General features: G+C 49.8%; 2 long non-coding RNA genes across 8 annotated transcripts; one reads left to right on the top strand and one right to left on the bottom strand.

The window, feature by feature from the left end:
- Nucleotides 1–17,815: 17,815 nt before the first annotated feature.
- LOC112829434 (uncharacterized) lies at nt 17,816–21,399 on the bottom strand. Its single transcript, XR_012381820.1, has 3 exons — nt 21,150–21,399; nt 19,558–19,640; nt 17,816–19,333 (listed from the first exon to the last, which is right to left on the bottom strand). It is a non-coding gene; the product is annotated as an uncharacterized lncRNA (long non-coding RNA).
- Nucleotides 21,400–21,449: 50 nt separating this feature from the next.
- On the top strand, nt 21,450–69,334 carry LOC112829433 (uncharacterized). 7 transcript variants are annotated; one of them, XR_012381816.1, is made up of 5 exons: nt 21,450–21,591; nt 22,583–22,674; nt 26,000–26,169; nt 29,037–29,101; nt 68,709–69,334. It is a non-coding gene; the product is annotated as an uncharacterized lncRNA (long non-coding RNA). The 7 variants fall into 7 exon arrangements; XR_012381817.1 differs by lacking the exon at nt 68,709–69,334 and adding an exon at nt 32,646–33,751; XR_003209706.2 differs by lacking the exons at nt 29,037–29,101; nt 68,709–69,334 and adding an exon at nt 59,468–59,620 and having other exon boundaries at nt 21,451–21,591.
- Nucleotides 69,335–70,964: the final 1,630 nt, after the last annotated feature.

The following is a 70,964-nucleotide window of genomic DNA, read 5'->3' as shown; positions in this document are numbered from 1 at the left end:
TTGGCTCTTTGGTCATCTCAGAAGGTCTCTAAGGTATCTAATAAATAAACTTGAATAGATGCCTTTCGGTGTGAATTTGCTAATGTGGATTCTGTTGCCTCAACTAAGGACCTGAGCCTAAATCACAAGCAAAATGTTAGATCAGTGCCTGGCACCTGGCAAATTCTTACCACACGTTAGCTAACATCCTGTATTATTTGAATATTCTATGAAGAGAATGATGTGTCTGCTCTTGTTCAGCAGCACACATTCTACTTTTATTTTTTTAAAAAAGATTCTTATTTGTTTATTTGACGGAGAGAGAGAGAGAGCACAAGCAGGGGGAGCGGCAGGCAGAGGAAGAGGGAAAGGCAGGCTCCCCACTGAGCAGGGAGCCCGATGCAGGGCTCGATCCCAGGACCTTGAGATCATGACCCTAACTGAAATCAGACACTTAACCGACTGAGCCACCCAGGTGCCCCATGAATCCTCATTTTATAGATGGAGAAACCAAGTTTCAAAAAGGTCAGGTGACACGCCCATGGTCTCATAGCTGATGGCTGGCAAAGTCAGGATTTGAACTCGGGCCATCTGATTTCAGAGTCTAGGCATATCACCCATCTATTCCACCTATGGTGAGGGAAAGCGGGGGCAGAGAGCCACCTCGCTTGTCTTCTTTTCAGTGCCTTTAAATGTAAAGGCACTTAGCAAAGTGCTGGCACATAGTAAGTGCTCAGTAAGTTCCAATAAATTATTTTTATGGATACCCAGGAACCAGGGGGGCTATGGCCTGCCTGAGCTTCTGTGCTCTGCAGGAGGCAAAAGATGCATGTTCGGGGAAAAAATTGATTTATATCAGATGCCAAGCAGTCAGAAATAACCAGCAGGAGGGGAGAGACCAGACAGAATGTGTAAGTCTCTCTGTTTCTCTTCACTTGTCATACTATTATAGTTAAAGAGGGAAAACTTAGCAAGAAAAAGAGCATACGTCTGCCCACATTTTTCTAGATTTACATTTTTTTCACTTATTGGAAAAGGAAAAAGAAAAAGGACCAAATGTTAAAGACATGAAAAAAATCAAAAGGCAAGAAATATAGAGGGGGGAGGGAATCAGACTGGCAGCTATGTGGAAACTAGAAAATGCAAATGACATGAAGTTGGTTTCAATTATCTGACACCCCTGTGCTGGAATTGATTACTGCTGTTGGGAGGAGAAACTGGGATGAGAGAAACCTGCAGTGTCATCCTCAAAACTTTGTGGGGGGTGGGATTTAATGCCCAACACAAAGTGAGCCCGTGGGGCGGGCTGGGAGGTGGACACAACATGGGAACCCCCTTGAGAAGAGAGGCTAGCGAGCCTTGGAGCCTCCAGAGGAGATGTCCCTGCAGTAACATAGATTCACCTCTAGGGGGCGATCGACTCTCCACACCCCACACCTTGAAGTCGTGGCTGCGGTGGGGGGGCGGGCAGCATGGGAGATTGAGGGGCACTGGGCTGGACCCCCCGGGGAAGGCAGAACAGATACGCAAACCCCACAGTCGGGACAGTTCAGGTTGCCCCAGCAGGGTTCTCTCTGCTCAGCAGGGCCTGCAGTGAGACCGGCTGGAGTCAAAACCAAGCCGTGAAAGAGTAACAGCACCAAGAGAAAAGTGGTCAGTTGGGCCAAGAATTTGACACACTTCGAGTCAGCAACCCCAGAAGGGAGTTTTTGATCAGTAATCGTTGCCCATAAAAATTGCTTTTCTGGGGATGACAGGCCCATTAAGGAGGGAATGGAGATGATGCCCTAGATCAGGGGTCCATAAAACTTCTCTGGAAAAGGACAACTGGTAAATATTTTAGGCTTTGCAGGCAGTTGGGCTCTGTCACAACTGTGTCGATAGAGCGTGAAAGTAGCCACAGACAATGGGTAAGCTCATGAGCATGTCTGTGTTCCAGTAAAATTTTATTTATGGACATTAAAATGTAAAGTTCACTGTTAAAAGAATGAAAAGAAAAGCTACCGACTGGGAGAAAATATTGGCAAACTACATCCAATGAAGGAACTGGTACCCCAAATATATAAAGAACTCTCAAATCTCAACATTAAGAAAACAAGCAACCCTATTTAAAAAATAAGAATGAGATCCGGACAAACACCCCACCAAAGAGGTACAGAAGGCAGGTAAGCGTATGAAAAGTTGGACAACCTAAGCCATTAGGGGATTGCAAATAAAAACAGCAAGGAGATACTGTTATGGAACCTGGACTGGATCGCCCAACGGAAGAACCAAGCGGCACCCAGAGATCTTGAAGGATAGGAGGTTTAATGCTGGCAGGCTCAGAGGAGAGTGGTCTCCAAAGGTCTGAGCCGGGAACACAAAGGGAGTAATTTATACTTCTACTTCCACATACTTGGCACTTTTGGCGCATGCGCAAAGCTGGGCAGGGAGAAGAAGCTGGAAGAGGCCCGGGGCAAGGACTGGGAGTCTCTCGCTGGATTGGTCGGCCATCTTAGGACACAGAATTTCCTTATCATTCCCCCCTTTGATGCCCCTTTAAACACCTAGTTTAGAGGGCATCATTTTTATCTTCTAAGGGGCGATAGTGAGTAAGGAGTAACTGGAGTCTGATTTTAGCAATTTGAGTAGTGATAAACCTAGTAAGGGCATTAAGAATACAAGGACCAAATGCTACTATGAGGAGAAGCAATAGGAGGGGGCTGATGAGGGGGGTGAACCAAGGGAACCATTGTGAGAGGTTATCCCACCAAATTGTCTGCTGGAGTGTTTCCCACCAGTGATGTTACTCGTTCCTGTAATTGGGTCAGGGTTTCTTGGACCACCCCTGACTCATTAGCATAGATACAACATTCCTCCTGTAAGAAGAAGCAGAGCCCCTCCTGCACAGCCGTAGGTTAAGCCTGCACCTGTTTTGGAGGACCACTGAGGTCAGTGAATTGAGTTGGCGCTGCAGGGCCAGGGCTGACTGAGTGAGGGCGGAGAAGTCCACCATGAGTTGTTGAGTTAACCCCTGGTATTGAACCTGAGACGTCCCGACGTCAGTGGCGCTGAGGGCAACACCGGATGCAGCCAGCAGGCTCACAATGAGAGGGATGGCCACGGGGGAGCGTTGGGGGCAGCTAGGAGGTCTCCATATGAGTGGAGCATCCCTCCCAGGGAGGACTGAACGATCGGGTAAGAGACTGACAAGTGTGCATGATTGATTGCGTGGGGTGATGCTGATGTATACACCTTGATCACAAGCCAGAAAAGGGTTGTTCAGCGGTACCAGAGCCAGAAAGTGATAATCTGAGGTCCCCGGTGCCGAGGTGGGAGGTGATGCAGTAGATTGGTTGGGATGACCCCTAGGTATTGGACAGGACCGGGCTTTATACAGATCCAGCAGTCAGATGCTAGGGATGGATTTGAGTGGTTAAGCGCTTGGTGGGAGGCGTTAGTCATACCTAACAGTTACGCTATCGATGCTTGCTGCATGTGCATGGGGGACTCAGGGATGCGCCAAGGCGAGTTATTTTCTGTCTGACTCCGTGGGTTAACTGAAAGGCTTGGAGTGAACATGGACTTAATCATAAAATTTGGCCATGGGGTCAGTCCCCATAGGGTGATATTGGCCCAACAGGAGAATGATTCCTGTAGCCCATGATGTGGCATTGGGCTCTAAGACTGAGGGGGTGAGCGCTATACAGTGATTGTTAGGGCGAGAGGTTGGGGCGGCCTTGTGTGACAAGGAAATCTGGATGTCACTGCACTATTTGAGGCGCCACCTGGTGGACATCGTTCCATTCCCGGCCAAGTTGCCACCCATGACTCACATCCCCAGGCTTGCAAGCTGAACTGAGGGCAGGTGTTTGGCTGTTGAGGCGTAGGGCCCCCACAGATGTAGATATCTACCAGCCGGTAACCAGAGTGAGGGCCATGGTAGGAACACCGTCTATGAGGTTCCCAGGAGTTATCAAGAAGCTGGCATCCATCAAAATGGAGGTCAAACTTTGGTGTGTGTCCATCCCAGGTGGAAGAAGTCAGTGGGGGTGCTGGTGTGGGATCGAGGGGGATAAGCTGGAAAGTCCATTTGCCAATAACGGTGATACGAGAGTTTGCCCCACTTGCCTGGCTGGGCAAGCTAGAGGCCGTGAGAAGAAACAGCACACCAGGTAGCAGAAGACCGGGACTGATTGGGGCTGGGAAAACCATGGTGATATGTGCTCAGCAGTAGACAGCAGAGGGCCAGTAAAAGTGGGGTCTATGACCTTAAGTAGAGGGAGCCATCATGGCTAACCCGTCAGCAGATGAAACCTGTAGACAAGTAAGTGCAGTAATACACCCTAGGGACACCCAGTAAGCAATGACAATAGTAAGCCTCCGGGGGAAAGTCCAGCCAGGAGGGGCAACAGTGTAGAGTCCGACTCCCAAGATGAGGGAAATCACACCCATGAGAGCCAGGGACCATGGTGAGTAGGTGTCCATCAGTCGGTGAGGTCTCATCGAAGGTGAAGCTGGAGTGGGTTCGTGAAGTCTGGCTGGACTCTCCACTGGCATGGCTCCTCGTCCGAATGATGAGCTTTCTTCGCTCTGGAGTGGTAGACCCATGGGGTGACACCTGAGACCTTGAGGGCAGTAGGGACGGTTAGAACAACAGTGAGGGGTCCTGTCTGCTGCAGTTTGAGGAGGTCTTTCTTCCAATCTTTAACCCAAACTGAATCCCCTGTCTGGAAGGAGTGTACCTGAGACCCTAAGGAGATTGAGGCCCTGTCAATGATGTACTTTTGTAATTTATTTAGGGTGGCCCTCAGACCCTGAAGCTGCTCCTTTATCCCTTTATCTCCAACCTGATGCAAGTTTCCTGGAAGGCTTCCCAAGCACGGGGGAGGCTGTCCATATATTAATTTGAATGGGGCAAACCTGATGTCCCGGGCATGCAGCGAGCACGCAGGAATGCTAGGGGTAGCAGATCCGGCCACGGGAGGTTAGTCTCCTGACAAAACGTTGTTAAGGTTCCCTTGAGGGTGCAATTCATTTGCTCTACTTTCCCTGAAGTTTGGGGCCGGTAAGTGGTGTGGAGTCTCCAGGTGATGTTGAGAGATTTGGTCAAGACCTGTACAATGTCTGCCACAAATGCGGGTCCATTGTCACTATGGATTGTTAATGGCAGGCCGAACCGGGGCACGATCTCCTGCAAGAGGACTTTAGCTACTTCCTAGCTTTGCTCCGTCCTGGTCAGGAAGGTTTCGACCCACCCAGAGCATGTACATACTATTACTAGGAGATATCTGAACCCCCTGCTCGGCTGCACATCTGTGAAGTCTACCTCTAGATCTTCAAAGGGGCTTGCTCGCATCCTCTGGACACCTGGGGGCAGGAGGGGAGGGTGTGGTACAGACTGAGCATTATTTTTAGCACATGTTATACACCATTCACTCGTTGCTTGGCATAGTGCTGGCCGCTGACTGATGTACTAGTGCTTCTTGAGAAGGGCCTCTATGAAGTTTTTCCCAGCTGAGTGAGTTGGCAGTATTCCTTGACTAGATGCCCTCCAGTTGCTGTTGGAACAAAGATGTGCCCATCTGGCATCATCCACCATCCCTTTTCAGTCAGGGTGGCTCCCCAGCCATGGCCCGTTCCGTTTTCTTTTTAGTGTAACTGGGCGGAGGGACTTCTTCCAGGGGTGTTAGGGCCATGGTGAGGGAAGGGGCTCTGTCCACATCCTCACTGACTGTAGTCTTGGCTGCCTCATCTGCCAGACAATTTCCCAATGCTGTGGGGTCGTCTCCTTTCTGGTGTCCCTTACAGTGCAGGATTGCTACTTCCTTTGGAAGCCAGACGGCTTTGAGGAGTCTCAGTATCTCCTCCTTGTTCTTGATAGCTTTTCCTGCTGCAGTTAGGAAGCCCCTTTCCTTGTAGATGGCTCCATATACGTGTACAGTAGGGAAGGCATACTGAGAGTCAGTATAGACGTTGACTTGTTTGCCTTCACCGAGGGTGAGGGCTCAGACTAAGGCATATAACTCAGCCTGTTGAGCTGACCATCCAGCTGGTAATGCCTTAGCTTCTAGGACTTCAGGGGTTGTGGTTACTGCATAATCTGCTTTCTGGGCACCCTCTTGTAGGTAACTGCTGCCATCGCTGAACAGCATGAGCTCTGGATTCTTTATGGCTTGATCCCACAGATCTGGACGACTCGCGTAGACTTCATCAGTCACCTTGGAGCAGTCATGGTCTGGTTCCCCCTCTTCTGTGGGGAGAAAGGTTGCTGGATTTAATGTCCTTACTGTTTCGAGGGTGACCCGCAGGTTTTGGCAGAGGAGCCCTTGGTATTGTGCTAGCCGAGAGTTGGAAAGGAAGTGGGGTCCCTGTGCATTCATGAGGGACACAACTGCATGAGGGACCTTGACATTAAGTTCTTGCCCCAGGGTAAGTTTGTCCGCCTCCTTGATGAGTAGGACTGTGGCTGCCGGCGCCCTGAGGCACAGTGGCCATCCCGCTGCCACAGGGTCCAGCTTCTTTGACAGGTAAGCAACCGGCCATTGCAAGGGTCCAACAGTCTGGGTGAGTACCCAGAGTGCTATTTTTTCCTTTTCATGCGCAAAGAGATTGAAGGGTTTTTCTATATCTGGTAGGTCCAGGGCTGGAGCCCGCCCCAGGGCAGTCTTTATCTCTGTGAAAGCGGCTTCTGCTCCCTCAGTCCAGGCAGGGTTTTCTCGATCTGGCCCCCCTAAGAGATCATAAAGGGGTCTTGCTATTGCCAAGAACCCAGGGATCCAGATGCAGCAGAATCCTGCAGCCCCCAGGAATTCTCGTAGGCCTCTTTTTGTCTGGGGCTGTGGCAGAGAGATGATGACCCTTTTCCTCTCTGGCCCTAGTTCTCTCTTCCCTTAGGTGAGGAGGAAACAAAGGTATCAGACCTGTTGTTGGCAGAGTGTGCCTTCTTCCATGAGGCTCAGTATCCCGAGACTGACAGGAGCTGTAGGAGGGCCTTTGTGCCTCTTGTGCAGTCTTCTTGTGTGTCACTGGCGAGGAGGAGGTCATCCACATACTGGAGGAGGGTGCATCCTGTGGCCTCTCTTGGGAAGCTGACGAGATCCATGGCCTCGGGATCAAGTGGAGTATATCCTATAGGCTTCACATAGTCTTACGTAGTAGTCCCTGGAGGACTCCCCTGGTTGTTGAGTGACTGAGGATACCTTAGTCATGTTCATGGGTTTCTTAGCTCCTGCCTGGATTCCCCAGAGGAGGGCCTCCTGGTGCCAGCGGATGTGGGCCTGTCCCTCGGTCGTGGTGAAGTCCCATGCTGGGCGCTCTTCGGGTGTAGCCATATTAGCCCAGGCAGCAGGGTCAATGACTCCCGCTGGCGTGCGCTCTTCCAGGTACTGCCGTGCACCTTTCATTATTCTCCTTCCCTCTGTGTTAAACAGGGTGTGGAGTAACTGTTGGCAGTCTTCCCAGATTGGCTGATGAATCTGGAAGAAGGATTCTATGAGGTCTACCATGGCCTGTGGTTTCTCAGAGTAGGATGGGGTGTTATGTTTCCAGTTGAGGAGGTTGGTGGTGGAGAAGGGCTGATTATACATCATGGAACAGCCGGGTTGCGTCATCCCATCTTCATCGTGCCTCTCGGGTTCCCGCGTCTCTTGTACCGGCATTTGAAGGGCGCTTGTGCCCAGACTGGGGCACAGCCTGGCTGCTGGTCCCGGAGAAAGTGGATCTTTTGGGCCTGGGGGCGCCGGTGGATCCTCTGGGCCTGAGGGCGCTGGTGAAACCGATGGCAGTGGAGTGTCTGGAGCTGAAAGACCAGGTGTAGACGGTCTTGGGGGTATGTACGGTGGGGGCAGGGTTGGTTCATCCTCGGGATCTCTGGCTAGGATTTGTGGAGACTGGGGCTTTTGTTGATTTTCTTTAGGTCACTTGGATGAAGCAATTAAGACCCTGGCCTGTCCCTGCCTATTGCAAGTGAATTGTACCCAGGGGGAAAGGGTCTGAGCAATTCCTAGCCAGGAGTCAATGTACGGAAACTGGTTAGGGTGTCCTGGTTCTCCTGTTACAACTCGCCATACTCGACGAATCACTGGGACATCCAATGTCCCTTCTGAAGGCCACCCGACATCAAAGGTGGGCCATTCCAATTCACATAGGGTTCTCAACTTGCCGGGGTTCATCCTGACTTCATAGTCTCCCGAAAACCCCTTCTTGAAATTTTTGATCATGGTCTCTAGAACCATAGGTTTACTCTGCCCTGACCCCATGGTGATGTCTCCGTGTGCAGTGGTGCAGAGACAGACAAAGGGGGGTGCCTCCTAAGGTGAGGAGACCAATCAGATGCCCGTCTGGCCGTGTCCCGAAGGAGCTTAGGTGAGGCTTAGCCGTAGCTGTCTCAGCGTTGTGACTTACAATCAGAAACTATTCCAATACCGCCATAGACTGTATGCCATTCATTCACCACTGAATCACAGACGGGCCCACTCAGACTCCGTATGCTTCTGGGGACCTTAAGGGTGCCCACCTGTGGAGTCACAGAATCAGTCCGCTTGAGCAAGCCAGGTTGGACTGCACATTCACTCACACATTCACACTCCAGAAGTTATTACATTCCCTCCCTGGGAATCCCTACCTGTGAGACCTCTAAGAAGTCTCTGGGAGGTGATCAGGCTCCCCTTCCACCCCAATGGGGGTGGGCCTGTCTGGGTCTGGGGGCCCCAGGCCTTACCGGAATCCGATGTCAGGACCAGGTCCTCACCTGCCAAGTCTCCTCTAGTCCAACGGGAACAGCGGAGTGGGGCCAGCCCGAGGCGACCGGGGCAAGAGACTGCCAAAAATTAGGCAGGGCGTGCCTTCTCCATTTAGATCCCTCATTCCATCACCGCCCCAAACCGGTGGCAACAATGGGCCAGCACAGTTGGGTTTCCCAGGCAGGGAACCAAATGTTACAGAACCTGGACTGGATGCCTGATGGAAGAACCAAGCGGCACTCGGAGATCTTGGAGGATCGGAGGTTTATTTAATGCTGGTGGGCTCAGAGGAGAGTGGTCTCCAAAGGTCTGAGCCCCGAGTACAAACAAAGTGGGCAATTTATACACTTCTACTTCTGCATACTGGGCTCTCTTGGCCCGTGCGCGAAGCGGGGCAGGGAGAAGGACCTGGACTGGTACGTGCGGGAAGCAGAGCAGGGAGAAGAACCTGGAAGAGCCCCAGGGCAAGGACTGGGACTCTCTCACTGGCTCGGTCAACCATCTTAGGACACAGATTTTCCTTATCAATAGCACCACACACCTATTGGATGGCTAAAATCCAAACCACTGACAACACCACGTGCTGGGGAAGATGTGGAGCCACAGGAACTCGCATTCTTTGCAAAATGAGAGGGGGGTGGGGATGCAAAATGGCATAGCCACTTTGGAAGACGTTTTGGCAGTTTCTAACAAAACCAAACATACTTTTACCGTCCAGTCCAGTAATTGTGCTCCTGGGTATTTACCCAAATGAGTTGAAAATGTATGTCCACGTGAAATCTGCACACAGATGTTTCTAGCAGCCTTATTCATCATTGCCAAAATTTGGAAACAGCCAAGATGTCCTTCAATAGGTGAATGGATAAATAAGCTGTGGTCCATCCAGACAATAGATTCTTATTCAGCTCCAAAAAGAGATGAGCTAACAAACCATGGAAAGACATGGAGGAAACTTACATGCATATTACTAAGCCAATCTGAAGGGGTTACATACTACACAATTCCAGCTACATGATATTCTAGGAAAGGCAAAACTATGAAGATGGTAAAAAGATCAGTGGATGCAGGGATTTGGCGGGAAGGAGAGAGAAGTGAATAAGGGGAGGCTTATGCTAACATGCAGAGGATTTATAGGGCAGTGAAAATATGCTCTGTGATACAATAATGGTGGATCTACGTCATTATACGTTTGTCCAAACCCCCAGAATGTATACCACCAAGAGTGAACCCTAATGATAAACTCTAGTTGATAATAATGTATCAATATTGACTCATCCATTATAACAAATGTACCCCATTAACCCAAGCTAATAATAATAGGAAAAACGAGTAGTGGAGGTAAGGAGGTGTGCGGAAATTCTATATGTTTTGTGCAATTTTCTTTTAAACTTAAAATTGATCTAGGGGCGCCTGGGTGGCTCAGTTGGTTAAGCATCTACCTTCAGCTCAGGTCATGATCCCAGGACCCTGGGATCGAGCCCCTCATCGCATCAGGCTCCTTGCCCAGGGGAGAACTTGCTTCTCCTGCTCCCTCTGCCTGCCACTCCCCCAATTGTGCTCTCTCTCTCTCTCTCTCTCTCTTGCTATCTCTCTCTCTGTCAAGTAAATAAATAAAATCTTTAAAAAAAACTGATCCAAAGAAGATAGTCTATTTAAAAACAAAGAAAAATTGCATTTCATGTAATGTTCATGTGTCAAAAAAATATTCTTTTGATTGTTTTCCAACCACTTGAAAAGGTTAAGACTTATTTTTAGCTTGTGGACCATACAGAGATAGGCAGCAGGTGGATTTGGCCCACAGGAGGTATTTTGCCTACCTCTACCCTATGCAATCAGATCGGTAAAGATAAATCTCCTCTGAGAACTTGGGGAGAGGTGGAGGGCAAGGGAGGGAGCCGCTCCTTAAGAGCCCACTTTATGCATGTTCCCCTCCACAGTCATTCCCAACGCAGAGGCTGGGCGTCGGTCCCCCACATGAAGGTGGTGCTGACTCAGAGCGACCACAGAGGCCCACAGTAGACCAGGCATGAGGAGAGATTCTGGAGCCGGTGTGCCTGGGTTTCCTCTCCAGCTCTGCCACTTGCTGGCTCTGTGGCCTCCTGCTGGTGATTTCACCTCTCTATGTGGTATTTCCACATCTGTAGAACACAGATGACAGTGATAAATCTATTACACAGCATTATTGTGAAGAACAGATAGTCTGTGCACTGTCTAGTTAATCTCTAGCCCCTGGCACAGTTCCTGGCACATAATTGCTGCTCAAATATTTTTGGGAGGGAAGGAGAAAGGAAGAGGAGAAGAAATAGTATACGTCAGCTCTTTCTACCATGCTGTGTAACAATCAGCCCAAAACTCAGTGATTTAAAATTATAATCCTTTATTCTCATACTCAAGGTCAGCAGGTCAGTTGCCACCTACCTGGCTGGGCTGCGCAGAACCCTTGGCTCCAGGCACCAGTTTATCCAGGCTGCGGGTTGAGTTCAGATCTGCTTGATATGTCCTTCAACTTCCTTGGGCCAGTGGCTATTTGGTGCGGGTTGTCTACTCTATGTGTCCTTCCCTGGTGCCCACATTGAAGGAGTGGTGGTGACTTGGTGCATGTCTTCATAGCAATCACTGAGCATAAGAAGACCGGGCCAAGGTCCAAAAACAGTTCAAGGGCATAGTCATGTCATGTCCTATCCGTTGACCACCGCAAGTCAGGTGGCCAGGCCCAATTCATTTTGCCCTGTAGGTAATAGAGAGCCATGATCTCATATTCTAGAGCTGATATTGTCTGTGTCCCTTGTGGGCTCGGAGTTCCTATGGTTCAGGGACTGTCTTTTACCTTGGACCCTGCTGTGCGGAGGTTTCCTTAGACCAGGTCCAGGAGGCCAGAGTCAGACACCGAGGTGCTAGACTTCTTGTGGCAGAAGGAAAAACAGACTCAGATTTGGCTGAGCCAGTGTCCAGCTGGCTCTTCCGGAATTTGTACCTAGCAGGAAGGAGGATATGGCTTTCTAAGCCAGGAAAGAAGGTTACGGGCAGGGCAGGAAGGATCAGATGAGGGAGGACAGAGGGTCACAGCAAAACACCACGGGGCAGTGGACGTAGCCCCTTGAACACTGAATGTCCACCAAAGTACGTCCTTCTGCACAGCCTGCTGCCCCGTACGGGCCATAGGCAGACTTTCTAATTTATTTGTCCTTTAGAATAACTTTTATAGGATGTTCAGATTTCAAAAGCAACACCTATTTTCTGGAGAAAAGTTAGAAAACGCGGGCAAGCAAAGCAAAGCAAAGAAAAATTCACCCATGATCCTACCACCCAAAGATAACAGACTCTTTTTACTCGCTCAATATCCATCTGGCCTTTTCCCTGAGAGTACCATATATTCACATATTCATTTACAAAAATTGAATCATACACTATAGCCCCACTATAACCTTTTCTTTCCTCGTGTGGCAATATATAATTAATGTCCTTCCATGTCAATAATCTATAATCTCATTCGTAATGGCTATACTGCGCGGACATACCGGTGCCCTAATTTAGCAACATTTACTATTGAACATTTAGGCTGCTTCTCAATTTTCATTATTCTAAACAACTGTGATGAGCGCCCTTTTGGCTAAATATTTACCCACATCTTCATTTACTTACCTAAGTTATATGTTTAAAGGTGGAGTTACCTCATTAAAAGATATGCCTATTTTTAAGGCTTTGATGTACATTGCTTAACCAACCCCAAGAAAAGTAGTAGTAAATTATACCTCAGGAATGGATATTTAAGGGTACCTGGCTTATCTTTATACACAGTGTCTGGAACAAAGCTTTGCCCATAGCAGGAGCTTAATTGATATGCATGGATTGTAATTTAAGCATAAATCCAGACTCTCCCAAGCACACGATCTGCACTTTTGTTGCTCTCTTGTTAGCTCTCAGAGACAGAGCAAAGATTTACTCATAAGAATGAGAGAAAGGTCAGGGATCACGAAAAGGAAGAGGGACCATATCTCAGGGGAGTGGCCATTTAATAACAGCAGCTCATTCACTGAAGTTCAGCTGTTAATGGTCCAGTTCTGAACACATCTATTCCGATATAAATTAGAGTCTAAATTATTTAAAACAGCCCAATGGAATTATGCTGGGCAAAAGTCATGTACATAGAAGTACCAGGGCTCAGAGGTTAAATACCATGCAGTAGGAATTACGGCAATATCCAGACTCAGAATAAACCTGATAGAATTACCACTCAAGAATACATACTCTCTCTTCAGTATCCAATGTAACCAGCTGGTGGAAAGCCCTTCACAGAAGTGTGGGTGCAAAGATGAAGGAGCACTTAGATACAATCTGAGCTCACCCTCTAAGCTTTGATTTCTTTTTTTTTTTTTTACAGATCCTCAGACCAGAGGGCCTGGTTCATTTTGACAGAATAAGATAATCACTGAAAAACAGAAGGAGGTTTGGTTCAGCCTTATAATGGTTTCTGTGTTAAGCGCCACAAATGAAAGTCATATTAAACTGGATTTATACAGCCCTGACATCAAAGAAAGGAGAATGAAAGAGGAAAATGTATTAAAACATGCAAAAATAATCTTTCTATAAAGCCTGACATTTATGAACATAACTCAGAAAAATACCTTAAAATTAATCTGTGGATTAAAGCAATCTGAAATGTATGGGAAGAATACAAGGATGAAGGGGGGCCAGGAGCAAACCAAATGAAATGTATTGACATTCTAAAGTCTCTTTTCATTTGACGACGAATACTTTCAAAGAACACAAGACTCTCTGTTATTAACAATTCATTTTTCTTTACAAGCTACATTCAAATTTGATCATACACAATAATATGAAAAATCCTCTTCAGGATTACCTACACAAAATTGCAGAGAAAAAAACATAAGATTATATGACAATTTCAAAGCCAAATTACAAATGTGTGCACCCAGCAGCAGATAAAAATGAGGAAAAAGAAAGGAATGATTAAGTTTTCAATTTCCCCACAAGGACTTGGTGTTAATTTCAATTCACTTATGTGCTGCTTTGAGGAGGATTATTAATGAGAAAAAAATAACCTGATGGTTTGATGATAGGAAGGTTGTGGGAAATTATTTCCTGGAGAGATTGTCACTTAGGAGCTGGGTGAGTTTCCCAGTCACTCAGAGCCTCAGTTTCTCATCTGAAAACTGAGAAATGACCACAACACCTGCCCAGTAGGATTAATGTGAGGATTTCAGTACATGATGAAATGTGAGTGCAGGGCACATGGTAGGGATTCCCCGAAAAAGAGCGATTTTTATCGACCTGAGCATGGCAAAATTTTATTCTCAAAATGCCTGTAATAAAGATCATCAATAAGCCTAACATAATCTACTTTTCTAGACTTTGTCTTTCCTTTTAATCCTTTCATGTCTACATGCAACCAGTAATAAGTTCTGCTCAATGTGTTCTGAGATGGAAGGAATCCACAAATAATGAGAATTTTTATTGAGCATTCACCATGTGTCAGGTGCACTATATGATCTTAAACAGTCTCCACAACAATCCTGTTGAGTAGGTACTGTTATTCATTTTAGTTTGACAATGAAAAAAAAACTGAAACCTAGAGGAGTTAAGCAATTTTCCAAATTACTGGAAGTGGCAAGGGGGTTAAGAGTATGGGCTCTGGAGCCAGGCTGCCTCAGCTTCCTCACCGAGGGAAATTAGTATGGGTGGTGAGCCATATCCTTTATGTGTATATTTATATATGATGTGTGTGTGTGTTTGTGTGTGTGTGTGTGTGTGTGTGTGTGTGTGTGTGAGAGAGAGAGAGAGAGAGACAAAGAGAGACAGACTGATTTTATTTTAAAGACCTGGCTCATGTGATCGTGGGGGCAAGAAAATGCAAAATTTGCAGTGTTGGCTGGCAGGCTGGAAATTCCAGAAGTAGTCAGTGTTTCAATGTTGAGTCCAAAGGCAATCTGGAGACAGAATTCCTTCCTCTTTGGGGACCTCAGTCTTTTTTCTTAAAGCATTCATTTGATTAGGTAAGACCACCCACCTTATGCAGGGTGATTGGCTTACTCAGTCTGTTGACTTAAATGGTTTTCATATCTAAAAAATATACCTTCACAGCAACATCTAGACTGGTGTTTGACCAAGCACTTGGGCACTATAGCTAAGCCAAGTTCGTATAGAAAATGAAAACCACAGTCTACAGCCATACCACCCTGAACGCGCCCAATCTCGTCTGATCTCGGAAGCTAAGCAGGGTCGGGCCTGGTGAGTACTCGGATGGGTGAAAATGAAAACCATAGGTGGTGAGAATATTACTTCCCTCATAAGATTTTGGAAGGAGTGAATGAGACAGTGTAGGCACAGTACTTGGTATGCCTCAAGTACTCAGTATCTTTAGTTACTCTGGACAGAGCCTGGTATGGAAGAAGCAGTCCATAGTCGTAAGCTACTGTTATTAAGTGATGGAGCTATATCGGAACCTAGGTCATTTGCCTCCAGAGCTCACTGTCAACCTCTCAGCCTGTTTTGTCCAATATGATAGCCACCAGACAGACAGGGCTACTAACCACTTGTAACGTAGCTAGTGTGACTAAAATTTAAATTAAAAACGAAAGCAGGGAAAATTTTTAAATATTGAAATGACCTAGATTCCAGGATATGTTGGGTTAAACAAAATAGGCCAGCAAAACTAATTTCACCTGTTCCTTTTTACTTTTCTTAAATGCGGCTTCTAGAAAAATTTAAATGACACATGTGGCTTGCATTATATTTTCGATGGACCTGTGCTTTCCCAGCAACACATGGGCCTCTCCCGTGTTCATAAGACCTGCACAGGACAGGCCAAGCAGAACAAACACTACATCAGTGCCTCTTAATTTCAGTGAGGCTGCCCAAATTCTTTCTTAAAAAATCTTAACAGTAGCCCCAACCACAAAGGGAAAAAAAAAAATCGGACGTTATTTCAGTTAAGATCTTTTCGTTCATTAAAAGACACTGTTCAGAGAGTAAAAAGGCAAACCACAGATTTGGAAAAGATAGTTGCAATGAATACACCAGACAAAAGAATGTTATTATGTTGTTGTAGTTCCGGGATTTATAACAAATTCCTGCAAATCAATATGAAAAAGTCATAGAACCCAAGAGGAAAATGTGTAAAAGATCTGAACAGGTATTTTAAAAAGCAGATGTCCAAATGAGCAATTAACACATGGAATGCAAATTTGAACATAATGGCTAAAGTGAAAGTGACAGGAAACACCAAATGAGGACAAAGATGTGGCACTGAAATTCTCACGTGCAGCCGACGATGAGGGGTAAATTAGTACAACCATGTTGGAGAATTTTTTTTATCTCTGTTTTCTAATTTTCCTACTAAGAGCAAGCAGGCTTCTCTCTCCCCCATCAGGGGAAAAAAAAAAAAGGCAGTAAAATTGATCTTTAACTTAAAAAGTCGGCATTTCAAAAAATATAAAATAATGAGGCAGAGAGAAGACGGCCCAGGGCTCCGCCACGTTGGAAGGAATTGTCAGCAGTTAATTGAGCCGCAGGGAGACTTTTGAGAGCAGGATCATAAACATGGTGAGCTTCAGAAATGACAAAACACAGTGCCTGATCTGTTTAAAGCAAGCCCCCGTGGGCTCCCTGCAAACTGCCGGGCATTCTTTGAGGCCAGGAACCAGAGGGGCCCTGCCAGGGGCTTTGGTGAAAGCAGGGGTTTCCTGGGGGTAGGGGGGGTTACTTTCACATTAAATCATAAAATAATTCTCTTTGGAAAAAATGTGTAACAAATGCCCCACAGAACTAGACAGATCACTGAAAATTGAAATTTGCAAAGCTTTGCTCAGGCCTTTGATATCACGCTCTACCTTAAATCTCAGAGTTAAGAGTTATTCTTGCCAGACTTCTGTTTTTGAGGTTCCTCAGCATGTTAAGCAGTATATGGGGCCCCGCTGTAGCTCTTGATCAGGGAAATGGAGAAATGATTGTCCTTAACACAAAACTCAGGGCACTGGGATCAGCTTTCTGTCTGCCTGCAAAGCCAGCTCCTTCCAAGCTCCTCCATCCCGTGGTTCTGCTCTCTGCTGAGGTGCAAGTCCAGGGAGTTTGATCCTAGGGTCCATGGACCCCCTCATGTGTTTGTGGAAGGAATTCAGGGCTTCTGTGAACTTGGATGGGGAAAAACGTATTTATGTTCCCCAACCACTAATCAAAATTTCAGTACTTCATATTGAAAAGTAGCAACAAACCACAGTAATATTATCAGTCCCTATTGTCATCGACAGAGGTCAGGTATTTTCATATCATACATATTACTATATCAAAATTTAAAAAGTACTTTGATAATAGTATTTCAACATAACTGTAACCTTATGTATCGCAAGCATTTACAAATATTATTCTGAGGCGCCCATAGGCTTCACGAGAATGCCAAAGGGGTCCCCAGTGATTAAGATAGCGATTAAGAACCCCCAGCAGGACAAGAAGAGGTGGGATTGCTCAGGGCAGGGGGAATCAAGTCGAAGGAACAACACAGGACAAAGGAGCTGGGCTTTGATTCTGGCACGGGCCAGAATTGGATATGGCAAGGAGGGGCCCAGCCTGAGTGCCAGGCAAACCAGAGAGGTCCAGAATAGCCTAGTAGGGTGCTACTCTTGGCAGTACTAGAAAGCACAATCAAGGGATTGTGCCCAACCCTTTAGAGAACCTGGGGTCACTCTTTGAAGCTCTGACTTGGATTTTGGTCAGATCCAAAAACCATTTGGTTTAATCCTGCTTCCATCACTCACTTTGAACAAATTACCTAATCATGAACCTCGGGGTCTCCATCTGTAAAATAGAGATAATATTTGCCCAAACATTTCGTTAAATAATTTACTTGTAAATATAATGTTGAACAAAGAAAGCAAGTTACAGGATGATAGATATTCCATTTATGAAAAATGTTGTGATGCAAAACAATGTTATATGACGTTTATAGGTGAAGACTTACGTAACATGTCAAGTAGAAAATCATGCATGAGAATGATAAATATCAAATTCAATTTCCTAGTGCTTACATCTGGGGAATGGAGGGAAGTAAGTTTGGGAGGTGTACAGGTGAGGGGAAAAAATCAGAAGCAAATACACGATTTGATGAAGCTCAGTAGTGGGTTCTTTTTAAAGCTTTATTTAAGTGACCTATAATAAGCTGAACATATAAAAATGTACAACTTGGTCAGTTTTCATATATGCGTATACGCATGAAACCATCACAATTAAGATAATGATCATATCTGCCACCCCCAGGCTCCACATACCCCTGTGTAATCTCTTCATCCGGCCTTTCCCTATCCCCTACTCCGAGATGATCATTGATCTGTCACTATGGATTACCTTGAGTTCTCTAAAATTTTATATAACTGGAATCATATACTTTTTCTTTCTCATTGGGTTCTTTCACTCAGCATAATTATTTTGAGATCCATTCATGTTGGCAGATGTATTCATATTTCATTCCTTTTTATTACTGAGTATATCCCATCATATGGATATTCTAAAATTGGTATATCCATTCCCTTATTATTTATCATTTAGGTCATTTCCAGTTTGGGGCTATTAAGATAAACCTGCTGTGAACATTCGTGTGCAAGTCTTTGGGTGGACATACACTTTCATTTTTCTTGGGTAAATATTTAGGAATGGAAAGGCTAGGTTCTATAGTAGCTGTATGTTTGGCTTTTCAAGAAACTGCCAAAATATGTCCCATTTTGTACCACTGGAAAATGTACCATGTAACATTCCCATCAGTAATGAGAGTTCTAATTATTCCACATGCTTTCCAGCACTTGGTATGGTCAGTCTTCTTAATTTTAGCCATTCTAGTTGGTGCGTGGTCCCAGCTCATTGTGGTTTTAATTTGCATTTCCCTAATGAATCAAGATATTGAGCATCCATGTATCTTCTTTGGTGAAGTAGCTGTTCAAATATTTTGCCCATTTTTTATTCACTTACTTATTAGTGAGTTGTAAACTTTTAAAAATCTATTTTAGATAGAAGTCTTCTGTCAGATACATGTTCTGCAACCATTGTCTCCCAGTCAGTGGCTTGATTTCTCATTTTCTGAATGGGGCTTCTCTGAAGAGCAAAAAATAGAAATGAATTCCAATTTATTGACTTTTCTCCATTTTTCATAGTTTTTGTGAAATACTTACCAAACTCAAACATACTAAAATCTTCTTTTGTGCTTTCTTCTAGAAGTTTTGTAGTTTAAGCCTTTCTATTTTGGTTTATGATTCATTTTGAATTGTTTTGTATGTGGTTGAGGTAAGGGCCAATGTTCTTTTCTCTTTCTTTTTTGCACATGGTTGTCTAATTATTCCAGCATCTTTTGTTAGACATTATACCCTCTCCCTTTGAAATGCTTTGTAGTATTTATCAATTTACTAAATATATGTGGGTCTATTTCTAGATTCACTATTCTTTCCATTCATATGTTTGCATATATTTATGAAAATACTGTGCTGTCTTGATTAGTAAAGCTCTATAATGTGCCCAACAAGGCCACAGTCTTATGCTTGTTTTATATGTGATGTCCAGGGTTTTTAGTTGTACTTTGTGGGAGAACAAAGGGAAAGTATATCTACTCCATCTTCTTGGAAGCAGAAGTCCTGATGCATTTTTATTTATTTATTTATTTATTTTTTAAGATTTATTTATTTATTTTGAGAAAGTGAGAATGAGAGAGAGAGAGTACATGAGGGGGGAGGGTTAGAGGGAGAAGCAGGCTCCTCGCTGAGCAGGGAGCCCGATACGGGACTCGATCCCGGGACTCCAGGATCATGACCTGAGCCGAAGGCAGTCGCTTAACCGACTGAGCCACCCAGGCGCCCGCCTGATGCATTTTTAAAAGCTGGCCACTGGTTCCACTTTCACAAAAAAAGTTTTCCTGTGAAATAAGGGCAGCTTCCCAATGTCCTTCAAAAGAAATGGAAAACACGTTTGCAGTAGGAGACAAGAGGATCAGCAAAGTTTAGACCATCCCAATCCACCTGCTGAGACATTATACCAGAGGCCAAAAGCTACTGCCAGAAATGCAAGATAGCGAGATGAGAATACTGGTGATTTCATCCCCTGTTGATATAGACCTAACTGTCTGGGGTCTAAATGGCTAAAATCTGCTCGTTCTTCTCTGTCTTCCCCTCAACTCCAACAACCATGCACATCTCCACTGTCCACAAACCTTTCAGAGACTCGATTCTCTTCTTTCAATGATTTCACCTCCTTTTCCCAGGCAGAACACATACAATGAACATAGGTACCTCAACTTCCAGCACCCAACTTCCACTACCAATGGCTGCTGTGGCCATTTTGTGTGAATAAGAAAGAAGCACCCTTTCCTCAGAGCTCTTTACTACCATCTGCCCCAAAACAGTCATGGTTACTATTCAAAACCAGGATGACACTGCAGTCAGTAGTGCTCCCTGGATTTGTGAAATGCACAACCTGCTCAACTTCAGAGATCCTAATGACTCTACCTGTGCCTGTCCCCCTCCCACCCATCCTGTGTTCTTCCTCTTCATAAACTATTCTTGGGCATGGGTCCATATGGTCATGAGCTGATCAACACTAAAAATCCCTGGCTCCTTCTCATCAATATCTAAACAAACTTATGTTTCTCCAGTCTTAAAAAAAATAATAATAATAACGTCTTCCTTCCGGTAGCCTTCTCATTTCCTCACAGGCAACTTCTTGGAAGATTTGTCTATGCTCATTTGTCTCCGTTTTCTCACCACCACCTTCCCTTGCTCCTCAACTCACTCCAAGCTGGCCTCCTCCTACCATTCAAGGAACCTGCTCTAGCTGATGGCAATGCCTGTTTGGGCCTGGCATTTCTCAGTCTTCGCCTCCCTAATTTCTCAAGAAAACTGATCCAGTTTACAACCCGAAGTGCTCTTCCCTTGCCTTCTGCAATGCCACATTCTCCTGGTTTTTCTCCTAGGGCTACCTGCTCCTCCTCCACCTCTGCAAGTAGAGGAGCTCTTGGGGTCTGTCCTGGGCCTCTTTCCCAAATGGTATTCTCTCCACCAGGCAATATCCTCCATGCTCCTGCTCCATTCTCATCCCCATCCACGAATCTAAGACACAGACTTTCATTCGAGATCCAAACAGGCACATCCCACGGCCTGCTAAGCTTCTCCACTCGAGGGTCCCGCAGGCTCAACATGTCTAAATCCACACTATTTCGCCAAATCTGCTTCTCCTGTGTTCCCTTCCATTATGCGGTTCCCTACCACTCACCCTGCTGTCAGCCTCGAAGCCTGGGGGTCACCCAACTCTGCATATTTCACACACCCAATCCACCACCGCCTGCCTCCCAACTCTCTCCATCCCTCCCTCCTCTATGCACCATGCCGAGGCTCTAACCCAAGTAACCAAAGTCGAACAAGCCTCCGAAGATGCCCGAGACCAGCTGTGCCTACGTACTAGGTGCTTCGTGCTCCGGAGGCCTCCTGCTTCAGGGTCCATCGCTAGGTTTGAACTCAGGAGGGAAAGCGCCAGGTCGGTCCTGTTCACTGATTTCTGGCGCACCCTCAGTGCCAGGCACCAGTTAGGTCGGTAAATACTCGTTAGAACGACAGAACGACAGAAGGACAGTGAAAGACAGAGTTCATCCTCTCTGCTGGGCGGCTGGAGCTCGGAACCCCTAGGGGCCGCAATCCCTATCCGCCACACACAACATGGCGGCGACTTAGACCTACGTCCCACTTCCGTTTCCTGTACGTCACTTCCTCCCCGGTTGCCCTGGAGCCCTTTGGAAAGCTAAGAATACGGGGAGTCTCTGTTCCCTTTCTCTTCCAAATTCTTGCTTCTGCTGCAGCACAGTCTGACCGAGCAGTTTCGAGGCTCTGCCGCCAGCGGCTTGTTGGTGAGAGAGGGACCGCAGGGAGGGCCTTCTGGGGTGTGTGCGGGGGTGGGGGGGAGAGGTGGTTCTGGGGGAGCGAGGGATGGAGTGGGGGGAGGTGGCTGGGAGGTAGGTCAAGAAAGTTTATGTTGCAAGCCCACCCCCAAACCAGTTATTATTGGAAGTGGCAGATGGGGTTACGTGGACAGAGACGATGCTTAACAGCTAGGACTTCATCGCCATAAAATGTGTGCGCGGAAGGCCTTAGCAGCCAGAAAACCATTACTTCTCCTTTAAGATTTCCGTATTAAATGGGCCCAGCCACCACCTACACCTGCTGTCTGGTAACCTTTCCTCCTGTGTCTGAGGTCATGTCCAGCACGAGAAAGAAACTTGTTGGTTTTCATTAGTGGCAGGCACCATTCTTCACATTTCTCACCCTTTATTGAAAGGGCAGTGAAAATCCAAGTGCAGGAAGCACTTTTAAAGGTCTGAAAAGGTTACAGGAGACCAGAGCCATTGACTTTTATTTATTTATTTATTTATTTATTTATTTATTTATTTATTGAGTAAGAGAGAGAATCTCAAGCAGGCTCCACACCCAGTGCAGAGCCCGACATGGGGTTCCATCTCAGGAACCCAAGATCATGACCTGAACCAAAATCGAATCAAATGTTTAACCGACTGAGCCACCCAGATGCCCTGACTTTTATTTTTTAAACGAAGATCTCTTTTACTTGAAGAAACTTAAGGATTTTGGCATCCTAGGATGTGCTGTCAGATTGAAAGTAGTAGCATTTTTGCCATAGATCAGAAGAGAGATGGTCCCCAAATGAGTGTCCCCTGACTTGCAGACGAAGTGAGCACAGTCAAGATCTTCTTCAGTAACCACCTTGGCTTTGGAACAGGTTTCACAGTTCACCCTTCTTCAACCCGGTCCTCACATCTCCACATTCAGTTTTGCTTAGTTGTTCATGTTTTTGGCCTGATCAGTTTTTGTTTTTGTTTCTGGCAGGTGCTGTGGAAGCCCCCAGGTAGTTGAGAAGTTGATGGAATTTTCTTACGGTCCAACTTTCACTATTGCTTGTGTTAGAGTGTGAGGTAAAGGTGAGCAGACATTTCTCAAGTGCACTGTTTACTTAACAGCACACTGCAACTTGACTTCTGAAAGTCAAGAGGAACAGGTTTGCACAACTGTTGTGTATGGCATAGAAAGGATATGTCATCTGATAATAGGAACATAGCTTTTATGCTAATAAAATGCTTTTAAAATTAGTGTGCAGTTTTGGGTAATTAGCGTATAATTTCAGTTATTGATTGGTTCATAACAGACTAATTAGGTACCCCCCCGAGTCATTTATCTAAATGACTGTTCTGCTAAATTGTATTTGTGGGCATTGATCAGAGCTAATGGGAAAAAGAGATTAAGATGAAAATCATGGGATTAAATTTTTAATTAGTTTGCCCCCCGAACAGTTGTTTGGTGTGACACAGTGATTGATTGGCTACTTATGCCTACCCAGCAAGGATGTGGCTCTACTACCAAACTTCTGAACAGAAGAGTGTTTTACAAAAGACTGAATATTTTATTCAGTTATCTTTCTCTTTATTTCTGCTTAACAAGGAATTGAAAAGGAAGGCAATGTGTGGGGATCTCATAGTCCTTTGTCTGGTGGTACGTATAAAGTATGAGATGAGGGCTTCAGTCAGTTCATTAATAAATATCTCAGACTTAATATGTCTAAAATAAAACGATTTCCCAGCCCCAACCCCTTCTGTTCCCAGGGTTCTTATCTTGACCAGTGGCACCACCACGTATCCACATGTTCGAGGCGCAAACCCAGGAGCAGTCTTGATTCCTTCTTTCTCTCATTCCCTACAGCTTGTCCATCAACAATTTCTATCAACTTTTCTTCCAAAACATATCCAGAATCCACCCACCATTCTCATCTCCACCACCCTAACCCAAACACCATCATCCTTTACCTGGTGAACTGCAACACCCTCTGATTCTGGTCTCCCTGTTTCTAATCTCATGACCCATTTCTACCCACCTGCCCCCCACCCCATCCAGTCCATTCTCCACATGACAGCCAAAATGGTTGCTTAAAACATAGGTTAGATTCTATCACTTCTCTATCTAGAACCACCCAGCATCTTTCCACGCTAGTTACCATGTCCTACAAGCCCCTGTATGATCTGGATTCATCTGGGACCACTCCCTACCCCTCCACTCGTTATGACCCAGCACAGTGTCTCTCTCTTCATCTGCCAAGTTTGGACCTGCCTATGGGCCCTTGCACTAGTTCTCTCCCCTTTGCCTGGAGCTCTCTTCTTCCCAGTGTTTGCAGGGCTGGATCTCTCTTGTGTAGACCTAAGCTTAAAGGTGACCTCCTCTAATAGGCCCTTTCTTTACCACTTAAGCAACAGTGGGCTCCTATTACTCCCGTTCACACCATCCTAATTTGCTTTCACCACGACACTCCTCATTATTGCTAATTTCTTGTGTCTTTGTTTATTGATTGTCTCCCCCTACTCCTTTTTATGAACTCCATGAAAGCAGAGCTCTTGTCTTGGGTGTAACTGTATCTTCAGAGCCCCATGAGTCTCCAATGCGTGAATGAATGAATACACGAATGAATAGATTTCGTTGGCACCAAGATGATTACCATCTCATCTCAGGTACACTGAAGGAAGGCTGAGAAGGGTCAGGGGACCAAATAACACATAGAATGGACCTTAAAACACGAGATGTGGGCAAGGATGCAGAATGGAGAGAGGCAGGAGAAATGTTTGGGGTGGGAGGCAAAGGGACAGTGAAGGTAAATGGAAATGATATCGTGCAACTCTATAGATACATCCTAGAAATCCTAACCCTTGGGGGGCCTGGGTGGCTCAATCGATTAAGTTTCCAACTCTTGGTTTCAGCTCAGGTTGTGATTTCAGGGTCGTGAGATCGAGCCCTGCGTCGGGCTCCGTGCTGAACGTGGAGTCTACTTGAAATTCTCTCTCCCTTTTCTTCTGCCTCTCCTGCTTGTATGCTCTCTCTCTCTCTCTCTCTCTCTCTCTCTCTCTCTCTCTCAAATAAATAAATAAATAAATCTTTAAAAAGAAAAAGAAATCCTAATGCTTGCACAAGTATGCACCTGCATCCACATACACACAGTCTGGCTGAAGAACAGTGGCTCTCTGTGTTTGCTGTGTCCCTGAGTCTTACAGAACACATTTCCCAGGTAGACATGCTCGGGCTTCAGTGTCAGAAGAGTGTGATTCAGAAGTCTAGGTGGGGCCCACGTGTCTGCTGCTGGGTAATCCTTGTAGGCTGGTGTCATTCTTGGACAGGACCATAAAGCTGGGTAAATACTAGCAGCTTGGAGAAGACAGCATGGCATCCTGCAGTGGTTCTGTTAAATCACCCAGTGGGGTGAGCCTGAGCCCCAGTTTCCTTCAAATATAAAGTGAAAGCCTTACTTGGACTCCTGTGTAACTTTAAGACTCAAACTTAACTGAAACTGGGTATGTGGGATCCCCTCCTCCCTGAGGAGCAAGGGGCCTATTTTTTACCTTGAACCTTGAACCTAAGGCCTACATCCCCATTTGGCAATTCCACTTAAATGTCACATTTTGTCTAAAAAGCACTTTACCATATTATGCCACCCAATATTTATGTTGCTAGCCAGTGAAAATGTCAGGAGCACATTCTGCTGTGAAACTGTGCTGAGCGGGTTCAGACCTATTCTCTTACTCTAGGGTAAATTTCAGGGGCTAGGGTTGAAGGAGAAAAAGTGACTGTACCATTGGTGCCCAAGCTTAAAAAGCTGGGGGGAAACGGAGCTTTGACTTTAATCCTTTCATCAATCTTCCTCACCCCCAATTGGTCAGTAAAATTCCTGGGATCAGCCTCCTCTTTTCCATGCATCCCTCGGCTGGCCCTTTTGCTAATCCTTGTCCCCCTTTGAGGCTGCCTTTGACTTTTTTGAAAACTGAAATGCAGGCTTTGTTGAGATCCATGCAGGGCCCCATGTTGCACGTAGATTTCATGGCCCTTAGTCTCCGCCAGTCTGTGATAACTCCTCATTATTTCCTTGTCCTTCACGACCTTGTCACTTTTAAAGAGGCCTGGTCAGCTATTTTGTAGACTGTCCTTTGATTTGGATTAGTCTGCTGTCTCCTCGTGATTAGACTAAGGTTTTGAGGTTTCCACAAGGAAATCACACAAGTGATGCGTCCTTTTCGGGGTACCATATCAGGTGCCCTAGGGAATGCTGGTATGTTTTGTTTCTGGTGGTGGTAATCTTCACCACCTGGTTACGGTGGTGACTGTCAGGCTTTTCACCGTAAAATGGAGAATGCCAGTTGTAATTCCTGTATATTTGGGGGGAGATGTTGGGAGATGCCTTTGGCATTATTTGTAATGAGATGTTCCTTCTAGGTGTACGTTGGGATGGAGGTGAGGGCAGGCGGTGCGTTTTGTTCAGCGTGTATGCCAAGTCTAGATCGGAACTTGCCATGATTATGCTGCATGAAGTCAGAGCTAAAGAAGCCTGTGCCCCTGTGAGAAAGAGCTGTGGCTGCATCTCAATACACATAAAGGAAAATGCGGTATGACCTGTTTCTGTTGTGTTTGGGGGCGGTGTACGTTGTTAATTAAACGGAGTCCTTTTCATCCATGGGTTCGTTCAGCAAATGTTTAGTAAGTAAGAGTTGGTAATTAGTAAATACTAAATTACTAAATAGTAATTTAGTATAGTTAGTAATAAAGGCTAGCATTTTTCAAGTGCCTGCAATTTGCCCGGCGCAGTACTAGGCTCTGCCTTTCTTATCTTGGTTCAAACTCACAACTCTTTAGAGTAGGTGGTATTGCCAGCTTTATAGGTAAGGTTCCAGAGGTTTAAGGAAGCAACTTGCTCGAAGGCTACTGGGCCTTGAACCCAGGGCTGTCTAACTCAAAATTGTGTGCTCTTTCCCTGGCACCAAGCTTGCTGCCTTCCAACATGCCAAGCGCTGTGATCAGTGCTGAGGATACAGAGTGTAAGATCCACGTTGGGGAAGAGCTCATACTGTCTAGCACAGGAGGCCTCTGGCAGAGGCCTGGGGGAGAACCTTCTCTCGGGGTGGGAGGGTGTCACCCTTTTGTTCTGAGTGGCAGTTCCTCAGCCTTGAGAACCACCAAGCTGGCTTTTCTCAGGGCTTTACTGAGTCAGGGTGGATTTTCCAGGTGGCCTTCAGCTACAGACAGTTAACCAGAGAAAGGACTTAATGCTGCTGGCTTGCTTGCTCTGCTTTTCGTTGGCCATTATTCATCTCAGCCAGCCTACGAAGTGGTTATATTATGTCCACGGAGCTCGTGAGGAAACCAAGGCTCAACAGGGCTAAAGAAGATGCCCTGTGTCACCAGCCAGTAAGTGGCTGAACTGGAGTCTGATCCCAGATCCGACTGATTCCACAGTGTATCCCTGGTCTTCAGTACCCTTTGCTATTCCAGGGAGTACAGATTCCAGCATCCTCACCACTCATGGGACTATGTGCCTGTTGTCTTCTTATTTGTACAAAGGATGAGCATGTTTATGTCGTGCCTGATGGACACTGACGGCAGTTCGTTTGTCGCAAGTGTTGTGAGTTTTTCCCCCCCCAAACCAAAAGATCTTCGTGCAGCTTTTGCTTTTTTTAACCACCTCCTCCCACAGTCAATCCATGTCAACAGAAGGAAACTGGAAAGTGATGATTCTGAATCATTTGCGACATATAAAATGCTCCCGTATAAATAAGCATGCTTCCCTAAGAGAGATGGCATATGGCAAGTCAAGTCTCTCTGTTCCCTGGCTTTTGATGAGAGAGTTCAGTGCCTCCCGGAGTCAGGGCTTCACAGATAGCATCTGCTGCGGCTGCTAATAGTCTGTGGCCTTCATGTCGCAGGGCATTTGCCAAACTGTCCAGTGAAGGAGGGGACGGAAAAGGTCTGTCATTCCCCCGCTTCTTCCATTTTGGCATCTCCCCAGCTCTACATCATTGTTCTTTCTATTGCTTGTTGGTTTTGAAAATGTAAAGACAAAGCAACGCAGCATTCAGTGCTTAAAAAGGAAAAGGCAAACTGATTATTAGCAGTCCTGGGGAGTAGAATGGGGAGACCACCTGGCAGTCCAGTGTAGTAAAGTTACTCCGTTTTGTCCCTGCCATATATGACTGAGGTTCATTGATTACCTCGACTCTGCTACTGTTGTTTAGAGGCAGTGAGAACGACCCAAAAGCGGGATTAGCAGTAGCTGTGAAGAAGAGTGGGTATAAAGAATTGGAAGATGTTCTTCTTTGTCCCATCGTAGTTTGGACTATGCCAGACCCTGAGGCAAGGACTCATTTGGGAGTTACCGGAACCAATGATCGGGAATTAGGGAGAATGAACTGGAAAGGGGAAAAAGTCAATAAAGGATGTGTTAATCAAGCTAGACGCTACTGTAGGGACTGGAGCTTAATAATCCAACTGGTGAAGCCTGGGGAGACAATGCTGTAGAGCGCATGTCAGAATTATCCAGTGTTCCCCCATTCCACTCAGGGGAGAGAGCTGGGGTATTTACACACCAGCTTCTCAGGGCCAGTGATTGAGGGCTGCTCCCATGAGGTGTGCTGGGCACACTGGTGGTTTCTGTAGCTTGGGAGGAAGTTCTCAGGCAAAGAGATGCAAATGCTGGCCATTGGAAGTCATCCAGTGTGCACTGATGTCGTAAGGCAGGGCTGGTACGGATAGCATCTCTCATGTGCCCTTAAAACAAAACAAAACAAAACAAAATACCCACTCCCCCTCTGGTGTCCCCCATATCATTAAATAGCACCACCACTTACTCAGTTTCTCATGCCCAAGACCTTGGAATTTTCCTTGACACATTTTTTCTTTTTGCTCCTGCCTCACATTCAGGCTATCTCCAAATCCTGTGAACCCCATTTTCAAAATATGTCTTTAATCTCACTACTTCTCATCATCTTCACCATCATCTTTCAGTGAAATTCTGCAGTAGCATCCTAGCCCAAATTCTGCCACAGGGTAGACAGAGTAATGTTTTTAAACCTCAATCATGTCATCTTACTCCCCATCTCAAAACCATCTAGTGGCCTCTTATTCTTAGAATAAACTCCGAAGTCCTTACCATGTCCTAACAGGCCCTGGGTGATCTGGCTCCTATCCATGTCCCTGACTTCAGTTTCCATCCAGTCTCCTTGTTCACAAGTAATCCAGCCACATTGGTTTTGTTGCCCTCCCGCCTCAGGGCCTTTGCACTTGTTCTTTCAACATAGAACACTACTGTAGATACCCACGTCACTTAGTCCGTTAGATATCCATGTCACTTAGTCAGCAAAAACAATCAGGTTTTTGCTCAAATAATCACCTCCTTAGGGAGGACTTCTTGTAATACTCTATCTAGAAAAGAGCCTTTTGTCACTCTTTCCTTAGTCTGTTCTATTTCCTTTTTCCACAGCAGGGATCATGACCTGGCAGATTGTAGTTTATGTTTTTATTTGTTGCCTGTTCCTGCACTAGAATGTAAGTACCCTCAGTGGGAGGACTTTGATTTGCTGTATTACCCCTAACTTCTAGAATAGCACTGACACATAGTAGGTATTCAATAAATATCTGTTGACTGAATGGATTAATAACTGTTTGCTGGTCCTGCCGAGAGCAGCCATCAGTCAAGGACTTTCAGGACAGACAGCAGAAATTGCAAACTTCAGTTTGATAACCGCCTGGCTGAATCTTTTCCCAGAGCTGCCTCTCCTGAGGAACACACACTCTTAGTAGAATCAGTTGAAGGTCCTAGGCTCCTTCCAATATGTTCTTTCTTGACGTCCATTGCAAATTGCAACTTGTTCATTTTTCTTTTTGTTTGCCTTTCTGAGAACAATAGTGGGGACATCAAGGTAACCAGTGTGCTACCAGTCATATATGATGGGACAAAGTGTGGTATCATTTTTTAATAAACTGGAATGTGAAGTCAGTCATTTCCCCTAGTGCCTGGCACACAGTAGGTGCACACCGCATGTTGAGTAAATTGACAGTGTCATCTTTTGGATGTTATTAAGCTTTGTGTGTGAGTTGTCCTGCCAAAGGTATTGCATTCTGTGGCCCACACTCTTAAAGACACCGAAGAGTGAGGAGATTTTCTCCATTTTCTCCATTGCTCTCCCTTCCCCACCAACCCGGACAGCTCTTAACCTTATCCGCACCTGTCCCTTCTCATACGTACCATCCCATCGTCCTAAAAATAGTCCAGAGAGTCGGCTCTCTCTCTGCTGTGTGTGGTTTAAGACAATTTAATTTATTCCATTATAAAAGTTACATGTATATAAAGTAATGCAAGCTGATTTTAGCAAATGTATAAACTACAGAAAAGTAAGAGAGAAAAAGAAGAAAAAAACCACATGAGTCTACCACCTGGAGAGAGCACTGTTAATGTGTTGGTGTATTTATTTCCAGTGTTTTCTGTGTGTATTTTTACATAATTTAATAGACAATTTTAAGTCTCTTTTTATTTAACATCATAAGTAAATATTCTTGATAATTAGGTTAGTGTTCTTCGTTTCCAACACTTTGTAAATATCTTCTTTAGCAGTTGTGTGCTGGTCCATTTCCCTGTTGTGGATCAAACTTAGCTTGTTTTCTGTTTCCCAAAACTATAAGTAATGCCGGGATAAATACCCTTTACCCGTACCTCTACTGGCATCGCTAGGTTTCTTTAGAATAGAGTCCCAGAAATGGAGTAACTAGCTCTAAAAGATACAAACTCTTAATACACTTTGTGAGATTTCATTTTGATTTCTAAAACTGTTGGTATGTGACTTCCATAAAAGAGCCCTAGGAAAGCTGATTGCCTCGAAGAATTTACTTCCAGTTTTGAAATGTTTCAGACCCAGAGAGTTTTAGCATTCAGCTGAAATGAGCACAGACATCTTCTGTAGCCCATCTCCACTTTAGGCCTCTTCCCCCCCTAATAAAATGCGGCAATGGCATTATAAAAATCCTTCTTTGGTAGACAACATATGTTTGTGTTCTCGAGGATTAAGTTGTTCTGGCAGGTATTGGGTTTATGCCTAGGATTATATGTAGTATTTTTCATGCCTACTTCTGATGCCTTAAGGGTTTAGTGATGCTTTCTGGTTTTTTTGTTGCCAAAAGGAAGTCCAGATTTCATGGCAGTGACCTGCATTTACACATCCGAGTCCTGCCTGAAAGGCCAGAACTGGACCTTCACTGGCGCTGCTCCTTGGGCACATTATATGGATAAGGAGTTCTCTTTCCAAGACTGGGCCAGCCTGGAAAGGGCCTAGTTAAATTTAGACAGTTTATCAATGGAGGGAAACCATGACATTCATCATAGAAATGAGTGGTCAGGCATAATATATTAAAAGAATATCCAGGAGATAAAGTATCCAGGAGAGTCAAGGTTGTAGGACGGTTTGGAAACTTATGGCACACTCATACTACATAATCTCATGCACGCAACATTATTAAAAAGAATGAGTCTGACACCTCTGTATTGACATGAAAACATGCCCATGCTATTTTGTTAATTCTAAGTAGCAAGTATGGTTTGATCCCACATTTGTAAAAAAAAAAAAAAAGGCAAAAATTGGGTTCAGGGGAGACTTTAATATCTACATGAACCAAAAGAAATATGTGTAAGGACACACATCAGGCTGTCGGTAACTGACTCACTCAGGAGTGTGGAATTGAGTTAGAGGGGAATGAGGAAAACTTGGCTTTATACAATTCTATCGAGCCCCATGGTACAAAGAGCATGTGTTACTTTTATAACTTAAACAAGGAGGAAAACTAGTAAAGAAGAGTACTGGAGACAGGACTAGAATGAGGAATGAGGCCAAGGAACTCCTTTATGGGTAGGCCCCATGCAGGGCTGGGGTCTCTGTCTTGGCAAGGCTGGTGCATGCTCCACAGGAAGGCCCAACTTCCTAAAAGAGGGGGGCCGAGTTGGCATGTCCCTCCCCGGGCAGCAGTTAGAAAAATCTCATGTGTTAGTGTTCACCTCAGTGTCACACTAGGAAAGGCTTCTGGAAAAAAAAAATTGGAATGATCCGGACAGAGTCAGGAGTTGCTCTCCTTCCTCTGAGGGCTTGAGGGAGGGTGACCAAGAGGGGAGAGAAGAACATCCTCTAAAAGCCCCAGAATGGAAGAGATTGATTGGGCCTCCGAACCAGAGTGCACTTCCTGGCCATCTGTGAGGCCGGCAGGCCAGGCCTGGAGCTGGGCTCTTATTGCCCTTCTTCCCCCGGGGAGCGAGCGCTGAGGTGCGTGTCTTTGAAGAGTGATGGCTCCGAAGCTACATGGCTCCCAAACATGATTTATTTACATCCTACTTGTGAACTAGGGTGTGTTTACCGTGAAAGGGTGATTTAGACGGTGACGGGTCTGCTGGATATTTAAAGGGATAATTGAGGGCGCCTGGGTGGCTCAGTTGGTTAAGCGACTGCCTTCGGCTCAGGTCATGATCTTGGAGTCCCGGGATCAAGTCCCGCATCGGGCTTCCCTGCTTGACAGGGAGTCTGCTTCTCCCTCTGACCCTCCTCCTTCTCATGTGCTCTCTCTCTCTCATTCTCTCTCTCTCTCAAAAAAAATAAAAAATTTAAAAAAAAAAAAGGGATAATTGAATCTCAGAGTCTATTAAAGACTGTTGTCTTACATCTTGTGGGATGACATTTTATTACAAGGGCCCACTTGGCTCTCGCATCCAGTTTCTTCTCTTCCCTTCCTCCCTTTCTTCATTATCTTTCAAAAATTAGATTTTCTCCTTGCCCCATCCGAAGTCGCAAAAACGCCCCCGAGGAGAGTCAGGCTGTCTGAGAGGAGTCCCCCAGGGGACGTGGCGGTTCAGTGGGGGCTCTGGAGTCGGCCACTGACCTTGAATCTAAGCCTCAATTTCCTTACCTGTCAAATGCGACAGCGTTTTCCTAGTTGTCACGAGGATACCAGGGGTCGCTTAGCCCAGTGCCGGGGAGGGGAGTGCACGTCAGCTGTTCTAGTCAGAACTTTTGTCACCCCCGAATTCTGCCAAAGACTTGCTCTGTTTCCTTAGGCAGACCAGTTCATTTCCTGGCCCCCCTGCCCCCCGTTCCTCCTCTGGCCGTGGAACACCTGACAGTTAACAGCTCCAGCGAGGCCCACAAAAAGCATCAAAAGCAGCTGAACGGCAGCAAAAATAATCAAAGTCACCCACCCTGGTTCCTCAGTAGAAGCATAATGTGATCTCACTGGGGGCCACTCTCCCCCAGAAAGTGGGGCTTTTCTCTCCAAAGAGCTTGGCATCTGCTCCTCGGGGCCGCTCGAACTGGCCTCGTTCCACGGTCCGATGTGCCAGCGACCTGTGCCCACACTCTTCTGAAGCTGGCTGGGGGCCCTGGCACAGCCCTGCCACACGGCCCGCCAACTCGAAAGGCCCTTTCTTTGGAACAAATATCATCGTACGCGTTGCCATCAAAAAATGAAAGCCTTCACAGTGGCACGGCATCCAGCTTCCGTCTGGGGCCTTTCGGAACAATTTCGTGACCAGAGAATGGCAGGAGACAAAAGGTTTTTCTATCTGATCTGCTCCCCAGGCTGGCGTCGGGATGTGGGGGGCCTGTTTTCCTTTTGCCCTAGTACCACACGGGTTGTTATCACCGTGTTGTCTCTCTCTTTGAGCAGGACAAGGCAGGCAGGCAGGCAGAGGGATATATTTCAACTGCCCTTGACTCTGTTTATAATCACAAACATGAAAGGAAGGGAAAGAGATTGGGTTTATAGGGCTGGTTCTTTGTGTAGTCTAATTTATCTCTCCCAGGCAGCAGTGGGCTGAGCGGGTTTCCTTTTTGTTTCCGATGGGGGAAGCTGAAATATGAATCTATGTTGATGACAGAATAAAGGAATTGAAAGAGGCATAAATCTTATCTTTTTCGCAACCCTGAAAGATCAGCTTCTTGTGAAGAAGGGGATTATACTTCTGTAATTAACTGCTTTGCAGCTCCTGGTGGTGGCTCCGAGCTGAATAATAGCACCCAGCAAAGTTGAAAGAAAGGCAGGCGGGCGGGAGCAGCGGCTGATTGTGGACCACGGTCCCAGGGCCCAGCTCTCAGAGAGTCGTGCCAGGAGACATTTGTCCCCGTCCATCAACATTCACGGCAGAGAGAATAGGATTCTGGAACAAACAGCTCACGGAGACCTGTTCCTCTGTGGGCCGGTAGCTGCCAGGTGCCTTGAAGGCCCAAGCCGGGTCTTACACTCTTTTGCGGTCCAGCCCAGTGCTTGCTACCCGTTAGATGCTTGTTGGAGGTGACTGCCACTTACCAGCCGTGAGATCCTGGGAAAGCTGCCTAATTTCTCTGATCTTCACTGTGGCCATCCACGAAATGGGCGGGGCGGGGACTCTTGTAGAATTCTTGCCAGGAAGAAATTAGATCATGAGCATAAACAAATGACTTATCATAGTGCCTGGCACATGGCCGGCGGTCAATAAATGATAGCTATTATTATTACATTGTGGAATACAAATCGATCGCAAATTCGGCCATTGTAAAAGTCAGCACTTAGGAGGCTCACCACTCACAGGTACGTACGTACACACGAGTACGACCGTGTCCAAGCATCCCATGGGCAGTCTTCTTCCCCCCGCTTCATGGGTGACCAAACAGTCTCAGAGTGGAACAGCGACCTGCTCCAAGTAAGGGGCAGACATGCAGACTGGAGGCCAGGTGTTCTTTCCCCTGCCCCTCCCCCCCATCCCTGGCTTCTCAGAGCCAGGCTCACCCCCCGCTCATCCTGCTTCTCTCCTGTGGTCCCTCACCCACCAGACCTCACCGCCCCAGGGTCAAACCTCCAGGTCACCTTTGCTTGCTCTTCTCCTCTCTGCCACTTGCTGGCATCACTGAGTCCCAGAGATTCTTCTCAGATGTTCCTAGAATGTCTCCCTTCTCAATCCCGCTGCCACTCACACTGACCCAGACAAGCAGGCTTCCAACAGCAAGGGGCTCTCGCGCGGTGTCTCAGGGCTGGCTTCTCTTTCCATCGCTCCACGCCAGGGCCACATGAGCTGTCCCCGTCCCCCCTTACCTGTCCTTCCTCGCTGGGGAGCAGGCCCTCCCCGGCATTTCTTCAGCTGATCTGCCAGAACTTGTCTCTTCCTACTCCTGGTCAGAACCCCCTCCTCCAGCTGAGCCTGCCTCAGTGTCCCTCAAGCACCACCCCGTAGCCACTCTGAGGGCTCAGTGTGTTCAATCCTTCATAAAGACACAGATGTCTGACATAGGCTGCCCCATTCCATGCACAAGCAGCGCTTGACAGAGCCATGCAGCAGAGGGATCATCTATGCCATCCGCCCACCCCTTCGACAGATGGAACAACCTGCAGCTCGGAGAAGTTTCGGAACCAAGTGTCACACTTAACTCTTCTGATTTAGGTTTCAGTGCTCCTCCATCAGACCCATAGGCCTACCACCCTCAGTGATGACTAGTGGCCCCGGCCAGGGGACGGGGGGCAGGCAGTGTGGTTAGTACTCAGCCTGCACGTGGGCCCCGGACTTGTGTGATTCACCAGAGGGTCAGCCTGAAGGCCTGTTGAGGGCAAACGCCTGAGTTAGACACTGGGGGCAGATGTGTGGTGGGCAGAGGCTGGGTTTCGGGGAGAGCTGGAGATTGAGATTTAGGGGGATCATCATGGAAATCAGCACCCGTACGACAGGTGAAAATGGGACTGGATACCAGTCCAAGCAATGTGCTGTGGAAACACAGCAGTTAACTGATAGGAGATGGGATCCGGGAGGGCTTCAGGGAGGAAGTGGCCAGCGCCCTGGATTGAAACACCACAAGATGGCACTCAGGGGCAAGGCATTCTAGGTGGAGGGAGCAGCACGGACAGGAGCAGGGAGGCCAGATGGCCTGGGGTGGGCATGGAGAACAGCACAGCTTGCAGCGAAGGAACCTTCCACAAGCAGAGAGACCTGGATTCGAGCTCTGGCTCTGCCTCCCTTCTGACTCAGGATTTAGGCAACTCACCACCTTTCTGGATCTTAGTATTCTTTTAAGTGAAATGGGCATAAGGACATTACATGTTTCCTGGGGTTATTGTAAGGATAAACCAAAATAGTCACCAAAAACAAGGCCTGGTGCATGGTAGGTGCTCAGCGAAAGGTCCGGTATGGCTGGAACTTAGGTACTGTTGGACCACAGGGACCAGCAGAGGCTTGGGTGAGGCTCTGCGTTTTCTTTTGCCTTCCAGTGGGCTCTTTCTCCTCCTTGCAGGACCTCACCAGCTGGCCTGGGAGGGCTGCTTGCCCATTCGTGGTTGCCAGGATGTTGGCCATTCCCCGGTCCAGAACGATCCTCTGGTGCTGTCATCATCCTTGAGCCCTTTCCAGCCTGAACACACCTGGCGTGAGTGTGCCAGGTCTGGTAAGGTTCGCTGGCAGTGTTTGGGAGCCAGATCTGTATTTAGGTAGAAGCAGACACCAAAGACAGTTGCCAGCTTCTCTGCCTTGGTAAACACGCCGCGAGCCTGGTGCTTTGGGCTTTGTGAGGGAGCAGGGAGCACAAGGTAGGCGCTGCTCACTGCAGCTTGCGGGGTGAGGGCAGGCTCTCTGTTCCGGGCATGTGCCAGCCTCCTCAGGCTGCGGGCGGGGCTGGGGGTTGAGGGATGGGCGGAGTTAGAGGCCATCTTCCTCTGGGCTTCTCGGTCTTTGAGGACTCTAGGTACTTTTGCCATGTAGTGTCTGTGGGACTTTGGGTCAAGTTTTCAACCTCTCTGGCCAGTTGGTCGACAAAAGCAATTCCCGGCATGTCCCTGGATGCCATTCCTCCTTTGAGAGTGCTTGACAAAGTTACCCATGCATCAGAGTCACTTGGGTGGGGGCTAATTAAAAATTCAGATTCCCAGGCCTGGCCCCAGACTCACTGAGGCAGAGCCCAGGAATCGGCACTTTAACAAACGCCCCCAGATGATTCTGGTACGAGTATCCCTGGAACTGCATCTGGAAAATCACTGTCTGCTTTCCAGGGGGTTCCCTGGGAAACCAGAGAAAGAGGTAGTCAGAAGGAGGGGGTTGATGGATGAGGCCAGCATGCTTCTCCTCTTCACATGCACATCTGCATTTATGCTTTTTGACTTTGGCTTGGAAATATGCTCTTAGATGTGTGTCTCCTTAGATGCCATCCCTGTTCAATGACATTGAATGCCATCCCTGTTCTACGCCATCCCCTAGAGTTAGCTCATTTGCCATCCATCCACCCATCATCTGTCCATCCATCATCCATCCACCTACCCATCCATCCATCCATCCACCTACTCCTCATTCATCCAGTCATCTATTCACCATCCATCCATCCATCCATCCGCCCTCGTTTTCTACGTACCTACTGTGGCTGGTCTTTGGAGACACAAGGAAGAATGAGGACTGGTTTTCCTGGCCAGAATTCCCCATCTGGACAAGGAGACAGTCAAGTCATCGTAATGTAGGAGGATTCAGTGATTGATGTCTCAAGTAGATACAGTGATGGCACAAGGTAAAAATGATAGACTCTACTGGCATGGAGAGAAAGTCAAAGAAGTCCTCATAAGACAGCAATTTGTGAGTGGGTCATGAAGGGGGAGTAGGAGTTTGCCCGATGGAGAGGGTGAGTGTGAGTAACTCATTATGCAAAACTCATTTTGCATAATGAGTTAGCTAGAACAACTTAACAAAGAGAACTTAAGCTAAGCGGATAATTGCTAGTATATTTATTTCGAATCCAATTCAGATTATCAGTCAATGAGAGCTTGTTAGGACAATTATGGTATAGGAAGGTAGGTGAGTCCTGTGATGAAATCCCTTCCCATCCAATGTGAGAAGCCTCTCCTCAGGCCCCACAGAGCCCATGTTGTGATGCTGATCTGCAGCTGTAACCTCTAAACTGAGCCCCATATCCTGGCATTTCTGGGTGAAAAGGAACCACTCTCTAGTGTGTGTGTTGCAGGCTCATGATGGTTGTCTCTTACATGGTAAAGTTATTATGGAACTGACAGGTGAACAGCCATCCAGATCGAGAGACACGGGATGCTTCAAGAGCCTGGGGTCAGGTACTGGTTCTGCCTGCAAGTCACTCTGTAACTGTGGACAGGTCTCTGACCCTCCGTGTTCCCATCCGCAAGATGGAAGATTGGCTTCTAGCTCCACCAGCTTCCTGTCTGGAGCACAGCCCTGGCACCCTGGCTGCCACACACGTGTTATCAATGACTTTTCTCTCCACCCCAAGCCCATCTGTTGGAGCACATGAGCAACACAACATCTCAGAGGTTCATTGGATTTGCTTTGAGCCCCCAGCATATCACCTGCCCGCCAAAGCGGCATTTTGCAGGGAAAAAGCAAGGTGGACGCGAGCCGGAAGGTGGCGCTGTGGCTCCGGTTGTGGCTGCGCTCTCCAAAGCAGGACTGTTCTCGGAGTGTCCGCGGAAACCCGGCAGGGCTGATGGCAGGTTTTGCTCCATCTTGGGGCCCTCACAGTTCAACAAGCCCTGCTTATTTGCAGAAAGCAGGCAGGCCTGCCCACTAGGGCCTCCCCACCTCCCGGGCCCCTTCACACATCTTCAGAGCTGTGTCCCTTTGGGTCTTCCCTGGGGGAGAGGAGGAGGAAGCCAGCCTGTTGTGAGTGGCACGTAGGTGGAACAGGGCTCTGTGCCTGGGTTTCCCGGGAGCCTGGTTTTCTGGTGCTCATTGCAGGCAGAGGGCCCTTGGCCTGGAGCTGCCAGATGAGTCTGGGCGGTGATGTGCCACGATGATGTGTTGGGTCACAGCCTGCTTGACCCCCCCCCCCCGCACTATGGACCCCATACTCGGGTGATTCACTTGATATTTTGAAAATACTCCATACTCATCCTGCTGCCTTCTCTCCATTTCTTTGGGTTCGGTCCTTAGCTGAGCCATCTAATAGAGAACCCCAGGGGAGAGAATGATAGGGGGCAAGAAGAAGGAAAGAGGAAAGTGCTGACATTTTTTAAGTGCCTACTGGGTACCAAGCACTTCCACAAGAACTAGAGTAGGAGTTTGTATCCTTTCTTTCAGTGGCATACCCCTTTCCTTCCCGCAGAATCACAGATGAACCCAGCCATGGAAACCAAACACCTGGGCAGCTGCTGTGAGGGGGTTGGGGTGGGGCGCCAGGGCGCCTGAGTCTTCCCACTCCGCCCCCTTCCCTCCCCTCCCAGCAGCCCCTTTATTGCCATCACACAACCTGGATCGAAAGCACTGTTGCATTCATCTGTATATACCTCTTAGAGGAAATATTATTTCCAAAATTTTCAGATGTAAAAGCTGAAGGCCAGTGAGGTGAGGTGACTTGCCAGGATCACATGATTAAGAAATGGCAGAGAGCCAGGCTGCGGACGCAGGAGTGTCCGACCCCAAAGCCCCCAACTTCATCTGGGAGACAGTGTGTACTCTGCTTCCTAAGGAGGGGCAGGAAGGGGCCGTGGCTCCCGGGAGGGCCAGGCCAGTTACACGTGAACACAGTTGGTACTTGGATGTCTGGTAAACTGCCTGCAACGAAGGAACCCGGATCGGACAGGAGAACCGTGGAAGATGGGAAACACATGCGGCGTAGGTTCAGTGCCACCAGGGAAATGATCCTCCAGCCCCCCCCCAGGCAGGCTCCAGTTTGTCTGACTTCAGGAGACACCAGCCAGCCATGTGCTAGAGATTCAGTGAGCTTTCCAGGCCCCGATTAGGCTTCTTTTTGTTCCAGGGTCTGGGTCTGGAATATCTGAAACCAGGTCTCGGTTCCTGCTCTGCTGGTGGAGGAAAAACTGTGTAAGAGCAGCTCCTGAAAGGCAAGATGCTTTAAAAAGAAGAAGAAGAAGAAAAAAAAAAAAGGAAGCCATGTATTTGCTTGGAATTTGTTTTTGTTTGCTCAGGATCTTGTAGCAAGAATAGGTTGGGAGTCAGAAATCCTTGGGTCCAAAAGTCGCATCTACTGGTTCAACCTGACTACTTTGAGTCTCAGTTGCCTCTTTGTAAAATGGCATCACAAACAGGCCCTATGTCACCAGGCTGCTGTAAGGATTAAATGAGCTCTTGTGTGAAGCACCAAGCTTGGGGTGTGCAAACAAACAGTGATTCTCTCCCTGCGCTCTTTGAATTTATGGTATGTGCTAAATGGATGTGCTTCCAAGGGGCACTTAAGGGATGGGTTATCCCTTCTCATTGCAGTCAACTGGCTGAAACACTCACTTTTTCATCTTAATATGTGAGATGTGACATTCTGATCCTCTGAATTGTAAACTTAGAGTCTCAGAGAGCTCAGCGTGGCTAAATCCAACTCCATCATTTTAGAGATGGGGACAGTGACTTGCCCAAGGTCACCCATTGGGCTGGTGGCAGAGCTGGGGTGAGAACCCGGGTCTGCTGACTCCCAGCTCACTGCTTTGTCATCCCAGATGAGAAGGAGCCACGGGAAGGAAAGACCACAGGGATACTGCCTTGATCCAACCTCGCCATGATTCCAACACCTGAGAGGAGGATAGAGTGAAGCCCAAGGAGGCTCTCTGCTCTGTGAACCCTGTCCTGTGGGGGTCACATGTTGGGGGTGGATGGGGCCTCCATGATAGGACTGAGATCTCAGGAGCTGGGACCAGTCCTGCCATTGCCCAGAGTCAGAGGTGGAGCCAGGTCCTACTGCAGGCATCAAGGGGTAAGGCGGTAGTCCATCTTGGCCTTGATCGCTGCTTCTTACCAGCTGTGTGACCTGAGCAGGGAATTGCTCTCCTGAACCTGTTACCTTATCTGAGAACCAAGAAGAATCTAAGTGTGTACCTCATAGATTATGGTAAAGATTAAATAAGTTAATATAATCATAATAATAATGGCCAACATTAACCCACATGTACCATGTGCCAGGTTGGGTTGTAAACTCTTTATATGTATTTACTCATTAATCTTCATACCACTTGTATTTTGCTGCTGGGGAAACAGAGGCTCAGAATGGTGATGCAGAAGCCGGGGACACAAAATCAGAGAGGACACTGCCAGGTTTGAACCGAGTAGACTGGCTTTGGTATCCCGTGCCTGACCACTCTGCCCTTGGGCCTCTCAATTTAGGCAAAACTCGGTGCTCTAAAAATGCCCATCCCCCTACCCCTTTCCCTTACCTTCCTCACCTATGCCCTTTTGTCCCAAAGCATGCATTCCAGAAACTGTGTGCTGTCATTTCTCTGATACCGGAAGTCCACACAAAGAGTTTGCAACCCAACCTGGCACATAGGTTCACATAGATTCACCTTGAATTGTTTTTCTTCTCAGTTTTGTTGTTGTCTTTGTTTTTTATTTTATTTTATTTTTATTTTATTTTATTTTATTTTATTATTTTTTATTTTATTTATTTTTTATTTTATTTTATTTTATTTTATTTTATTTTATTTATTTTTTGTTGTTGTTCCTTAATCAAAAGTACAAGTGAATTGCCAGCAAGGCAGATCTCGTGATTCCTGTGCTCACGGGCACCAGGCAGGCCTCCACACACAGTGAAGCTCCCAATGCCAGTCAACGAAGGGCCCCAGTTGCTGGCTTCTCATCACCCATGTGTGTGTGTGTTAAACCCCCAGCCCACGGGCCAGCTTCCTGAATACAACTGACCAATTTGGGACAAAATACGCCTTCCTGTTTCTGGGTTTCTGGCAACACTCATTCAAGTTCCTGGTTACTATAGAGACCTCGTCAACACGTCCAAATACGCTTCTTAGTACAGAAACTTGTCTTCTCACCGGTTTTCACAGAGTCCCAAAGAACAGAGGGTCTCAGGAAGCAGCAGGAAAAGCTCACCCGCTGTGTCTTCCTGAGCCCCGACGGGCCCCCTGAGGCTCCGGGCCCACAGAGGGAAAAAGGGGGAGCAGAGAAGGTGACTGAGCAGGACCGCGCCGTACAACAAATCAAGGTGCATCAGCACGGTGGAAAATCCGGCCACAGTGTTCAAATGTCCAGACTTATTTCTCCTTCCAGGGACCTAAAGGAAAGGCTGTCTGCCCTTGGGACATGGATCCCCTCTTGTTATGGTTGGTAAGGCAAGGTCAGGGTCAGCGGACGGGCTGCTGAGGTCGGGTCTCAGGCCCTGCTTCGGAGCTTCCAGGGCGGTGTCTGCAGGATGTTTCCACGGACGCTCGGCAGAGCCCCCAAGCTGCCCCTTGTCCTCCCCATCTCTGCCCGCGGACACCCTGCCCAGGCCTTAGGAGCCCTCTGCAATGCCACCATTTCCAGAGAGACTTAGAACCAAGTTCCCCTCCCTCCCTCGTCCCTCTTGTTATAATCTCATTTCTTACCCGCTTCCACCCGGCCTTATGGCTGCTTACACACCGGCCTTCGTTCCAGAGATACTCATCGAGCTCCGATTATGTAGCAGGCCCAGAGCGAGTCGCCAGCGATGAGAAAGATACAATCCTAGTTCTTACATAAAGAGCTCACACGCTCACAGTCAAACAGAGACAGACGAGTCAACACATGATTCAAACACAGCACGGAGGAATGTACGGGCTGCCTGGGTGCTGAGGGGCTAGGGATCGGGGGGGTATCCGGGAAGACTTGCCAGAGGTAATAATGCTTGGCTTGTGTCTTAAAGGGTGAGTTCCCCAGAAGCGCATGGGGATGGGGAAGAGGGAGCAGTCTAGGATGGTGGAACAACACGGGCATGTCCAGTGACATTTGAAAAAAGTCACCAGATAGACACCCCTACTAAAGGTGTTTGAACTGGATCGCAGTGTGCCCCGTCTCCCTGGGGTGTTTGTGCTTCAAGGAGAGATCCGGGAGAAGGACACAAAAGGTGGGAGTCCGGGGTCGTCGGAGAGATCTGGCAAGAGTCTGTCTCCGGGCCCTGAGAACACGCTTGCTGGGGGCGGTGGGCAAGCCGGCTGGGGCTTCTCCTCCGGTGTCCTTTCCTGTTTGCCCTGAGCCAGCTCTGCAGCCTTCAGTGGTGGACCCGCACCCAGTCCCACCCACCCCGCCCCTACAGACACTCCCATGTTGAGTCCATACCACCTGCCGCCAGACCCCAGACCCTGGGAAGTTCTTTGTCCTTCTTAGGCTGCTTCCTTGTTCATAAAATGGGAGGATTATACTCTCTTTCCCCTCCACCCACTATTCTTCTTCCTTCCTTGGTGGTTAAGAACAAGGACTTTGGAATCAGGCTGATCTGGGTAGGAATTTCAGTTTTGCCACTTTCCACCTGTACCAGTGACTCCACCAAGTACCTTAATTTCCTCATTGGTAAAGTAGGCATAGTAGTTGTGCCCGCTGTGTATTGTTACTGTCCGTATTCAACGGGATGCTGCATGGAAAGCTCCTAACGCAATGCCTGGCACCCAGTAGGTACTCCAAAGCTGTTCAGGTCGAGGGCATTATGTCATCTAGATTCCCCCCTCCCTCTCTCCCTCCTCCCCTTCCCACTTCCCTCCCTGAGGATCACTCTTGCCTGGGCTGCCAGCTCTTCAGTCTGGAGGCAGAGGACTGGACAGGATGACCCCTAAGGTCTTTGGTTCAGGAATCTGGGATCTCAAAGGCTGGGAACATTCCCCATGAGCTTTCCTCACCTCGGTTCTCGTGCTGATTGGGGAGCTGACCTCTGTGGGTCTCTGGCTCAATGTCATTTTTTCAAGCTCTCTGGAGGCTCCCTTCCTCTATGCCCCCCCCCTCCGCACTTTTTGCATCCCCTCTGTGTCCAGACAGGTTATAGCATGTGCTCTCAATCAGCTGTCACAGGCTACCCGCTGGCTCCCCAATTACTGAGTGTCTGGCTAGGCTTCGCTCTGCATTTCCCGCCGAGGTTCTGAGGAACTTCATGTACATCTCCCCGCCTGCCAGAGCTCTGAGTTTCTGAAGCCGACTTCAGAGCAGAGGGAAATGGCTTTGGCGGAATGAGCTTTCATATTCTCTGTGCCTCCTGTATGCCTGGCAGTTCCTGGTGACCTGGTGCTCGGCCTCATGCAATTCCTCTGTTGATCGCCTTGGTCCATCTCCCTGTGTATTAGTCATGGTTCTCCGGAGAAACCGAACCGATAGGGTGTGTGTGTATGCGTGTTGTGTGTGTATAAAGAGATTTATTTTAAGGAATTGACTCACACAATTATAGAGGCTGGTAAGTCCAAAATCTATAGAGTGGGCCAGCTTTAGCTGAAATCCAAGGCTTCTGCAGAATTTCCTCTTGCTCGGGGAAGGTTAGTCTTTTGTTCCATTCAGGCCATCACCCCCACTGGATTAGACCCACCCACATGATGGAGAGCCTTCTGCTTTTATCGGAAGTCCACAGATTTCAGTGTTAATAATCCTCCAAAATACCTTCACAGCACATATCTGGGCACCCTGTGGCCCAGCCGAGTTGACACATAAATTAACTGTCATTCCCTGTTTTTGGCAGACATGCCAGAGAAATATCCCAGGCTTTAGGGATGTCTCTCCCCAGCCCTGTCATCCAGGCCAGTTAATATCAAGACTTGGTTCCCGCTTCCCCAGAGGAGCATGTTGGAAAGGGACCAGCCACAGAGCATACACACGTCCTGGGTGTATTGCCACAGAAAATCCCAGCCAGTCCAGACCTCTGGGTCTGCAGCAGTTCAGGCCTAGGCCTGGACCTGAACATGAGGTGCTGAGTGGGAGGCAGCGAGCATCTCTGCAGTGGGGGTGGGAGGATGTGTTCAAGGATGTTGTCACCCCCGTGATTTTCCAACCTGGTTGGAAATCATCTTAATGCAGAATCATCTTAAATGCAGATTCCCAGGCCCGACTGTCGGGGAGAAACGCCCCATTCAGAAGAGCGGGGCAGCTGAGCTCTCGGCACATGGTTGATGCACAGCCACGAGGGATTTCAGAATCCTGGTGAGGCTGGGAGTGTCTTCGAGGCAAGGCACCTGGCCCCGCCCAGCGCTTCATGCCGAATCTCCTTCTTAACCATCCATCTCACTCTAACGACTCCTTGATGGAGGCCTGACTCCCTTTGAGGGAACCCCTTATGTTCTAAGAAGAGAGACGTGAAATCTGTCTTCCTCCACCTTCCAGCTACTGGTCCTTGCTCCGGCTCTTAGAACCAGAAGGAGTCTAATTGCTCCTCCCCTGGAGAGCCCTTGAGGTGTTGACGACAGTTTTCATTTGCGGCTGTGTCCTCTCTGGGCTCAGAGTCCCCAGCCCCCTCACCAGGCAGTGTCTCTCTTAGTGGGAGAGAAGTGGACCCCGCCCAGACGGTGGTTCGGCCCATGCAAGGCCTGGCAGAGGCATCCCCTCCCTCCTTCTGGACATGCCAACCCCATTAATGTGGCCTTTGGCCCCCCGTGTGTTAGCCCCATCGCACTGTGGGTGGGATCCTCCTAGTCTGAGCCCCCAGCCTGATGCTTAATTTCCTCCCTCTTGACGTCACTGCTCCACGGAGGAGGAAGAGCTCCTTCCAGGGCCTGGGGACCCCAGAGCTTTCTCTCCCATTTTGAAAAACAGAGATGACAGGATGTTTCTCCAGGCATCTGAGAAAACACAGGATTTGCTGCCCTTTGGGACTGGCCACCTCTGAGGCCACGACCTGCCCCAGACTCTGGTGCCTGTTCTGGGGCCGGAGGGTGGGCCACCACAGTGTAGTAAAAGCTTATCGCCTTTGGGCCTGGCGGGGGCTTGGGTTCAAATGCCAGCTCCAGCAGCTGTGGGGCCTGGGGCAACTGAGCCTCAGGTCCTCCATCTGTCAATAGTACCTACCTCCTAGGGCTGTGCTGGGAATTGTCAAAGCAGCCGGCCCAGGGCCTGATACACACTGTAAGTCTAAATCCTTGTCTCCTCTGGAGGAACTTTGTTGTCTTCTCCCTCCTTCTTTCCTCACCAAATGCCTCAGTCCCAGCCCCTAATGCTGAAGAGCCTTGTTAAGTAAACTAGACTGGAGGCTCTAGTCACACCTTGGGGCTTGGGGAGGAATGTGCCCACGGGTGGCTCATGTGCCCTGGGATAAGCCTTTCCTCCGGTCTTGGGTCCCTCATCTCACACCTGAGAAGGGCAGACCAGGAAGCCACTGGAAAGCCCCTTGACAGCCTGCCCAGCAGGCCTCCCCACAAGCCTCTGGGACTCTGGGCCCTAAGGAAGGAAGGCAGGCAGATGGGAAAAGCCTCTGACAAGCTCCCTAAGACAAGGGTGGGCCCCTCAGCCTGGGCTCCTCCCTCACTCACCGCTCAGCCCACCGGCCCCTCCTCCGCTAGAAGGCACTGGGGACAAGGTGGGAAATAACCTGTCTCAAGATGCCGACAGGCCAGCCGGGAGGACAGACAGGTCAACACATAAGTGGAAGCCAGGTTGATAGGAGCTATCCCTGAGACGGAAAACACAGAAAGTGCGGGGGAGCACAGAGTGGGAAACACATCCTGCCCCCAGGAAAAGGCTGGGCGGCCGTTCCAGAAAGCTGCTGAGAAACAGGCTTTGGAGTTCAGGCTCCGAGGACAGAGGGTAGTTCGCCTGGTGGACAAGGGAGGAGGGGGCGCTCCAGGCCAAGCAAAAAGGTTGGAAAGTCCAATCAGTTTGAAATGACCTAAGCATTCAGCAAAGTCTGAGGCAACGGCTGGGAGACCAGAGTGGAGGCCAGCGGGGAGTCTGCTGGGATGATCCGGACTGGAGGCCATGGGGGCGCGAGCTGGCACCGCAGTCTGCACGAGGCAACGTGGGGCCACAAAGACCAGCCAGAGGTGGGTCCTTCTCTCTGGGGACTGCCCAGCCCCTCCTCTCATCAACAAATATTTATTGAGGGGCGCCTGGGTGGCTCAGTCGGTTAAGCGTCAGCCTTCAGCCCAGGCCGTGCTCCCAGGGTTCTGGGATCGAACCCTGCATCGGGCTCCCTGCTCAGTGGGGAGCCTGCTTCTCCCTCTCCCTCTGCCTCTCCCCCTGCTTGTGCTCTCTATCTCTCTGTCAAATAAAGAAATAAAATCTTTAAAAAAAATAAAAATAAATAAATATTTAGCGAGCACCTAGACTGTGCCAGATACTTTCATGAGCAGGGAACTTTCTCCGGGAGAGAGAAAAGGCCTGCACCCCAGTGGATTAGTTTCCTGGGACCTGCTGTAAGAAAGCCATGAACTGAGTGGACTAAAACAACAGAGATTTACTCTTTCACAGTTCTGGAGGCTGGAGTCTAAAATCAAGGTGTCAGCAGGGCCGCAGTCCCGCTGAGACTCTGGGTAGGATCCTCCCTTGTCTCTTCCTTGCCTCTGCTGGTAGTGGGTAACCCTTGGCTTGCAGCCGCACTCCACTGCGTCACATCGTGTTCTCCATGTGTGTCCATCCCTGTGTCTCTTCTGTTCTTATGAAGACCCCAGTCTTACTGCATTAGGGCCCGCCCCGAGAATGACCACCTCTTAACGAATTACACCTGCAAAGACCCACTTTGCAAGTGAGGTCACATTCACAGGAAGTGGGGGTTGGATTTCACTATATCTTTTTGAGAAGGGACACAATTCAACCCACAACGCACTGTGGCAACTGCCTTTCAGGAACCGAGGACAGGATGTGGGAAGTCAGATTAAGGAGAGCTCTTGCCAAGCAGGGGAATCCAGGGAGGCTTGCTGGGGGAGGTGGCCTTTCAGCCATACATTGGTAGGATTTGGATGTGCAGCTATGGAGAAGGAAAGGCATTCTGGGCAGAGGGTGGTACGGGAAGGAAAGCAGGGAGGAGGGAACAGCAGGGTGGTAATTATGTCCCAGTTATAACCAGTTATAACCAGTACTTGGAAAGCTCTCTCTCTCTCATCCTCTGCCTGCCCCCCCCCCCCCCCCCCCCCACATCTTGCACTGCCCAGACTCACTCCAGCTCCATCCCTTCTGCTAATGGTTCTGGTGGGGTTTAGAGGAAGACTGCTGCCCAGGATCATCAGGACGTCCCTACTCATGTCCAAACCTGGATTTGTTTTTCCTGAGCTACAGTTAAGAAAAACAATAATAAAGTCTGTATTTATCAAGCAGCCAACCAGTAGGAAATTATAACCTTTTAAAATAAATATGTATCTAATTATAGGAAAGCAAGTTTACTTTTGCAAGCACCGTCAGGATTTCCCTCCCAAGCAGAGTCTGCAGATCGTTGCCCCCACCCCTAGCCTACCCCCAAATCTCACTGGGCCTTAACCTCAAAACTACTGTGTCTGCTGGTCTCTGAGCAAACAGTGAGCCGGGCTGTGCTGAATGCCCCAGCAGGCTTGCGAGGAACCTGGGTCCCTGGGTTTTCCTTTTAGAACCAAAGGCCGGGCCCCTTGATTAGCTCCCAAGCACCAAGCCGCAACCCCCACTTCCTCCTAGACTGTCTGGCTTGCCCGCAGGTCTTTGCTCAGTGCAAATTTCTGTGGTTGGCAGTTTTCTCCCTTCCAGAAAAGTCCGAAGTCCCAGAGAGAGCAGAACGGAGCCGTCATGGGGGAGGAGCTCAGCCCCCGTGCTCCCGACAGACCAGGCCCCAGGCGGTCCTCCCAATACCTGCCTTCCAGTGAGTGGTGCAGAATGTCTCGTCCACACCACACCGTGAGGGAGTAAGCAACTGTGACCCTGTTTGGGCTAACACGTGGTAACTGTTATTACTTATGAACGGTGTGCAATTCCCACCTGCCTGGGGAGTCCTTGAATGAGTTCATTCTCTCAGCAAATGTTTCGTAAGCATCTCTTATGTGACGGGTACTGCTAGTCGACTGGTTCACTTCCTCAGCTCTCCAAGTCTTTGCTAGACTGTCCCCTTCTCACGGAGGCCTGCCCTGCCTGCCCTGTTTAGTACCTATCCTGCTCCTACCCCGCTCCTGGCTTGCCTACCCTCCCGCACTCTGCTCAGCATTTTCCCTACTGCTTGTCACCTTCTAGGATTCTCAGGGACTCATCTTTTGTCCATTGTTTCTGTCTGTTCCCCCGCAGAGAAGGAAAGCTCTGATAGGTGGATTTGGGTTTTGTTTACTACTGTAGATCCACTAGGCCAAGGTGGGACACATAGTAGGTGCTCAATTAGTACTTGCTGAATTGCTTTGGACTGAAGTCATTTTTTTTTTTTTTTTGGAGACAGACAAATCAGATTAAATTCCCATTCCTTCGAGCTGTGTGAGGTTGGGCTGTGACATAATCCCCGCTGAGCCTCACTCTCCACTTCTGGAAAGTGGAGCATCCATGGGGATCCCAGGAGGTGGAAGGTCCGAGGAGCCCAGCACAGCACCTAGCACAAAGATACATCCTAAAAACCGATAGGGAGGCTTCTCAGCGTCAAGTTTGGGGTGGGAATTCCAAGGTTCACAGAGGCCTCAAGTGTCAGGCAGGCTGGGTTTGAATTCTGACGCCTCTCCTTCGTAGCTGTGTGACCTGAAGCAAATCACTCAACCTCTCTGCGCCTCAGCTTCCTGTTTGTAAAATGGGGCTCAAGCCGCACTCCCCCTGTTGCAGAGATGGTATGAAGTTGTGTCCATGAAGGAAGGCACAGTGCCTGGCAGGTCATGGGCATTCGGGGCTGATTGGTTCCTCTTTTCCCTCCTTCCAGAGGAGCTGGCGGGTGGGGGGCGGGGAGGCGGCGGTGCTGAGGAACAGGAGCCTACAAAGGTGCAGAGGCCAGGGCAGGTGGGGGGGGGGAGGGGCAGGTACCCCCTGTCAGTTAGAAGAGGCACCAACCCCTCTTCCCCCCCCCCCCCCCCGCCATCCGTCCCCTCCCCCTCCCCCTCCAATTATCCAGCCTGGACCCGCAGGGCGTGCTCACTCCCAAGGATCTTCCCACCTCCCCAAATCCAGCCTGGCCCCTTCGCTTCCCTGAGGCACTCTCTGCTCACTTTGGCACTAATGGGGTCCTACAGTCTCCCAAATAAGGTGATGGCTCCCCCCAGCCGAGGCCTATAGCAAATGCTGAGGAAGAGGGGTCCCCTGGGACATGGAGGGCTCCCCCAGGGTCGGGAGGAGGGTGCTGCCTTACAGGGTCCTGCGGATGGCTTTGTACATTCGTGCAGAGGAGGGTAGGGAGGGACGGAGGCTGCTCTGCAGCTGCCAATCAAGAGAAGACTGGGCTTGGACAGGGTGGGAAGCAGAACGGGGAGGTAGCCATGGCAACCTTGCCCGACAGTCCAAACTAGGAGATGCCCCTCTGCCTTCTGGGTCTGGATGAGGCCCACAGAGGGCCAGCCACCGCCCCAGCCTGACCTGATGGGGCTGACTCTTTGGAGGACTGTCCTGGCCCCCCCATCACTGGCACAGAGTTGGGGTGAGGCCTGATGCCTGCACATGAAGCCCCTCAGCAGAGATGGGGAGTGGCGGGGGGAGGCATGGCACACACTGTGTGCGAGCCGGAAACTTATTTATCATCCTAAAGGGGGCACTTCCACCCAAGGCAGAGACATGCCAGTTGCCAAACGGACCTATTCCGGCTTCCCCATCGCAGCTGCTTGGCAGGCGCTGACTTGACAGGATCCTGGAGCCTCCCTGCTCTGGACACGACATGTTCCAGAGTTCCAGGGCCCGCTTAGTCTGGGCAATGGCAGGAAACAACGGAGGCCAGGACAGTGGGCGCACAGGAGACAGCGAACGTGGGACAGAGAGGAGCTGCGCATAGGACAGAAGATCGAGTGTCCTGGGCTATATTCGGAGTCTGGTGGGGGAGACGTGGGCGTCCCGTTGGCCTGTCACACTGGGTAGCCTGGGCTGGATGCTGAAGCATCAGTTTCATTCTGGGGGTTTCTATAGGTTACCGCATATTGAGTTCCCCCGCTGGGCGCTCTCTTAGGCACTTTGCCTGTGGTATCCCATCCAAGACTTTGAGGAAGGTACTCCATTCCCCAGCCAGTCAACTGAGGCTTCATGACGTCGGGACACTTTCCAAGGGCACCCACAAGCAGCAGAGCAGGTTTTAAAGCCAGGTCCACCAGCCTTCAAAGCCCGTTTTGCTGATGAAGAAACCAAGGCCAGGGGAGGATAAAGCTCCCCCAGCGAGTAAATATCAGAGCTGTCAGGTTCTGCGGCCAGGATCCTTGACTTAGGGTCTGTGAACTTGGGTGGGAAAGGAATACTGTTCCCTCACTGCTCATTGAAATGTAGCTTGTCCTTCAAGGGTGAACGTCAGCTGCACCCCACAGTTATACGAGGGGCACCTGTGACTTTGTCTTCGATCTAGATCACAGATATGTCCGTGCCATGCTGCCACTGTGGCAGAGATCTAGAAATTCCATTTGTGCACATCACTACTGTGACATTACAGTAGTTATCAGACCGGATGTTAGGGGTTTTCATTTAATGCATTAGAAGCACATACCACCGTTGCAATGACTCAGTTTAAAAAAAAATTTGATAACTGTTTTTTTTTTCATATATAAAATTGGCTTGTTTTGTAATCAGGTGTATTTTGGGCAATTAAAAGACATTGTTCTGAAAAGACACCATGGTCTTTACCAAACGGTCATGGCACGGAAAGGGTTAAGACACCCCCTCACCCCCACCCTGCTCCAAGGCTGTGTCCCTAACCCGGAACGACCTGCCTCCCAGGCACTCAGCCCTGCATGCCACCTTCCCCTCACCTGAGGGAAGCTGAGTAACAAGCTGGGGGGTTGGCACATCTGGGGGGGATGTGCCCCCCATCCCTGTTTGACTTGCCTGCCCCCCCACCAAGCCCTTGGCCACATAGGAGTTAAAATGCAAAATTCTCCGGAGAACCCACTCTTCCCTTTTACAACCAAGTCAGGTTTGTGCTGATTTCCAGGCACCAATTATGGGCCAGCTCTCTTGGACCAATTAAAATGTGCAGGTGCAATAATGTCGACATCGACAGTCTGGGGTTATCTCGGCAGATATTTTTCATGAAATATTTATAAGAGACTCTGGGAATTTTAACCTCTTCCGTGGCTACGCTTCCCCTCTGTGGCAGGCTCCTCGCTGGCAGTGGGAGAGCTAGCGGAGGGTTGAGGGCCAAGAGGCATGCAGAATCTTGCAGAGGTGGGGGGTGGAGGGGAGGGCAAGCTCAGGAGTGGGTCGGGGGGAACAGGACTTCTTTGAAGGTCTTTAAAAAAAAATGTGTGGAATCAGACTAATGGTGTGGCTGGTGTTCTGGGAAGAGCCGATGTGGGTTTCAAAAGTCCCAGGTTTTAGTCCAGACTCTGCTGTGACCTGGCTGTGTGACCCCGGGCAAGCGAGTTGGTCGGTCTCCCTGGGCCTCAGTGTCCTAATTTGTAAATGGGAGGAAATGCCCTCTCCCTGTCCACCTGCCGTGGCCACGGTGGGAATTAAATGGCAGAGTGACTGAGAGAGGCTTTGGAAAGGGGTCCTGCCTGTAGGGAGGTTCTGAGGTTTTGCAAGGGAGTCTGGCTGCAGAAACAAGAGGACTCAGGCTCTCGGGCTACCGGAATGGGGGTGGGGATCAGCCCGAGAGCCCCAGCGTCTGGCACCGAGTGAGCACCGAGGAAGTGTTTGTGGAATGAATGCGTGAACAGACCTGAGCACTTTCTAGTGTTGTGACTGGCTGTTAATGTCTGTCGGTTTCAGGTTCTTCACCCATAGCAGGGGCTCTGGGTCTCAGCCTTGCAGATGCTGGACAGAGCTTGGGAGTCCCTGGGGGAGGGGTGACACCCTCCCCTTCCGGAGTCCTGTAGGTACCTCTGCGCGAATATGATTGTATTCCCTCTCTCCGGCTCTCCCCTTCGAGAATCTTGCCCTCACTCCCGGCTCACTGGCTGCATGCTGGAGGTGGAGGCGTTCTCGCCAATTTATGTATTTATTCACTCATTTGCCTGAAGCTCTCTACTGAAACCCAACTCTGCGCCCGTCACCTCTTCTTTCCGAAAAATCACTTTCAGAGTTTGCAAAGGAGGCTGGAAGCATGTTAAGGCTTCAGGAAGGTCCAAAACATAATCGAAAAACAGAAGTGAAAACACAGTGCATCAGTAATATTAACACCACGGGAAAGAACTGCCCATAAAGCAGCTGTTATGTGGACCGATTCCCTTCCACAGGTGGGCAAACCATGAAATGGGCGGAGGCAGAGTGAATACACCATTTTGCTCTCTGCTCTGTTCCCTCACTGTCCGACCCTAAGCATTTTTCCTTCTTGTTCCGGTGCATTAAATTATGGTGCATCTACCAGTAGAATTTGAGACCGTCACGAAAAAGTGATTGTTACAAAGACCAGATTGTTTCTTGGAATGCAGGAATGAGACAGCGTCCTTTCTCATTCTGTGGCCTGTAAAAATTGCCCACCAGCTCCCAGGCCCCAGATGGTCCCTGGAGCTAAGGACAGAGGAAGGTACCCATGGTCTCGAACTGGGCTGGGCCAGGTGATTCGGGTGCTAATGTCTAATGTGCTAATTTCCCTCACTAACCAGAGTCTGCACTCTCCCAGACCCTCAGGGCTCAGGAGGCAGGAAGCTCAGTTCCTGGGACTCTGCCTTGCCTTCGCTCTCCTGTAGTGTGGTTTGCGTGAAAGATGGGGACAATGGTGCAGTGATGTTAGCAGGAGGAGACGGTGTTGGGTGAAGCATTTAGAGACCGTCACCCTGGAGTGAGGATCCCAGCTCCCTCATGGACCAGCTTGCTTTCATGCTCTTGACCTTGACTTGCACATACATCATCACATTTGATCTCCATAACTGCCTTGAGACGGTGGAATCCTCCTCATCTCCCGGGTTTGAAGTCAAAGAAACTGAGGCACATGTTTAGTAGCTGCTTCAAAAACGACATAGAGGGCGCCTGGGTGGCTCAGTTGGTTAAACGACTGCCTTCGGCTCGGGTCATGATCCTGGAGCCCCGGGATGGAGTCCGGCATCGGGTTCCCTGCTCGGCGGGGAGTCTGCTTCTCCCTCTGACCCTCCCCCCGCCATGTGCTTTCTCTCTCATTCTCTCTCTCTCAAATAAATAAATAAAATCTTAAAAAAATAAAATAAAATAAAAAACGACCTAGAGAATGAGAACTAGAGAAGCCGGATTCTGACCCCGGCCTCTACCACCTCCTGTCTGACCTCGGTAGGTCTCTGAGCTTCCCTGTCCTCACAGAACCAGAGCCTTGCAAATGCTTCATAAACTCCAGCCCTGTGTCCCTTCCCACATGCCAGGAGCAAATCCACGCTCAGCGAGGGAGCTGCGCAGACTCTGGGCGGGAGTAGCTTGGCCCGAGTCACTTGGGAGCAACTTGTCTAAGGCGGACCCACCACGGGGCTGGGGGGAGGGGGCGGGCTGTCAGGGTGGGCCTCTGAGGGTTCGCCCTCATCCTCCATTTCCTTCTGCCGTTTTCCCCGTGGCTGTGAAGAGCAAGCCTTTTGCCCTGCTCTGGCTACCGGCCTCCCAGCCTCAGCAGACTCCCCCCCCCACATCCTCATCCCCCTCAAAACAGTCTGCCCTCAGCCCCTCATTGCTGACAGCCAGACTGGAGGCAGGGAGGCCACTGAGGAAGCCTTGACAGGAAGTTCTCCCGGAGAGGGGGATGGGGACGGGAGAGAGGGTTGGGGACGGGGGAGGAGGATGGAGCCAGGAGAGGGTGACAGGGGTGGGAGAGAGGAATGGCCGTGTGATGGAGATGAGGGGCAGATTGAAGGCGGGGAAGAGACAGAATCCAGGGCTCTGCAGCAGATTGGAGGCAGGAATGAGGGTGGGGGAGGAGTGTATGAGGACCCCCAGAGGTCCGTGTTGGCCCCCGGAGCATCAGGTTTGGGTGGAGATGTTGAGTTTGATTTCTGACACACTGCAGGAGAGGCAGGTGAGGATCTAATTTCCAGAGTCTCCTCTGCCAAGGGAGGCAGGGAACCTGGGGGGTGGGGAGAAGACAGGCTGGGTCTGGGGAGCCCCGTTGGATCCTCTGTTCTCTCCTTTAACCCCTCGCATGGGGCTCGCACGGATGGGCAGCCGGATGCTTAATGACCATCCAGTCAAGGCCCCTGGCCTCACAGCCTCCTCTGGCCAGAGATCTCCTCAGCCTGTTTACCCATCCTGACCTTCAAACTCATCAAAGGCAGATTTCATTTTCGGAAACTGTCCATTTGCTTTTCTGCTTGCTGAGGCAGCCATCGCTTTAAGCGGCCTATCCAGACGTGGGCTCAAACAACCCACCCCCAAGTCCGGGCTGAGCGTGTCAGGGGGAGGCAGCAGCTCCCCGGGCCTAAGCCCCAGGCCCATGGGCCAGGCCTGTTTCTGCTGATAGGACATGCGAGGCAGGAATCTTGGGGACTCTCAGCCCCTCTGGCTGACCTGGGGTTGGCAGCATTGGCCCCAGGAATGTGACTTTCCTTCAAGCAAGAAGAAAGAGCTTACTGTTGGGGGCAGGGGGTCGAGAGGAGCAGAAGAGTCCTGATCTAAGAGCTCTGAGCTGCTCTGTGTTTCTTCTTGACCCTCTCTCCCTGAACCTTCCCGGCATCTGTTTGCTGCTCTGCAAAATTCATACCATGAATACTTTTTACGTGACAGGGGTGCCTTAGGTGTTGGGTACTTGGCAGGTGAGAGAATCCTGCTTCTTGGAACTTATGTTCCAATGAATTAAAAGCAGGCATAATACTGCTTGCCCTGCTTACCAAGAAGCCCCTGAGATCTCGTCCAATTGCCTCATTTTACAGAGAAGCAAATCCAGAGGGGGAGGGACTTGCCGAGGGTCACACAGCAAGTCCCCTCAATCCAGGTATCTGGGGTGCTATCCCGCGGGGCTCCCAGCACCCCAGGCTACTCATAGGAGTTAAAGTAGGTCACCTGTGTGGCACGGTTGCTAATCTTGTAATTGGAGGAAAGAGCTAGGTTTGGAGGCCCAGCCATCGCTGCTGGCTGCCTCCTTCAGCCAAGAGCCTGGCAAGGGGCTGTTGGCCCCGGAGTCTGGGGTACCTGCCCACCTTCCCTCACTGACAGTGGGGCCCAGGTAGGGCCTGGAGGTGATGGAAAACATGAGAATGGGGGACACTGCCTTTGAACTTTACAGACTCTACCAGGAGGCCGGGACTGGGCCTTAAAGAGAGGCCCAGACTTGCGGAGCTGCCTCTCTGGACTGAGGCTGAGCCTGGGGCTCTGTCAGGCCCTGGTGGGAACATCACAGGCCCGTTCCCGGGAAGCCTCTGTGATAACCCGGAGAGCTGATCTCGGAGGCTCGGTTATTAGCAGAGACCATTAGCAGCATTTTTTTCCTGCTATTGCATTTTTACAGCCCATAGCTCCTCTGGATAGCGTTTTCCCTGTTAAATCAGATGTTTTGAGAAAAAAAAAGCAAGCACAAAAAGAGGGAAAAAAATGAATCATATTCATAACCATAAATCATAAGTCACGTTACTGTGAGCGGATGGCTTCCTGGGATCTATGAATCGAAGGCAGTGTGTGGGAAAGCTCGCTGTAATGAGGCAGCAGGGGAGTCCGGGTCTTCCCAGGGGCTGTCCTCCACCAGCCTGATATTTCACACAGCCTTGCCTCCAGATGACTTCAACTTCCAGGAGGGGCGGCCCACTTATCAGGAGGCTGGGGGTAGGCGGGGGAGGGAGCCAACAGGGAAAAGTGAACCTCCAGCAGAGAATGACGGTGGCCCCAAACCCTGGTTGATGATTCTAGAAGAGGTAAAGCACCGTCCAGGACCGCCCCCCCCCCACCTTTCCTGCCCTGCCCGGGTTTTAGAAGGTTCGGAGTCCTTGTCCAGGATGCCACTGAGGGCCCCAGAAGGCGTGCGTTCCCGTGGCCCACACTCCGGCTTAAGAGCCAGAATCCTTTATGGATGAGACGACTCACATGGGCAGGCGGTGGGGGCTCCCAGTCCCAGCCGGCAGCACCTCTGTGATCCAGCCAGTTCTCCTCTGAGCATACATAAATCGACTGCAGGAGGACTTGGGGAAACTCAAAAAGGAGAATTTAAAAGAAGGCTCTGGATAAACATAAGATATAAAGCACGCTAGCACTTGGGGGAGGCTCGGGCTCTGAGGGAGGGGGAACAGGGTAGTTCAATGTTTATGAGCAAGTGGCAGATCTTTCTACTCAGACTTCAGGAAGAGGAAATGAGCACAGAGAGGTTCAGGGACTCACCTCAGGCCACACAGCAACTGCTCCTCATTCAGGCTCAGGATCATTCATCCTCATGGCTCAGTCAGCAAGAAGTACTGAGCACTGCTAGGGGACACAGAGAGTGAAGGTACACCCCGACCATCCGAACTTCCTGACATGGCGAGGGAAAAAGGCACTAGAGCGAGTTCCATGGTTCATTCCCTGAGGGATTTGAGGCAACAGCCAAAAATGCTGTATCAGAGGCAGGAACAAAGTTTCGGGGGGCGACAGTGGGAGAGATGGTCTCTGTGCGTGCTGGGGGCAGGGAAGTTGTGCTAGAGGGAGAACAAAGGAGACCCTCTCCTTAATCATGCTTCAGCCTGATCTTGAAAAATGGGAGTTTACCTGGACCCGAGGACTCAGAAGTGTGCTCTCAGGTAGAGGAAAAAGTCTCTGCAAAGGCCCAGAGGTCGGGAAGAGCGGAGTGTGTGCCTCACTGCGAACACTCCAGGGCCTGCCCTGCAGAGGTAGGGAGGAGGCCAGCTGGGGGAGGTCAGCAGAGGCCAGGCTGGGAGGGGTTTTGGGGCCATGGAGTCTGGACTTTGTCCCATAGGCAATGAGGGGGCACAGACAGATCCTAAGGAGGGAGAAGTGTCAAAGTGAGGTGGGCATTCTAAAAAGATCCTTCCCACTGTGGTGAGGCTGATGAAGGCAGGAGGCCAGCCAGGATGCTGGAAACGAGGAAGTATCTGGCAGAGGGAACTGGCAGTGGAGACAGAGGATGGAGGGAAGGTTTGATAAAGACATTTCTATGGAAGAGACTGACAAGGGCTTTTTGGGGGTGAGGAAGGCAGTTTTCCTGGCTGCCGCTGAGGTTCCAGCTTAGGGAGAACTCAGATGGGAGGCGATAGCGCTAATTTTTGAGCATCCTGACCCCCGGCCTGGTCTGCTCTCTCTTGTTAGGAAACCTGAGTAATGTAAAGAAGCCAGGTTTAGAAGTCTGGCAGATGCAGGTTCTAATCCCAACTCCTCTATCATCCGCCGTGCAACCTCAGAGAAGTCACTTCCCCTCTCTGAGCTTCTAGGCTCCAGTTTCCTTATCTGGAAATGGGATAGCCTGGAGGCAGGGCTGGCTTGGAGATAACAAAATATGTATTTCAGGTGAGTCCCAGCAGGCAACAGACTGCTCACTCAAATGGGATCACTTGAGGAGAGTTGAATAAAGGGACAGTTTATGGAGATCCAGGGGTGAAGCAGGGAAATCTCTAGGACGGCGCTGTGCCCCAGGTGACAGCGGTCCCGGCTACCACCCCCAGGCCCGAGCGGGGAGGGCTCCCTAGTGGGAGCTGTGACCTTCAGTCTCAGGACGCTGCTGCCGCCCCTTCATTCCCATCCCGAGCCCCGAATCTCAGGCAGTCTGTGGCCCGGGGACTGAGTATGTGTCTCCTCTCGAGTGTGAGAGAAGCAGCGGGAGGCCCCAGCCAACCATCAGCCTATGCAAAGGTCAACATGGATCCACACCCTTGACCCCAGCCACCTTGATCCTGACCAAATTGGATGGCGAGGCCAAGGCGAGCTACTGATACAAAATCAAATTTATCCATAGCTCTCACCACCAGGACCTCAAATTATCTTTTTCCCTGTCTGTGCCCCATCCCTCTGTACCCCCTTCTTTTCTTCCTCCATCTCTTTACCTCCCTCCCCCTTTCTCCTCTCCCTCCTCCTTCCTCCAATCTACTCTCTGCCCTCTCCCCGTACCTTCCTCAACAGCCAACACTCAAAGAGCCTCTCTCCAGCCGGAAGTGCCCTCCATTTTTACTTAACATTTCTAGCGAGAGAGGTAGGTGTGGGATTAATTGTTCAGGTGTTGGGGTCCCAGCCACCCTGGGACTGTGTCTAACACACAGGGGCTCTCAGGGGCTCCGGAGGTGGAGAGGCTTAGCATTCCGTTAGTGCTCAGAGTTCCCGACCCTCCGGAGACAGTGGCCCGCATCAGGGTCTGCCTGCCTGATGGCCTGGACCATCCATCCAGTGGGGTTGAGGTCAGTCCCGGAGACACAGCAGCTGCTCTGTATGGGTGCTGGGGGTGGGGGGACTCAGCCAGCACATTGGCACTCTTTCAGGTGACCAGCGAAGGACAGGGAAAGACAGGAACCCCCTAGAGGGAACCTAGTGCATGCCTGGCGCTGGGCAAGGGCTTTCATAGACTCTAATTCTGACATTGGCTGTCCATGGTACTCACCATATTACAGATGAGAAAAGCAATATCAGGGGCCAGCTAAGGGCTCCTGTGTGTGATGGGTCCTGCGAGGAGCAGGGCGCAAGAAGAGTACAGGGCAACAACTTTATCAGTTGGGCGTCTGCCATGTGCCAAGCACAGGGCTGTTACGAGGACGACTGTTTTCATCTCCTACAGTTCCAGAAGGGAGTGGATGCAGCCAGTGCTCAAAACCCTGGGATGTCAGGGCTGGATGTTGGCAGGCATCTTCTAGAAGCCCAACTCCTCCATTGAACCAATGGGCAACTGAGTCCCAGAGGGAAGAAGTGGCTTCCCTCGTTCTACCTTGCACGGTCGCTTCTCGAAGATGTTCGTTTTGCTTCTAGGCTTCCCTGTTTTGAAGTTGATTCTTATTCCCCTACTTCAACAATTAAGCTTTAATACACCAAAAACAGATCATTATCCTCCTAAGGTTTGAAAAGCAAGATCACTATTTGTAACACAAGCAATTAGCTACCTTCTGGTGTTTCCTCACTTCTCCAAAGGGCTGAGGTCGGGAAGTTGCAGAGGACCCAGCAAATGGGGGGCTGGCCACAGCCACCCTGGAGCGGGCAATGGGGGTGCTGGGATCTTGGGAGACGGATATGCTCCAGGAAGGGAGGGAGGGGCGCCGGGGCTGTCTTTGGGGTGTCGGGCAGACGTGGAGAGTTCTCTTTGGGGGTGCTGGCTTGGTTCTGACAGCACTGGAACTTTCCTTTCTCCACAGCTCCCCAAGGCACATCACTGCGCTGGTGGAATAAAGATGCCACCCACCTCTGGGGATGATGAGCGTGAGAATCAACGGTAGCAGCAGGTGTAAGGTCTTCCCATAGAGGGTCTCTAAGGGGCCCATGAGCCTCGGCAACGGCATGGAACGTTTGGATGTTTTTTAATTGTTCTGGAAGCAGGATCCATAGATTTCATTAGATTTTTTTGTAATGGCAAAAAGGAGATTGATTTATTTTCATGTCCCATTTCTTATGTAATATGCACAAAGAAGAGTATGTAAGGTGTATGTGTATAATGTAAAGAATAAGGAATCAGAGGTCGTGCACCCAACATCCAGATTGAGAAATAGGACACTGTCACCATCTCAGACACCCCCGGTAGGCCCCTCCCAGATTGTATCTCCCTCCTTCCCACCGAAATGACTGCTTTCCTGACTTTTTAAAGAATTATCATCCCCTCGCTCTCTTTATTGTTTTCCCGCCTATGTACTTATTCCTAAATCGCATGTTGTTTAGTTATGCCCATTTTTGAACCGTTAATGGATTTATACTATAAATAGTCAGACTTGGTTTTCGAGTACCACATGACATGGCTTTTGGGCTCCATCCCTGTCAACGTGTGGACCTGAGGTTTGCTCCTTTTCTCTGCTCTACTGTCCTGCTTTCTCTCACTCAGCCATGGCCCACCAGGTCCCGGATGTTTGGGGGTATTTCCAGGATCTGACATTTATGGACAATGTTCTGTGGACGTTCTCTTATATGCATGCAAGCATTTCTCTAAGGAAAATAACTGGCAAGAGGATCATTGGGTCATGGCTATGTGCGTATTCAGACAGTGCTGAACTGTCTCCAGAGTGTTTTTACCAATTTACACGCCCATCAGCTGCGGAAGAGAGTTTCAGTTCCTCCTCATACCTCACCAGTGCCGATACTGTCATTTTCCATGTTGACAGTCTGGGGTGTATTTGGGGAGAAGGGGTTGGTCATGTTACTTAACCTGCATGTCTTCGGTGTTTAGTAAGACTGAGAACTTCGTATACATCTGTTGGCCATGGGTTTCCTCCCTGTAAAGTACAGTTCAAGTCTATTACCCACTTTTCTGTAGAGTTGTGTGTTTTGTTATTGATTGATTCATATAGGGTTTTGGGGTTGTTTTGGTTTTTATATTCTAGACATCAATCCTTTGCAGTTATAAGAGTTGCAAATATCTTCTCACACCATGGCTTGCCTTTTGATTTGCATTGCCATGTTTCCAAAGGTAAGATTGAGAACCACTTACATTAGGGTTCTATAAGCAGGAGTTGCGTGAGCTGGAAAACCCCAAACTTTTGTTAAGCTCAATGGTCTTACACACATCGAACTGGAAATTAAGAACGTCACCTTAAAAGTCCAGATTTGTAGCTTCTTTTGAAATTCCAGAGGATCCGGGCCTGCAGCTCCTGCGTAGTGGGGGCTGTGAGTAGACAGAGGGCAGGTGTTGTCCTTCACCCCAGTTCCTATTGCTTCCCAGACACCGAGGGTCTGTTGCTGCTTATCATCCTTGGGCAGCCCTAGAGGCTCCCTTCCATTGGCCTTTTTCAGCTGTCTATGTCCTTTGTGGGCCTTCGTGTGTGGTTAGCACCCTGCCCCTTGGCACCCATCACAGCACACAGAGCTCTACCTGGTCCTGTGGTTGTCATTGTTTCTACTGTCACGTGGTTGTGTCCAGTAGGACCATGACTTAGAGCCGATCTCCATCCTGAGTCCTGAGCAAGAGGAAATCTCACTTTCTCTTCTGAGCTGGTTTGATCAAGGCCTTCCCCTAAGGACCTGGCTCCTTCAGGAGCACGGAGAGGGAAGAAGGGTCCCAGAAGCAGGTGCCATCATTTGTTTGGGAGAACTGGTGGTGACCGACGTGAGCACAGGATCGTGTTCAGAGAGAGCCCGTCCCCTTGATGCCCAGAAGGAGGAGAAGAGAGAGCTAGAGCAGAGTTAGTTGGTTTCCTGTTTATCTGAGGACAGCTTGGTTCCCACCTCATTTACATCCATTAGTGTGCAGACTCTTGAAGGTCCAAACTCTGGGTGTCTGAGATAAAACAAAATTATACAACCCGCTACAGCTGGTTCTACACCCGATATGGGAGGGTTGACAGGCCCGAAGCCAAGGGGGCTCTTTAGTGCTGCTCATTTCTTGCACACTTATTCTGTACCAGCTGCTGTGCTAGGAGCTCTTACCTACAGGGTCTTATTTTTGCATTAACACAATTCCGCGTGGTGTAGAAACTCAGTCCTCATTTTCAGACTCAGAAATGGAAACTTGTCAGGGGACCCAGTGTAACAGAATAGCATGGTGGTTCCCCACTCGGGCGTTGGAGTTAGACCCGTCTGGATTCCCAGCTCTGGAGTTAGACCTGTTGTCTGGGTGTTCCTAAACAAACGACTGTTTTGGAGCCTCGGCTTCCCCACCAATAAAATGGGAATAACAGCGTACTTATGGCTCGAGGTTTGTGTGAGGATGCAGTGAGCCAGGTCACGAAGCATTTGGCACAGGGCTCCCACAGAACCAGGATGAGAAGGAGCTGGTCTACAAAGTCGAATTCTCGCATCTCTGGGGTTCACCTTACCACCCACTAAAGCACCCGCTCTCTGTTAGTCACAGACACAAAATGCCCATTTCCTGCCAAGACCTGCCAGGTACCAACCCCTCCTCCTCACCCCTCTTCAGAGTCCCTTTGCCCTGGCAAGGATGCACACACAGCTGTGGGCTGGGCAGGCTCTGTGTCCATTCTGTGGGGATGCCAGCCGGGAGAGGTTGGGGGGGGAGGATTTTTTTACCCCCCCCCCCCCCAGTGTTAGTCACTGCCCATCCTCACTGGGGAAGACCTGGGGCAGGGCATAAACATTCACATTTCTCTTGGCATTTCCCATCATTGTTTTCCTTCTTTCTCTGAGCAACTATCCCATCAGCCCGAGGCCATCAATGAAAATGGGGATGCCCATGTTCCCATAAACAGAGTGTAGAGGACCTGCGCTACAGGCCTGCAGAATGACGTGGAACTTTCTGCATTGTTCTGGACAGATCTAGAAACCAGTCAGAGGAGAGCCCTTTCTGGCCTCTCCCCTTCTGCTCCAGAGTCTGACCAGCCCCCTGCAGTTAGCTGGGCTCATTTCAGCCCCCTGAGCCTACCCCTCGAGGTGGACCTTCTATAGAAGCCCTCCCCGCCTCCCCAGGAGAGTGTGGAGATGAGAGTGGGCTTTGGGGTGGCTGCCTTGGCTTGAATCCTAGTTCTGCCACTCACTAGCTGTTTGTCCTTGGGAAAGTTACTGAACTTCTCTGTGCTTATGTCCTTATCTGTAAAAAGGGGATAATAATACATAGCAGGTGGTTGTGTGCATTCAACGAATGGGGGTGGGGGGTGGGGGTGGATAAGGCTTAGAACAGGGCCCTGCTCAGAGTGAGCACTCCGTGTTGGCTCTCCTCTCGTCTGAGTCAGGCTTGTGCAAGAAGCTTGGGCTTTAGCTGGGTCCCTCCGCTAAGTTGCCCTGTGACCGTAGGTGTCTCTTTTAATCTCATTGAGCCTGATCTGGGTTGCCCACCCCTGAAGGGTGGTTTGCAGGACCTGTGTGTCACACAGGCCCTGTGCTCAGAAGGGCCCTACGCTTGGTTGTGCTCTGCTGTTGCCATCTTGAAATGCCTATTAACTTTGAGGCATTTAATACCGAGTCCTGCAAATCATAGCTTACGTTGCTCTCTCCTGTCTTGTGCCTCACCCTGGCTGGGCTGGCCAGCAGGGCCCGTGACTGGTCCCTTAGGGGCCACCCAGGCACAGAATTCAGGGCCTCCTGCTGGCTGTCCCTCCCCAGCAGTGGCTGGGTCCTGCCAGGGGTCACCAGGCTCTGCTCCTCTGAGGGCATGAGGGGGACTGTTCCCCACTAGGTGACACATGAGCTGTTTTCAGTGGAAACTTTTTAGCATGGGATTCTGACCTCGGAGTGGGTTAATTTAGGCTATTTGCTACAGTGGAACTGACCATATATTTTCTGTATATTAGGTGATTTCAAGAAAAAAAATCAATTTTAATAGCAGCAATCCAAACTGTAGAAACCTCCAACCGGTATCATAGTGCTGCTTTATGTCTGGGTTGATAGGACAGAAAGGCAAAAAGCCAGAGGTCCCCCAGCTCCCTGCTGCCTCCCCAGCCCCACGGGTCAGGGTAGAGGGAGGGAAAGGATGAGGGAATCACATCAGAGCCGATGGAAGCCTCCCCGACAGCAGCTCTTCAGATCTAACATGTCATGTTACGGCTGGTTAATCTTTGAGCCAGAATATATTCTCTATTCGATGATAATTACTAATTGTTTAATAGTCAATTCATACTCAAGATTGAAAATCCAAAAGGCACAAAAGGATAGAGAGAGAAAAGTCTCCCTCCCGTTCTCCTTCCTGGAGGCAACCAGTGTTCTCTATCTCTTGTGTGCTTCTAAGAGATAGTTTATTTATATTCAAGAAAAAAAATTATACTATATATTTATACTCCTCTATTTCGTCCATTGTAATACAAATGGTCGCATACCATGTCCACTGTCTGCACCTTGCTTTCGGAGACAGTTCGTTATTCATCCATATTGAGTTTCTTTGTTCTTTTATATGGCTGCGTCGTGGTCTGTTGAAAGAGAGAACCCGAATTTATTTAACCAGTCCCCCACTGATGGATGGTAGGTTGTTTCCATTCTTTAGAAGTGTGAGTCTTGAACAAATTCTGTTCTCCCTCATCCCACTATTGACAGGACTTGTTTAAAGGGGCAAATAGTGCCGTTCCCTTCTGAGTCATTCAGCCTTCCTTATACAGCGTCTGTATGCACTTCCAGATGCACAACTTGAAGACACAGGCCCTCTTCCCTTCCTTGTCCTTCTCTCCTACCTTCCTTCCCCTCCTCCATCTCCCTCACCTCCCGCCTCTCAGACATCCCTGCCTACCTCTCTCCTTCCCCACAGTCACCTCCTGAGACCAAGGCTCCACCACGTTGGGCTTGGACTATTGCCGTACCCTCCCCTCCTGTGGATGGAGACCACAACAGGTCACTCTGCCACCTAAAGCCCTTCCATGGACTGATGCCCAGGAGATGAAAGCCCCAAACCCTCGCCACCACCCAGCCCCATCTCTTGCGATCGTCCCCCACTCATTACCCCAAAGCCACACACCAAACTCTTTCCTGTCTCTGAGCAAATGCACATACTGTGCCTTCTGCCTGCAACACCATCCCCACTTCGGTACCTTCCTTCACCTTCCTAATGCCCACTCACTTGAAGTCTCAGCTTAGAGGGTGCTCTTCCCCCAGAGACCTGCCCTGACATCCCACCTAAAAGCAGCCGTCCACCCAAAGTGTCCAGCCCTGCCTTCTTCATTCCCTTACTTCATCCACCAGTGTGTGTAGTTACATATTTGCTATGTGTGTATGTGATGAATGTCTGTTTTCCCCACTATAATATAAGCTGTCTACGGGCAAGGACGTGTATCCTATTCACTACTATGTCTCTTGTCCTGAGTGTGGGGCCTCATCAATGTTTGTCAAACGAATGAACATTTTTGAGCACTTGTTCATTGCCGGCCTCGCACTCAGCAGGGGACATCCCCAGTTTCCCAGGACCCACTGAAGCACCCAAGTAGAAACCAGAGGGAAGTGTACCTTCCTGGTCACACGACCCGATGAGGAAGGGCTAACACTACCACAGGTGAAGTCTGGAAGGATAAGGACCATTCCATGGGTGAGGAAGAAGGGAAAGGAACTTTTGGCAGAGGGGGCAGCCTGAGCAAAGGTGCAGAGACATTAGGGCTCACAGCCTGTTGGGGGAAGAACGTGTAATCCCAGGACAGCTGGGACGCAGGTGTGTGGCGAGAGGGGACAGGTCAGCTGGGAAATGTCACTGAGGTCCTGCCGTGGTGGGTCAGGGAATTTGAATACCTTTGTTTTTTTCTATTTGTTTGTATCCCTAGCCCTTCTCTTGGTGCTGGACATACAGTGCAAGTTCAACAAAAAATACTGGATGCAAACTGGTAACGCCAGGTGTTACCTCTGTTTGACCGCAAGGAAAACCAGTGGCCCCAGATTCCAAAGTGACTTGCCTTGCATTTTCTTACTCTCCTCTGTCATGTTTACTGGAAGTTCCTTGTATTTGTTAGGGGAAGCTGAGCTGCTGTGACAAAGACACTGTCGGCCCCACCCCCCCCCCCCCCCCCCCCAAACCCGTAGCATGAAGCACAAAGACGTGACCTTCCCTTTTTTGTCCTAACGTTGGGTACGCAGATGCCGTCCCTCAGTCGTCTGGTGACTCAGGTTGTTTCCATCTCAGTTCTCCACCGTTCCCTAGGGTGCTGTAAACATCTACGGGGTAAAGCTGGGTCTCAGCCACGTCCTGGCTGCAGCAGAAGGGAGGTGAAAGAAATCAAGGAGGAAGTGTGCTCATTGTCTTAGAGCCTCTGTCGCAGCCGGGGCACACGCCACTTTTGCCGCCAAAAGAAGGTACAAGGCAAGAACTTGGCCATGGGGGGCACCTGGGTGGCTCAGTCGTTGAGCGTCTGCCTTCGTCTCAGGTCATGATCCCAGGGATCAAGCCCCGCATCTGGGCTCCCTGCTCGGCGGGAAGCCTGCTTCTCCCTCTCCCACTCCCCCTGCTTGTGTTCCTTCTCTTGCTGTGTCTCTCTGTGTCAAATAAATAAATAAAATCTTACCAAAAAAAAGAACTTGGCCTAACTGCAAAGAAGGCCAGGGAGTATAGTCTAGCTGGGCCCTGAGGTGCCCACCGTAATCCCACTACCCAGGAGGAAGGCAAGAACGGACCTAGTGGACAGCCAGTGGAGGAACCTGCTGTAGCAGAGCCCAGGTCACGAGGAGCAGGTGGCTGGAGGCTTAGCAGGTGGGCGGCCCCAGGTCCCGGGTACTTTCATCACCCGGGGACTGCAGCCATGAGGCTTCTGCTGCCAGGACGAAGACCTGGGGCTTCCCCTGGCTGGGCCCGCCCATTTCTCTGCACGGTGCTCTCAGTGGTCATACCTGTCCTCAGCCCCTCTTCTTATCTTTCGTTCCTGGCCGGTGATGACTCCGAGCCAAACCTGGGCCTCGGCCTCGCTACTCAGTAAAGAGACGTGGTCAACGAGTTAAGCATCAGGACCCACAATCTAGAGGCTCATAGGGATTCTGTGGCAGAACAAACTCTTTTAAGCACTTGAGAAGTAAATTTTGAGATACAGAAACAAGCCAAGAATTACAAAGCTTTATTCTCTGGTGATTAACATGGGCCCCAGCTATGGACTGGAATATTTGTGTCCCCCACCAAATATTGAATCTTAAGGCCCATGGTGATCCTATTAGGACGTGGGGTCTTTGGGAAGTGATTAGGTCATTAGGGGGAGCCCTTGTAAATGAGGCTAGTGCCCCTATTATAAAAGAGGCGGGAGAGATCGCTTGCCTAGTCCCCTGTGTGTGGTTGAAGCCAGAAGGCACTGTCTGTGAACCAGACGCAGACCCTCACCAGACACCGAATCTGCTGGCGCCTTGAGCCTGGACCTCCCAGCCTCCAGAACTGTGAGAAATACATTTCTGTTATTTATAAGCCCCTCAGCCTGTGGTGTACTGTTCCAGCAGCCTGAACGAACTAAGACAGCCCCTGAAGACTCTTTCTGCTAATATGGCAGTAGCCAAGTAGGGGTCACGATACATACCCGAAAGTAATAAAACTGCATTTAAAAGCTCGGTAATATAAGTCAAATTGGACTTTTATTACAAATAGTACAAAAACCTCATTAATATTAAAATGAATAATAGCTAGTATTTATTGAGCACTTACTGCGTCAGGCACTATATAAAACCTTATGCAGTGCGATCTGTCACTCACTCCTTCCCACTCCAGAATGGGATACGGTTCTCAGCCCCATTTTCAGACAGGGAGGCTGGGGCTGAGAGAGGTCAGGCGACTTGGCCAACGCACACAGAGTTAGCATAGAGCAGAGCCAGGGTTTGATTCCAGGTCAGCTCCAGAACCTTCGTTCATAAGAAGCTGCTAGCCTATGTATCATGGAAATAACTCTCCCTGAATACCACCTACAAGGCCCTACACAGCTTCTTGATGCTTGTGGTGCTCCTGGTCTGTCTCTATCCCCATTTTGGCTGAAGAGCTGGAGACACAGGGGATCAAGTACACAGGGTGAGGGAGTCCTTCTTGTTGGCCTGACCCTCCAGCAGAGAACAGAGGCCATCTGTGCCCTCGGGGGTGGGGGGTGGCTCTCCTACGTGGGTGGGCAGCCCCTGCAGGCCCTTGAGATGCTCCCCATTTCTGGGAAGGGAACGCCGGGCTGCCCCCCCCCTCTGAGAAGAGCCAGCAGGCCCTGCCGCCCCACGGAGACACCAGCAAAGGCTTCTCCCCTCCGGCTCCTCTCCACGTCCACGACCCCCTGCCTTGTCGTTCTCACCTCCTCTCGCGGGTCCAGGGCCAAGGCCTTCTTCCCCATCCTCTCCCCTCCCACCCCTCCTCTCGTCTTCCACTCCATCCTCTTCAAGCAGCCCCTGATCTTTCTAAAATGTTAGCAAAACCAGATAACGTGACCTTCTGCCTCGAAACCTTTCATGTTCCCGTTACCTGCGGAGTAAAACTTGGGCCTGGCACCTGAGGCTCTGCATGACCCGGCGGTGCCTCCTCTCCAGGCTCTCGCCCATCACCTCCTCTGCCGCCCCTCCTCCCCAGCCCAATGGGTGCTCCCCCAGCTGCAGATAAGTAGAGAAGGGGTGGGGGGAGGGCCTGTGAACAAATAAACTTGGAAAATTCCGTATTCTCTATGCTTTCTTGGAAATTTGCCCAGTCTTCCCCAGATTTATTTGATCATGGAAGAAATAATGTCCTGCAGACCAACTCCTTTGAGCCTGCTGTTGTGGCTGGATAGGCCCCACTCCCCACCCTGTGCTTGTTCACCTCCACACTTCTGCTCCTGCTCCCCTCCCCCCCCACCCCCCCACTCCGGCCAGAACACTTTCTCTGACCCCCTCTCCCTCAAAAGCCACATTCCCCACGAAACCTTCCTGATTTCACTCCAGTTGCAGGCCTTTCCTCAACCCATAGCATTAGCCTGGGCCTCTCCCTCCCTGGCCTTGAACTATAAAGCCAGCCGGGATGTATGGTCACATGTGGTCCGTTTTTGTCTCCTCCCTGCACCATGGGGTTTTTAAGGCAGGGGACTGAAGCTCACTCTCCTTTCATCTCTCACACAGGGCCTGGCACATTACGCGTGCTCTGCAAACATTCCTTGAACAAGAACTGAGAAAGGAGATACAAGCTCTGAAGAGCAAAGTCCCTGCCCAGCCCCAGCTCCGGTTCCCATGGCAACCACCAGGGAGGGCTGGCCTGGCTCTGAAGCTCCGGGGTTGCCTGGCCGGACTCAGGCAGGCGGAGAGGCTTCCCTGGAAGTGCAGGAGCAGCTGATGGGGACTCCCATTTACCACCATGACGAGCTCTCCACGGCCAGTCTGCGTGTCCTTGGAGAAGCACGTCATCTGTCATCTGCAGACGGGCAGCAACAGAGGGACCCAGGATCAGACTTCCTGACTTACGGCAGCGTGCGTCCATCCTTTCCCGAGTCCAGAAATGGCAGAGTTTTTGTCAAGGACCAGAAGGAGCCTATTATGGGGGCCGCAGGCGTGTGCCAGAACCAGGGCCCAAGCCCCGGGCTTGCGTGGCAGGAGGGCAGGGGGAATGAGGAAGTAAGCAGGGCGGAGTTCGGGGTCCGCTGGGAGAGCCTGGCCCTGCCTGGAGGGGGCGCCCTGCTCCGTGCCGGCCCATGAAGCCAACAGGGACTAGGCACCCAGGAAAGCCAGACCTTCTGATTTGTATGTGAATCTCCGGATTAAAAAAAAAAAAAAAATGGCTCGAAAACTTTTTAATGTAGGTGAGAGCCCCATATCAGTCCTGGGTGAAACAAACAGCGTTGAATGCCCGGAGCACGGATCCGAGCTTTGCTCTAACAAGCGTGTCAGAATTGGGTGCGGGCTCCTCGCCTTGGAAGTGCATGTGCGGCGCGCGTCAGCCCGTGTTCCACCTGAGGGGCTGTGGTTACGCGACACGAATATCTCAAGAGTCCTGTGTCCGCTCCGACGTTGGGGGCAGGAGCCTGGCCCGCTGACCTGCCTGGCGCCAGGCCCTCCCTCCGGCTCCTCGCTGGCAGGGACGCCCCCCTCCCCGCCCCGCCCTCTCCGCGCCTGCGGGCACCAGGCGGCGCCACCGAGCCCCTCACCTGCCCTCTGCAGCCAACAGGTCGCGGGCCCAAGCATGTCCTAGCCCAGGGTGGACAGGTGTCCCGCTCTAAGTCGGGGTCCGTGGCAGCGTCTCTCTGGGTCCCGGCCCACACTCAGCCTCCCCCTGCATCCTGCAGCCTCGCTCCCTGGGGAAGACTCAAGAGAGGCAGACTGCTCCTCCCTCGGGCAGAGAAGGGGCCCGGACAGGCTTGCTGCTATTACAAATGACACTTCACCAGGTGGCCAGGGGTGCTGGGAAGGAGGCGGCTGTGTGGGCCCCCTCTGTCATTTGTCTCCTCCTCTCCTGATGGCAGGCACAGCCCCCAACCAACTGGAGCTGAGTGGATTGGGTGACGTGTCCCCTCACCCTGACCACCCCGCCCTCCGCTCCGTGCTTGGGGAGAGAGAGAGGAGAGACAGATGGACACAGGGAGAGAGCCTGGGGCCGTGGAAGATAGAGGGAGGGAGGGCCCTTGGCCCTGCCACTTACTACCTGTGTGATCAGGAGCAAATTGCTTAACGTCTCTGGGCCCCTGTCTCCTTTTCTGCAAAATGAGGATGGGGGGGGGGTTGGGAGGGTGAGAAGAGCTCACATCTGTGAGCACACCTAGGCGGGCGTAGGGCAGGCTCAGTGAATGTTCCTCTCCTGCCCTGGCTGGCCGCCATTCCAGAGAGCATTCCAGAAGCTGGGCCAGCATTGGGGGGCGGGGGCAGGGAGGGAGGCTAGAGTGTGGAAAAGACCGATCTCTCTCTCACCCCTCTCTCTGTCTTTCCCTCCTTCCTCTCACCGTTCTTCAGGGCAACAGAATGTTTCCATTTCTCAGAATGGACACGGGCACAAGGAGCCCCACTCCTGACCCGTCCCTGCAAGGTGACCTCTGGAGGGCTGGTCTGCAACAGGACACCACTCTCCTGCACCATTCTGCCTCCTCTTCCTTCCCTCCCTCTCTCCCTCCCTCCACCTTCCCCACCTTTAGGCTCAGACTAGCTGCCTCTGTTGTCCCCTGATCGCCTTCACCCTGAACCTACCCAGGACCAAGTTTCCATCCGCAGCAATAAATACCCCTGGAAATAAATACAGCAACAAGACAGCCCTGCCCCTGCCCCTGCCCCTCCCAGCCGGGTGTGTAGGACACGTTCCGGGGCCTGTCTGAGTCTCATGCATCTTTCAGCCGAGAATCAAGAATCGTACCCCTCACAGGGCCGGTAGAGGATGAAATGCCGTCCCTAGTGCCC

Source organism: Callorhinus ursinus, unplaced genomic scaffold (genome assembly GCF_003265705.2).
Source record: "Callorhinus ursinus isolate GAN/ISIS: 27379988/994484 unplaced genomic scaffold, GSC_fseal_2.0 scaffold21, whole genome shotgun sequence".
NCBI classification, from domain to species: domain Eukaryota; kingdom Metazoa; phylum Chordata; class Mammalia; order Carnivora; family Otariidae; genus Callorhinus; species Callorhinus ursinus.
This window is presented reverse-complemented; position numbering and strand designations above follow the sequence as displayed.